The 72,089-nt window shown below is 40.2% G+C and overlaps 1 protein-coding gene across 5 annotated transcripts; it reads right to left on the reverse strand.

The window, feature by feature from the left end:
* Nucleotides 1–16,070: 16,070 nt before the first annotated feature.
* Igsf1 (immunoglobulin superfamily member 1) lies at nucleotides 16,071–28,628 on the reverse strand. 5 transcript variants are annotated; one of them, XM_059251050.1, is made up of 19 exons: nucleotides 28,571–28,628; nucleotides 28,425–28,451; nucleotides 27,776–28,057; nucleotides 27,194–27,481; nucleotides 25,065–25,349; nucleotides 24,537–24,830; nucleotides 23,797–24,078; nucleotides 23,360–23,480; nucleotides 21,382–21,452; nucleotides 21,255–21,287; nucleotides 20,565–20,855; nucleotides 20,058–20,336; nucleotides 19,188–19,475; nucleotides 18,150–18,437; nucleotides 17,683–17,970; nucleotides 17,258–17,545; nucleotides 16,850–17,128; nucleotides 16,354–16,477; nucleotides 16,071–16,206 (listed from the first exon to the last, which is right to left on the reverse strand). In XM_059251050.1, the coding sequence occupies exons 1-19, from the start codon at nucleotides 28,608–28,610 to the stop codon at nucleotides 16,071–16,073; spliced, it is 3,984 nt and encodes a 1,327-aa protein (XP_059107033.1). In that variant the 5' UTR covers nucleotides 28,611–28,628. The 5 variants fall into 5 exon arrangements, with proteins under 5 accessions (XP_059107033.1, XP_059107032.1, XP_059107031.1 ...); XM_059251049.1 differs by having other exon boundaries at nucleotides 21,255–21,310; nucleotides 21,378–21,452; XM_059251048.1 differs by having other exon boundaries at nucleotides 23,797–24,051; nucleotides 28,571–28,610.
* Nucleotides 28,629–72,089: the final 43,461 nt, after the last annotated feature.

The following is a 72,089-nucleotide window of genomic DNA, read 5'->3' on the forward strand; positions in this document are numbered from 1 at the left end:
ACAGCAAGCCCCAAGGTGTTTCTGCCTAGGAGCTGAGCAGGCTCTCAAGTTTACCTATTTAAGATTTTTACAATTTGTGGGTTAGTTTTCCAGCTTGGCAAAATTGGGGACACAGAGTTTACAGTATATGTCTTGTATCCCCAAATCAAAAGCATGCTGAAGTTCATATTGACATTTTTCTTTTACCTCTTTCTTTCTCAAAGTACTTGTACCCTGGCAGATGTCAAATTTGAAGTCAATAGGGGATGAGAAGGCATGTTGGACACTAGAATAAGCTATTATGCTCCTCAAAGTAAAATCATAATACCAAAATACTCTTTTAAGCTAAAATTCTCAGAAACACAAGAAATTAGCCCTTAATGACTCATGTGAACTTATCTAATTGAAATAGTCCCTTACAAATATGTCCAATAAGCCTAGAGAGTTTAGATTGCTGAGGTTCAGAGAGAGGTGAACAGGATGATGTATTTTGTGATTAAGTGTCTTGGTACATTAAAGTGCCATTGTTCTAACATGAGTTGGAACTGACCTTCTCCATGCCCCTCTCCTGTTGCCCTGCCCCTCGGTGTTCCTTGATAATGACTCCTCCTTGTTTCTATCCTCCTCTCAAAACTTGCTTCTACAGACTTGTTTGTGTGTGCTGTGCTGTTGCTGGTGTGTGTGTGTGTGTGTGTGTGTGTGTGTGTGTGTGTGTGTGTATACATGGTATGTATTGCTTTGAATCAGACAGCAAAAATCTGCACTGTGATGTGAGCGAACAAAAAATGTAGCTCAAGAGAATATTTGCATTTTAATAAAGGACATAAAGTCCTAAAGATAGAATTTCAGGCCCTAGTAATTATGGAGTAGGGGGCTTCTTGGCCAGATGGAGATTCATTCTGTTTCGTTTTACTGTGCAGGATAATACTTAATTAGACACTCATCACATCTACACATCTACCTGGTCTTTTTAATCATGTAGCTTGGATAAGAGGTTATAGGTACCAGGCAGTAGCTGATGAGAACGGCTCCCACTGGGTCAGCTGTAGACTTAGCAAAATATGACACATATAGGCTATTAACTACATTTAAGCAGGTTTTATTCACAGAGGAAGTTAAAACAGTCTCTGCCTAGCATTGATTCTACATGTCTTCAGTAAGCACTGTGATGTGCCAGGCACAGTTCTAGATATCAAGTTGCAATAATTCATAAGGTATGGTTCTTTTCTTGATGAAACTCAGAATCTGGTAGGAAAGAAAAGAGAATGTTAAAAACCTTAAAGTGGTTAGACAACTGTATAGATATGCAGATGAAATATCAAGACCCCTTCCTAACCCCTTGCACCCAATTATAATTTACATATTCTAAAAGAAAAAAACATGGTGATTATTCACATAATATGAAGGCAAGTCTTCAAACCAAGGATGCCACAAACCCCCTGTAGGACACAGGGAAAGACTGACACGTTTAACTGCATCTATTCATTTCTCTGTGGTGATAGTACATGTGCACATCTAAAGGTAAGTGACAAAGAAAGAGACATGTGATGCTTCCATGATGGCAGGATACTTTAAATAAATATATATAAAACATTCACAAGTCACTAAGGGGAGAAAAACTACTGAAAATTGGGTAAAGAATTTCAACATGAAATATTAATGTCCAGTAAACATAAAAATCCTACTCAGACTTGTGCATAATTGTTTAAGAAAAATCAGAGTAGTGACAAAATTTTTCCTTCTCAAATTTAACATGTGAAAAAGTTGTTTTTTTTAAGTAAGCTGTTCTTGGGTGCATAGCAACTGAGTAACTCTCGGGTGCAGGTGATTGGAACACAAATTGAAGCTACACTATTTGGAGGACAATTTGCCATATTTATCAATTGTAAGTATCCATATCCTTCAATCCAGCTGTCTTAGCTTGAAGATTTGATCTTAGAGTCATATTTATGTAAACAAGTAAATATGAAGATATAACACAGATGTTTCTAATAGCAGAAAAAAAAACAAGAACAACAGGGAACCTAAACAGCAGAAATGGACAAAAAAGACAGTGAGCTAGAAAGATAAAGAAGTCAGGATGCACCTACCCTAGGTATGTTACATAACAAATTTGAGATATATCTTGATATATTGATATACAGATATAGGAAGACCTTCAAGATACATGGAAACATAAAACAAGATCCAAAACAGCACTGTCTTATCTATGCAAAGAAAAACATAGACAGATATTTTTAAATATGTACAAAACAACTCTTGAAAAATAAACTGTTCACAGTCCCTTTGATGCTTCTTAATCTTGTGCAGTCTGCATATTTTAATCATGTGCCTTTATTATTACTGATCCCATGCAAGTGAAATAGAATACATGGTACCTGTATTACACAGAATGGGTATGGTATATGCATCATTACACAAATACAAAACCAACAGAACAAAGGATAGTCACCTAAGCCAACTATAAAGCTGTCATGATTAAGGACATGGAATTTGGACTGATAGCTAAGAATTAATTGAAAAGGATTGTTGCAAGTACAGTGCAATACATATAGAACTGCTCTGACTATTGGAGAAAGGCTCAGTGGTTAGCGTGTGTGCTGCTTCTAACACTCACATCAGATGGCTCAGAACTGCCTGTAACTCCTGTTCCAGGGGATCTCATGCCATCTTCTAACCTCCATGGGCTCCTATACACACATGGTACACACAAATTCACACAGGCTTACATTAATAAAGAGAAATAAATTCTTTTTAAAAGAACTGCTCTAAGACCGATGCATGCAAGTGTTAGGTGGCTGAGGCAGAATAATTTCTGTGATTTCAAGACCAACCTGAGCTACATAGTGCATTCCAGATAAACCTGAGCAACAGAAAGAGACCTTGCCACAAAACAAAAACAAAAAGAACTTCTTTGAGCTGGGACGTGGTGGGGATGTTCCGATGGGCAGTGGAAATAACAAACTAAAGATGGAAATCAGAATTGCAGAGTATGAAGTGCTTTGCTTGCGATACTAACTACATTAGACTAAAATCTCAGAGAATAGTTTTCTTGAAAATGATGAACTAAAAGATTCACACTGTGGTGTAAATGAATCAAAACAGGTATTTGCATTTTAATAAAAGACAGAATGTTCCAAAGGTCCAATTTCAAGCATTAGTAATTAGGGAGTAGGAATTTCCCTCATGTCTTTCAATTCACACATTTATGAGAAGATGACACACCTGGTTGTCTGGGTACCAGACTGTTCTACTCAGTAGGGAACCTGCCACCCTACTGGAGATGACGGAGGATTCTATTTTCCAGAAGACCCCTGGTCCAAAACTGGTAATAAAAGGCTGTAGAGAGCAGGTGGCTCCCATGGTAACCAATCTGTTGTGTGCAGAATCCTGCAGGTATTTGTTGCTGAGGGACTGGGAGGCAAACAGGTGTCCCATCCAGCTAGGTCTGCTCCTATTCCTCCATTGTCACCACACAGTGCAGGGGGAAAGTGCGTAGATGTTGGAATCAGATCAACTGTGTGTTCATACTGGCTTTCTACTTGCTAGCTCTGTGCCCGGGGGCAAGTTACTTAATCTTCCTAAGCTGCATGGCCCTTATAGGGTTCTGAGAAAAATGCATATTAAGTGCTTAGCACAGAGCACAATGCATAGAGAGCCATTAATAAATATAAGTTTTTATAATCATGATTATCCCCTGTTCTAATAAACCAGCTAATGTTTGTAAGCCTTAGGTATATTAATGGAATTTTCCTTACCCATTCTTATCCATGAGTCCTCTGATAAATTTGGGCCTCTTCTTAGGAGAGCCCATCAATTATTCCTATTATTATTGTTGCTGTATATCATTATTACTATTTTTATTTCTTCCTTGACAGACATTTGTGGAAGATTGTTCTCATTGTCATTAATTATTATGGTGGTTGGAAGCCATGCATGTTATCCCCACTACCACCACTACCACCACGCCTCATCTTGTCTCTACCACTAGGGGGAGGAACAGAGTTGACACACCTTTTCTCATGGCAGGAACTACCCTGCTTACAGCATGTTCAAGTTTGTGGCCAAGAAAACCTAAGTGCAAGGATTTCCAATGTGTCCTCCCATCCTGCACTTCCTTTTATGCTCAGCAAATCCCAAGGGTCTTCTACAGATTCGGAGCTCTGCTTCTTCTGCCCCTTTCTTCTTTGGTGGTGTGACTGAAGTAAATTAAACTGCTGGTGGCAAATAAGTCAGTTCAAATTTCCCCAGAATGCATAGTAGTACCCAGGTGTGAGAGAGGGTGAAAGGCCTCCATAAATGTGTGTGGACACAACAAACTACAGACTCAGCAGTCCTAAGACAGTATGAACATGAGAAAGCCAAACATTCCTGCTTTCCCCTCACACCGTGTTAAGCCCACTGCATTTTTACTGCCCCATGAACCAGGTACTCCTATTGTCTTCTTCCTGTAGATGCCGATACTAAGCTGAGAAAAATGGAGGGATTTGTGCAAGGTCACAGGCTTATGTGACTTTTGGCCAGGGACTTTAATCTCTACCCCAGGCTATAGTCTAATAATAAATTAAAGGCAAACCCTTGAAGTTGAGCAAGCCCGGGGGGGAGAGACAGCTCAAGGTTACTTCTATTCATGCTTCAGTGATTATCTCAGGTTGAGATATTTATAATTTTTTCCTTACATTTCCGTTTTAAATCTGTCGTAACTCTGTAGCATCCAACTTCATCTGTTGTTTTCTCTGTGGTCTTTAGTAAAAAAGTCTGTAGAAAAGATAATTAATACTACCATTTATTGATTACATACTGTGTGCTAGGCACTGGATGTCCATAGATGTTTATCCTAAAAACAAGAGGCGGGATCTGAAATGGGTGCTATTCACTCTAATTTTACATAAAGAAAAGATTTCCTTTGGGAGAATTTTAACAAGATGAAAAGTGGCAAAGTGAATGATTCATACCTGGAGCTCCTCCCCACACCCCAAAACTGACTTTTTCCATACCTGGCTTCTCAAAAGGGTCTGTTGTTTGATTTTCATCATACATTGGAGAAAGGAAAGTATCGTTCATGTGGATCTATGCCTTTGCGGGAGGGTGAGTGGACAGCTTCACAGGGAACTTCGGGAATCCAAGGGCCCATAGAAGAAAGGAGGGAGCCAAGCAGCTGATAGACTAAGAACTATTTTTAGTCCTGTAGCAGAGATACTAAGTGATTCAAGAAGTTTGGAAGTTTTGTGCTGTTTATTTTTGAGAGTTTTATATTTCATGGACATGTGAAACAAGGAAATTATACATACGGACATTGAGTGATGATACATGTATATGTAATGTTAACTACATCTATCTCCTCAAATAATTTGTCCTTTCTTTATGGTGAAAAAAACCTTCTCCTGTCTCCTCGTCTTTTGTTTGTTTTGGTTTTTAGCTCTACTATACTTAACTGATAACTGGCTCCTGTAGTCACCCTTGTGTGCAAGGTATTTTCCCTTTTCTGCACAAAGGGCTGTTTGAGGTCTGAAGCGGGTGAAGAGTGGAGCATACGCTGAGTTGGGTGAAGAGTAAGGGGCCAAGGTGGGTTTTGAAGGAGTGGGAAGGTAAAAATTGTCTCATTTTGCTTCTGTCTTCAGAAATTCTCCAGAAGGGGGTGAATGACTGACAAATCTTCTGACGGTGCCTTCACTGAAAAGTATGGAGGAACCACTAATTCTCCCTTCTAGGGCTTTCATTTTTAAATCCTTTTATGTGTGACCAGTGTGGAAAGTTAACTCTCTCCTGTGGTAGCTTAGTTGGTAATATAATAATGATGACCCTACCAGAAGACTTCAATGTGGCCCTTTTCCATGGTGTCCCAAAGGACTGTCAGGTCTGGCGCCAGCAAGAATTGCTGCCCAGAAAGGAATCTTGCCTAGAACTTTTTTGAGACCTGCCACCATCCAGTCTGCTCTTTGTTCCTCTTTGAGCTTCGCCTTCCTTGGCTGCTCTCCCTCTGGTATGCCCCTGACTGGGGTGCCAGCCAAACTGTTGCCCTTCACACACTCCGCCTGCACACCGATATGCTTCATCCCTTTGCTTGGCTACCAGGCAGAAGGTTTCTGTCAGGATTGCTCAACTGAGAAATTTTGAGTTCCATACAATCCAGTGCTTGCTCTCTGTGACAAGGCTCTTCTCTCCTCTTGCAGATCTTCAAGCTTTGTGACAGGGGACCTTCATGGGCAAATCTACTTTTGAATGATTTGCTTGGGGTCTTAGATTTTATGTTCTGCACCTCACATTTTTTCACTTGCTGTGACTAGCCCAGCCCCTGTCCTTGTCCTACTACCAAGAAATGAAATGTATTTTATTCCATGTTTATGTTTATAGTGATAAAAAAAGACAAATATGATACTGAGGTCTGTGTACGTCTGAACCAAACTAAAATCTGGTCATTTCTACAGAATTTTCTAACTTGTTCTATAAAAGACTGTGTTGTATAAAATGACCCACAAAGAAAATATTAGTTGATTTCTTCCCTGTCCTTCCTCCCACACATGCTACTCTTCCAGCCTTTCAATCATTGCAGCTCACAGAACTAGGAAAGCCATTAACCCTAAAAATCATCAACATTGAAATGGAATATCTTAAAGCACGTCCAATTTGTTTGGTTAACAACAGTTTGCCTGAAAGCATGGCCACACATGGTCTGCCACATGCAAGGACATGCACCTCAGCAGTTGAAAGAACAAGGGATTTTGTTCTGTTTTGGTTTTTGTTTAATTTATTGTTTGACAATTTCACACATTTATATAATGAACTTTAGTTCTCGACAAGTCACTTTCCTATTTTCATGTCTTCTTTTTGTGTGGCCCACTGAGTCTAATTAGAGTTTCTTGCCCAAGCTCGTTTTTGTTTATTTATTTTTGTTTTTGAGACAGGGTCTCATGTATCCTAAACTGGACTCAAACACACTATGTAGGGAAGGATAACTTTGAACTTCTGATCCTTCTGCCTCCCCATCCTGAGTGCTGGGAATACAAGTGTGTACCACTGTAGCATGAATTGTTAGGAAGTCTTATCAATAAAAACAAACCTGGAGCCAGGTATTGGGGTGAATGCTGGAAGATCAGAGAAACAGAACAAGCCACAGCTTCCTCACCTCACCAGTTCCTCAGCTGACCCTGTTTCCTCAGACTGGAAGCTTCTGTGTCCTCATTCAAATGGATCTCAGCTGAACTATTGCTCAAAAGCCTAAAAGCTTAACCACCTAGTTCCTGGTTTTTACATCTTATATACCTTTCTGTTTTCTGCCATCACTTCCTGGGATTAAAGGTGTGAGTCGCCATGCCTGGTTGTTTCCAGTGTGGCTTTCAACTCACAGAGATCTGGATGGATCTCTGCCTCCAGAAAGCTAGGATTAAAGGTGTGAGTGCCACCATTTTCTGGCCTCTATGTCTGTCTAGTGGCTGCTCTGTTCTCTGACCCCAGATAAATTTATTAGAGTGCACGATATATTGGGGAACACAATATCACTACATACCACCATGCCCAACACATAAGAAATGTTCCCCACACCTTGTCTGAAGAGAAATCAAAGACAAAACTCGGACTAGTTTTACATGAGTGTTCTCAAACTTAGCTGTGTACGGAAATAAAGGGAGGAACTGCAAGATGACAAGACCTGACATTCTGATATAGTTCATCTCAGGGTAGTCTTTCATGGGAAGTTTATAAAGCTCTTGAAAGGAATCATGTGTGTAAGCCAGCTTCTCTAATAGATAATCTAGAATGTTGTTCCACAAATCATGGTCTGTGCAGCAACAGCGTAGACATCACCTGTGAGAAATGTCAAGGTTCAGGTCCAGCCTCAGATCCATTGAACCAGAGCCCTACCCACATACACACAGTAAAGATCAAAAGGCTCTGTTCTAGAGGATGTCTGAGCTCTGGAAAGTAAACATCAGAAGCAACACTTTGGCATTGTCAACCATCCTGCCCAATTGACCTTCTAGAATTTGTTTTTTCAAAAATGTCACATAAACTCTATGACCGTAGTTGTAGGGTTTTTACATGGGTCTAACAAATGTGAATCCTCCCACTTCAGAAAAAAAATGATGAAGAGCTATAGTGTCTAGCATACCATCTAGTACTGTTGGGTTTTTTGTTTTGTTTTGTTGTTTTTTGTCTATCTGGTAAGCTCTTTGAGGACTTGGCAGTTAGGAGAAAGACACCATCAACCCAAATAAAGCTATGCTTTTCTCCGCAAAGGAAGAAAAATCTTCAAATGCTCACCTGGTCAGTTTGACATAGATCTCCAGCAAACTTCTAGACTGAATGATTAAGAAGATGATTTCTAAGCCCTTGGAAGGACATTCACTCATTGCCAGGGAGCAGCATGGGTCCATTAAGAATGAGTTGTACCAGACTGGACTCGTTTCCTGTTGGATGGGCTTCCAAGAGAAAACTACAAAAACATTTACCTGTACTTCCAAGGTCTCTGCAAACACTTCTACAATGCCTTTTCAGACATGTTGGAAAAATCAGATGTAGTTGATCATATTGATAGTTGAGTGGTTAACTTGTTGAATGGTCATGTGTAGAATGGGTGGAATTAGTGAACCATAGTAAACCAGGAAGACACATGGCTAAAGGTTCAGTGTTGATCAAGGTTAGGTGTAAGTATAGGCACAAAGCTATAGGAACAGATATTAACAGAGGCACTATTCTTATTTTAATGTGGTTGGAGAAAACATGAAGTTGTGTACTTCAGCCTTGAAATTAACTGTACAATCTCAGAGTGAATGGAAGACTCCTACAAAAGGCCTAGTGTTTCCAGCTAACTTGAAATTTTATTTAATCCCACTTTGTATGAGTATAGTATGATCACTAAACATGTGGTTGAAATCATAGGGCTACATTAGTAGAATGATAAAGTGCATTGTATCAGAGTTGAAAATTTAATTTAAAAAGCTAATAAAAATAAAAATACATTCTAAAATTGATGAAAGCATATCAAAGTATTTTTCTTCCCTTATTACTGTATTTGAGGAAAATTGGCTTAGAAAATCAATGACTGAAGAAAGAATTTCATGTTCCACGCGTTCTATGAGCCAATGAGTATGGAATCTGGAGCTGTTATAAGAATTTCCTCACCTTTATAGATGCTTGATAACTCAAGGGGCAACCATACCTATAGGTAATAAGCCCACTCCTGCTGCAGAAGGATTCAAGCAGAGTTGTCTCAAATGCTCTTTAGATATTCTGTAGGCTATCTGTGTGCCCTCTTGAGTCTCCCAAGTCTAAGACTCCTTCTCTGTTTGTGGCAGTTTGAACCGGAAATGCCCCACTCTGGCTCCTGTGTTACTTCCTAGCTTTGTGGTGATGGATCCCCTTAGAGATGGGACCTGGCTGGTGGAATATAGGGCATAAGATGCTGGCTTTTGAAAGTCATAGTTGTTTTGACTCTAGCCTGTGTTTTCTACATCCTGATTTGCCCACTATGTGAGGATCAGCCCTTCATAGTATTGATTAAACGTAATTTAATACCTATAGGTATTAGTATTAAATGTAATTTCTTTTTCTTTGTGTTGATTCTCCTTCTTCTATCTTTTCTTCCATTCCCCTGTCCATAGTAAGGATGGGGCCACTATTAATACCATTTAGCTAGTTATGACAAGTTTCCTAATAGCTGACAGCCTTTACAGGACTTATCTCAAGTTCAAAATGACTTGACTTATCTCAAGTTCAAAATTCTGACTCCTATTGAACATTCGGTTAAATCAGCAGTTCTCAATCCCTCTGGGGTGGAAGGACCCTTTCACAGGGGCCACATATTAGATATCCTGCATATCAGATATTTACATTACAATTCCTAGCAGGAGTAAAATTAGAGTTATAAAGTAGCAATAAAAATAATTTGTGGTTGGAGAGGGGTCACCACAACATGAGGAACTGTATTAAAGGGTTTGCAGCATTAGGAAGGTTGGGAACCACTGTACTAGATGATTATTTCACATAGATTCTTCTTCGACTTTTTCTTAGGATACAAAGATGGCCTTCTGAAGAAGTAAGAGGTATTTTCCCCCTACAGGCATAAAATAAGTGTATAGATGACTTAACTCTACATGAGACACATGCAGTGTCTCAGTCACCCACAACAACACCTGGAGCCAGGCTGGCACACCCTGGAGGCTAAGGAGAAGGATTCTGAGTCCAGAGCCAGCATAAACTAAGGTCATGAAACTGGAAAGGGGACCATGGGTGAGAGAATAGAGGTGTTGAGGGTGGGAGGAGGGCCACAGAACACATTGACATGAAAATGGAAGAAGGCTATTGGGGGTTGAAAGGAACAATGTGGGAGGGAGGGAGGGAAGAGAAGCAGGAGAAAGAGATCAAAAAGAAACTCCATTTGAAAACATCGTGCTAAAGTCCTCAGACTTTGTATGGCAATTTAAATTGTTATAATTTTAGAAAGGCCAGATGAACTTTACAACGAAAGTAACCTGTGATAGACCAATAAACCAGCTGAGTAGCTTCCGTTTCCCACAAATCCTGACCACAATCAGTTGAAAACACAACTTGAGCTAGAATTCCAGAGAGTTAATTCTGCCACAGGATATGATAGCTCCAGCTAAAGGCCCACTGCTGAGGGCAGGGAGGGCCATCAGGGAACATGTTTCTTCCCCAGCCCTACTGCCACCAATCACGGCTTTGCCTTCTCTGGGCTTTTCAGAAAATGGGTTTCATCACACCATGTTGGCTCTCCATAGTTGCAGCAGCGTTTTATTCCCCCAGAAAGGAGAATTCGAAGAATTTCGTTTGCAGCAAAGCAGAGAGGCATGGAGTCCTGGGAGGGAAGTATAAAGATCAAGAGTGCATTTGGGAACCTTTGGAAGGATTCCTTTATAAAGCTTAGAAGCCAGCCTCTGTGAAGAAGAAGGGAAAGGAGACGAAGGGAGTGTGCATTCTCATAGCAGGGCTGCAGGTTTTGCATTGGCAGTGGACTGTGAATTGGGCTGAGGCCCTTCCTTCCCTTGAGAGTGCAAGGTCAGGATCTCACAGAAACCTGAGACAGCATAGCTCAATGATTACAAGCATGAAGTGTGGAGCCAGACTGCATGGGTCCAAATTCTGTCCCTAATACTTGCTAGCTGAGTGGCCTACTAGCTTGCCTAACTCCAGTGTGTGTGTTTCCTTTTTGGTCAGAAATGTGAATAGTGATAGGACCTACTGCTAACATTTGTGGTAGGGGTCAAAATGCTCAATAAATGTAAAGCACTAACGGAGAGCCTTTCATGCTAAGTGAATGTGAGTGCTGTTTAAAAAATTGAATAACACAATGGGAAGGGGGTCAAACTAGTAAATCCTGGACCTTCATTCTGTTCTGGGTACCATGCTATCTGAAGTTTAGTATGAGGGAATTTGCTTTGGGAAGCAGCTTGTATTACTTTGCCTTTCTTATGACTGTAACAAAATACCTGACAAGAGGCCACTTAAGGAAGGATTGGTTTCCATTGGCTCCCGGTTTGAGGCTACAGTCCAACATGGTAGGGAAGACATGGTGATACTCATGGCAGTGGTAACATTTGTCCGAGATTCTAAAAGCCCCAGTAAACCAAGAGACGGAGAAAGAGGAATGTTGTTGCATGGCCGTCTTTCTCCTTTTATTCTTTTTATTTGGTCTGGGACTCACAGATCATGAGATGGTATCACCCACACTAAGGGTGAGTTTTTCCTCTTCCGTTAAAGCTCAATGGGAACACCTTCCCAGACCCAGAGGTCTTCTTCCTAGGTAATTCCAAGTCCAGTCAAAGATAAAATGCAATTCCATTTCCAGCTCCATCTTTGGTTATGAGCTGATTGGCTGAAATACTTAACTTAGTGGCTCTGCTTCCTGGTTACATGTGACCAGGGATAGTAACAAGGAGCTTCATGCTAGGTAGCTGCTAGGGGTAGATGAGTTCGAGTCTAAAGATATCTAGAAAGGATTCACTAAATGATAATATATGATTTTTATAAGCTAGGGCTCACAAATCAAGATATAACCGGAGTAAATATCAGCTCTTAAGATTTTAGATAAAAACTCAATTGCCAACCATGTCATGTGCATAAGTAAGGGACAAGAAATAATTGAGCTGTCAAAAGCTTGTGTGGAAAAAGAAAACCCGTGAGGATTGTTGACCACGTAATTTGTATGAGGCAACAGTGTAAACTGCCTATCTGAAATTAATGCAATTTTAGGCGGTGGTAATGGTGAGCAGAGATCTGAGAAAGTAATCATTTCAGCATTTGTTCCCCAGCCCTTGCACTCCTTGGGCTTCTGCAGACACAACAGACCATGTCCTGTTGACAGTGTTTCTGGATGGACCATGAAAAACCTTGACAAACTGTCCGAAAGTGTTGTCCTGGTTTGGGAGGCATTAGAAAAGTCTTTCTTGAGGACGTGATGAAAATGAACCAGGGATAGAAGCAGTGAGGCAGCATATGCAATGTTTCTCTCTTCTAATAGAAGTGTTTGCAGAACACAGCCCACACCCGATCTATCAGCAACTCCCATTGTATCTTTCCACAAAAGAAATCAATAATCTGGTTATTTCTCACTGCCCCTTCTGCTACCATCCAAGCCTAATACAGCCCCTCTTTCCTGGATCACTGCAATAGCCTCCTCTGAGATCTCTCTGTTCCCACCCTGGTGCCCTCCACAGAGAAGGCTAGATAGTCCTATTTAAATATAACTCCAGTGGCTTCCTGTTTCATTCAGAGTGGAAGTCAAAGTCCTTATAGAGACGTCCAAGGTCTTTCTTGGCTGCGTTCCCATTGCCTCTCGGTCTTGTATCTGCTTCTACACGCCTCCTTACTCTGCTCTAGCCACATGATCTCACCTACAATTAGAAAAAAACAAGGCAGTTCTCCCATTTCAGAGCTTTTACACCCATGTTTACCTCTGAGTAGAACATACTTTGCCTAGAGACTTGTACTAATTGTGCTATTGTGTCCTTTAAACCGTAACTTAAATATTACATTCTCAGATCTTCCCAGCCATCTTTTAAAAATTGCAGCGACCTTCCCACAAAATAAATCTGAGGCTTTGTTCATTGCTTGACTTTTCACTGAAGCACTTATTACCATGTAATATTCCATATAATTTATTACCAATGATACCAATGATATTTGCCTCCCACACCAGATAGGCAGGGATTATCTATTTCACTCATAACTGTATCCAGTGCCCTTGACAATGTATGACATAGAAAACAGCCAATATGCATTTGTGGAACACACAGATACTTCAAATGTTTTAAAGTGCTGCTCTGATTGAGTCTGGCAGCACTGAGGTAGACATAAACTCTGTCGTATCTGGAACCTACATAATTGAGAACTAATAGCACAAACATATTTCTAAATGGAAGTTGATTGAACTCTGATACCACTGCTGATGGAGACTGACTGGATTTGAACTCCCACTTTCTAGACTTTGGAGGACTGTTGTGGATTTAGTCTGGGTTACAACTTGAGTCAGAATTAAGACCAATAAATATGAAAGGGATACATACAGGCGATAGAGGATCTATAGACCAATTGGAAATGCTTAAGCTGTTTCATGTTTACCTGGAGGTGTGCAAGAATAGACTGTGTGTCTACACATCAGTATGGCTATAAAGGAGAGATCCTGTATTGGATCATCTTCATACCTTTGGGATGCTGGAGCCAAAGGTGTATAATCTCAGTGATCAGCAGATATTTGCATTTATTTTCTCATACTTGGGAGAGGCATTTGGATTTTCTTTTTGAAGAGACAAATTCTCCTGTAAAGGTTCGTTCCCTAATTGACATTCCACTTCCCAGAAATTACCTGATGCTGGGTGATGATTAGAGGCCAGCCAGGGGTAAAGGGACTGATTCCCATGGCAACCAGGTTGAAAAAACAGACCATGAGGAGAATTGTCAGAAACAAGCTACATTGGCATTATAAATAGATATTTAATTCATTGAGATAGTTTGTGACGACTCCTGAATTATAAATAGATATTTAATTCATTGACATAGCTTTGACAGTGAGTAACAAAGTTAAATTCCAGAGCGACTCTTTGTCTTTAAGTATTTCACAGTTAACTGACAACTATTTTCTCCCTTCTAATTCTTGCAGAACTGGGTTCTCTCAGTGAAAGAACAGTGTGTGCGAGTGTTTTAAGAAAGCCAACTAAGAGGCCAGTGTCACAATATTTCTCACGATTTGTTTCTCAGGGCAAGGTTTCTGGGGCTTTTTCCTGATTGCACATCAGTACCTCTCTTTGAACCTTGGTGACACAAGAGACCCCAGGTTCAATGTGGACATTTCACAAGAGTCTCTGGCATGTTTTTTTTTTTTTTTTTTTTGGTCCTGCATTTCTAATTTGGAGGCTTCTCTAAATTTCAGTCCGTGTCTCTCTGAGGTTTTCCTCTTTCTCTCCCCCTCCTCAACTCTACACCCCAATCTCTCCCCCTCTCTCAACAGCTAGAACAATCATTGATAGCTTGTACAGCTCTGTCACTAACCTTGACAACATACATTTTGAAACATCTAAAGATCAGAAAACAAAACCAGGCCCCATCAAAGGATTTTTTTTATCCTAAAACCAAGGACTAAGGACAGGCCTCCTTCCAGTTTCAAAAGGCACAGCTTGTGTGAGGGTTAACTATGTAGAGTTTGAGGGCAGAGAGTAATGTTCAGCACAAAGCAACAATTAGGTTTGGCTGGATTCAAATGTAAAAGCACTTTTCAAATGTAAATGCAATTTTTAGAAACACTATAAGAAATTAGTGTAAGCAACTAATAGAATCTCATCAAATGGAAATCAGAGTGGGACTGTGTACTTCTACATTCCACAGAGCTTAATACAAATTAGTATATAATACTCAGCATGTTTCATTCTTAAGGATTAAGGGGAAAGGGATGCATTCTTTTTCATTAACTTCTAGGATAAATAGCTTCCTAATGCAAGGATATAGGAGTTACTTTCTAAACTTTATTGTACCCAGGGTTAAATAACTAACTGTGTGCTCAACCCTTGTGTATTGCTCTATTGAGCAGTGTTTGCTTAGAATTGCACAGTACTGGGGGGCAAGGAATTTTAGGGTCATATGTGAAGGGGTCGTGACCTCCTCTAGGACTCACAAATCAATTCTTCTGAGGTTTTAAACGAGGTTCAAGGAATTAGGTAACTCTCCCCCCCCCAATCAAACACACTAATGTGTACTAAATTCCCATCCATAAAGCAAAGTGTGTGTTGGTGCAGGAAAAAAGATCATAGGTTAAAAGTAAGAGCCAGCTCTAATTTGAGTCCTGGGAGTAGACACTAAGAGGTCCCCTGCGTGCTAACTACCTCCTCACTTCCAGAAATCCCACCACTAGAGACCCACACCTTTGGAGAAATGAACTTTCTTTATAGGGGGTGAAATATCAGGTTTTATTAATTATTCACAATTACTGTTGAATTAGTTAATACTCCATGGTTGTTATTAAATGTCACAAGACATTCTTTGCCAGTTTCGAAGTTCTATAGAGGGCCAGACCTGCTGTTTGAAAGCCTATGAATCTAAAAACAACATAGTGGGAAAAAATTAGTGTAACTTCAGTGTTTGTTCTTCTCATGTTTGACTTGAACAGAACATTGTCATGCAGGGACAGGATGGAGGGCAGCAGAACACCGTGTTCAGCGCACACATCTAAAACTAAGTTGCAAAGCTCTATTTGGGAGCCCTCCCTCCCTCCTCCACCATCAAACCCTTGAACTCCTTTCTCATGTCCTCTTATCATTTCTGCTGAGTTGTAAGTGGGAAACCGACCAAAAGAAGACCACTACCATGTTTTTTTGCAGTTAAATAGTGAATACTCTCTTTATTCAGAAGAATACGTTTTAATAGAATTTCATGCACCAGTAAATCAGTACGGTGAGGAGTTATAGGGGTAAGGGAAACAGTTTGACCTAGTAGAGCTTGCCACTCCAAGAATCCTCTTGACCCAACTCAGGTGGCTAGACTCAAAAAGCAGTAAATGCTGCTGAATTCTAGGGTAAGCAAGTTGGTTTTTCAGGTCTCTGCAGGTAAAAGATAGGAGAGAAAATCTCTTCTAAAGGAGGAGATAACTATATTGGGACTGTCAGTTCCGCTGAGATTCTCTGAGAGGCAGATGAAGGAGAATTGGTGGTGGTTTCTGGTTCTCCTTCTTGGTTACACTCTTCAAGGACTATGGTCTGGTCTCTTCCATCTGTCTCAGAGCCCCTGTATAATGAAAAAAGATAGAAAACTAATGGGGGGCTGGTCCTGAAAACATATTGTAGGGTGGAGCTCAGATGCCAGAAAAGTAATGGGATCATGGACTTTCCAGCAGCACTCCATTTCTGGAATTGAGCTGAGCTGAGTATTTACCTAGTCCGAAGGCGAGGCCACTTCTTCCACTCTACGGCTAGCACTATCCCCAAGGCTACCACAACCACCACAATCAGGGTACTTCGGACAATGTTACCTACAGTGCACTCTTGAGCAACAGGCCCTGTGGTATATAAATAAATGGAATCAGAACTTAGCATAGCAATGTTTCTTTTAATATTATGTTGTCCTCTCTTACCTCCTCAGAGTCACTATGCAAGCCATCTACTGAGCTGTCGAAGAAATTCAGTCGAGGTGCATATGCTGAGACACTCAGACCTCCTTTCTGACGGGCAGGCAGGAAGGCCTTAGATGAATCTATTTCGTATCTCTGAGTGCACCTGAAGTCCTACCTTCGCATTATCTTTACAAACGGTATGATATACTTGAGGGTTCCAACTTCCTGTCTCCTAACTTGACCTATCTTTGTGTGGGTTGTCCTGGAAATCTCAGGAACATCATGACAGGAACTTTCATGGAGGGATTATCCACTCACCTGCTGCTCCAACTAGCTCCAGGGCATCACTGGACTCTGACCAGATGTCAGGGTAGGCCTGCAGACGGTAGCTGCAGCTGTAGTTTCCAATGCCTTTCCCTTCCACATTGTTGATGACAAAGTCTCCATCCTCTGAGAACTGTTGGGGTGCTTCTTCTCCATCATGTTCCAGCACAAATTCAACTCCTGGTAGGGGTCCTCGGCACTGAAGGGTGATGTCCTTCCCTAGTTTGAAGACAGTGCTGGGCCAGGCTGACAGAGAAGGTTTAGGGGGCTTGTCTGCAACCAAAACAAGAGCACAGAGTTAAACAAAGTGGCCCTGAACCCAGCCATCTCTTGTGTTATTCTTTGCCATTAGAAGGCCTAAAACTACAAAATCTAAATGTTTCCTGGGTTTCAGAACCTTACCGGTCACCCAGATCTCTAGAGGGTTGCTGTGATTTGAAGCCGCAAGGGGAGCAGAATCCAGATAATAAACACAGCTGTAGACACCGGAATCCTGATCCCTCACCACTGGCATCCAGAAGTCAGCTCTGTACCCACTTGGCTTCTGTTGCTCTAAAGGCTCTTGAGTCCCCTCCTTCAAAAGGACAAATGTTGAATCTGGCAGTTCCCCTTGACATTGAAGAGTCATGTTTTCTCCAGGGGCTACCATGGGACCAGGTTGAACTAGCAGGCTGGGCTTAGGAAGTAAACCTGCAAGAAATGAACTGCTCATCAGAGAGAAGCCATTTTAGAGTCTATTCCTCCCTGACCTCCCCTAGTCTCTCATGAGCCAGTCAATCTGATCCTTTCTACACTACAATGCCCACTTCACAGTCTCATCCCCTTACCCGTGACTATGAGTTCCAGAGTGTTGCTAGGCTGTATCTTGATAGGGCTGATCCAGTCAGGGTGGTAACAGCAGCTATAACGACCTATGCTAGCACCAGATATATTGGTAATAGGGAATGCTCCTTCGTTGCTGGTAGACCCCCAAAGCTGCATTGAAGTGGCTTCTCCTTCTTTGTGCAAAATGTACCCAACTCCATGAACTGGTCCTTGGCACCAGAGAGTAACATTCTGTCCCATAGTGACCACAGAACTAGGCTCAGCAGACAACCATGGTCTGGGGAATGTGTCTAGAAAGAGAATAATGATGAATAAGGTGTAAGTATGCAACCTTGTTACTCCCACACTACGATAATTGATTTTCCTTGAATCCCCTCCATAGTTTGGCCTGCCCTCCTAGAAGAGATCAACCCCCTTAGTCCATACTCCAACTGATCCTATCCCAAGCCCTTTTTTTGTCTGTCCTTACCAGTCACCCAGATCATAAGGGGCACACTACGGTATGAGCCTCTGTTCGACATGGTTGTCTCATAGTAGATACAGCTGTAGTTTCCAGAGTCCTCTGCTCCAACAGTGTGAAGGAGGAAGTCAACTGAGGTCCCCGAAGCGCTCTGGAACTGTAAGGGAGCATGAGTACCCTCCTGTAAGAGGGCAAACCTCATGCCCTGAAAAGTTCCTTGGCAGCGTAGTGTCACATTCTTCCCAGGAAGCACCACTGGGCCTGGCTGTGCCAGGAGAGTGGGTTTCGGGTAGTATTCTAAAAGGAAAAAGATTATAATATAAGAAAAGACTGCTCCCCACATTTTGCAAGTAGCCTTTATAATGTTGTTATGGGAGATGATATATGTTTATTGTAGAAAATTAGAAAATGTAATAAAAAACTAATGAAGAAAACATAATTTTACCAGCTCAAATATAACTATTTTCCCACTTGTGTTTTAATACATGACTATGTCCTTGGAGCTGAGACTATTTATGTAATTGAGACCCACTGTACTCAGAGTTGGAGAATCTGATATGTTTATATTATAAACACTTTCCTATGACGTTAAACACCCTTTGAAACGATCATTTGTAATGGCTGTCTAACATGCACCTGACGTTTCAAGGTTTTCTCCGATTCTCTGAGGGCCATCCAGCCCACCAATCCCTGACAGCTCAGTTCAGGCAAAAGCAGACCTTGAACTCAAAGCTCAAGGCCAAGCTTCAAAGGACTATTTTAGAAAGCAGGCAACTTGAGCTTGGTTCTTGAATTGGCCACCCCTATCTACCTCACTATTTTTTTTTTCAGAGGTGAATTTCTGCCCCCCCCCACTTCTTTGTCTTCTCTTCTTGTGATGATAACATGAACAGCTGTCCTCCTTGGACAGTTCATCATGTGCTGAGCACTACCCCAAGAATGTTCCTGTCCTTTACAGAACACATTTTCCCCCGCCCCACTGGCAGCCCCTCCAATCACTCTCCTAGGGTCAATACTATCTCCACCAAGACTTCCCCTCTCCCTAACCTGTCACAATGAGCTCCACAGGGTCGCTGGGCTCAGACCAGATGGAAAAGTCATAATAACGACAACTATAGTTTCCCCCATCACCAACGGCCACTGAAATGACCATAAAGTGAGCTGCACTAGACCCTGGAGTTCCCCAGGCTGGGTCACTCGATGCAATTTCATTGTCATCCTTGTAAAGAATGAAGCTCATGTGCTCATGGGAAGTGGAGCAAGTGAAAGTCACTCGGGCACCAGGAGTGACCACAGGACTGGCCCACGTCTTGAAGAAAGGCTTCGGGTACACTTCTAGAAGAGAAAAACAAAACATTACAAAACCAAATCAAGAAAACAGGAAACAAATACAGGAAATGTTGGTTTGGGGAAGCTGTTCTCTATATGCATTTTCATAAATAGTTGTATTAATGTTTTTGTTTGGTTTTACAGGTATCCCTCATCCAGTCTCTCCTTGCTTCTAGACGAATCCAAATCCTCGCTGTCACTAGAACAGGCAAGGGAGGCTGTTGAAGGGGTAAACTTGCCTGGAACTCTATTAGTTAGTTCTCTGAGCCTGAGTTTGCCCATGTGGATAAGAGAAGGAAATAGTACCCACTTCACCTCTCTTCAGGATTTCCTCTATAGTTAAATGAGGCAATCAATGGGAAAATAATCAGAAAAATTAAATCACCCTCCACAAACCCAAGCTATTAATAACAATTATGTCTATTAATATCGTGCAGCCAGAGGCCCTGGCACTCCCAGCGCCACGCCTGCCTGGCTCTAAGATTGGACACAGGCTCCTAGTACCAGCAGCAAAATTTGTGGGGGTGATAGGAGTGTCCAACGGGCACTTTCTGCCGCTCCTCCCTCACATACTCTCTTCAGCTCTACCTTTTATGACCAGCTCCAGGGGCTCACTGGGTTCAGACCACTTGAAGGGCTGCATTTCGGTGTGTGTACGGCAGCTGTAATTGCCCTCCTCTTTATCTCCCATTCTTTGAATTGTAAAGAAGGCTTCTCTACCAACGGCACCAAGTTGCTGGACAGGTTCCTGCTCTCCCTTCTTATACAGAGCAAAGCCCAAACCCTCCAGCCATCCTTTGCATCGGATCTGCAGTTCCTGGCCCCGGATTGGGAGGGAAGCCGAAATGACAGGTTTGGGAAGGATGTCTAGAAAACCAAAATGGAATGACAAGGGAGTCAAAAGTTTGCAAGTGCCCAAGATGGGACGCTCAGAGTTACTTTACAAACAAACGAAATGCATTCTGAGGAGCCCTGAGTTTCCAAATCGGTCCCTTTCACACTTTTCCTCACCCCTCCCCCATCCTCTCCTCCTAGCCGCACAGAGGTCCCAGGAGCACTGGGGATCACTCCGGAGGATCCTCTGTCTTCGCTTACCTGTTCCTACTAGTTCAAGTGCTTCACTAGGCTCCGACACAGCCATCTCCTCCCATGAATGGCAATGGTAACTCCCGGTGTGGCTGTGGGTCAGGGCGCCAAGGGGGAAGGCAGCCCGGACCTGCTCCGAGGCCGGGCGAGTTGCAATCCACCCGGTCCCGTCCTTCAGTAACACAAACTCCTTAGTTGAGCTAGAAGGGCTTCTGCACCAGAGGGTTAAGTTCTTCCACGGGGCCAGAGGGAAGTTCGTCTCTGCCCACAGTTCAGGCTTAGGAGTTGGCATGATTATTTCTAGAAACAGCAGAGTTAATGAAGCCTTCCTCCTGGCATTCTCCTTCCCCCTTTTCCTTTCTGTTGAAGCCCCTACCCAGCTCCTCACCCCACCCCCCTATGCCCCTTTCAGTCAAAATCTTTTCTTTGCTATCTTGCGTCTTTCTTCAGGTGCTGGCTGGGGAAAGGGGAAGCTGATGTCTCAGCTGAGCCTCACAAACATACAGGAGCCTGAGGGAATTTTTTACAGGCAGAAGGATAGATTTGGAGGCTTAATTTTGCCAGTAGCTTTAACAAGTGCCCCTTCCTGGCTGTCCTTCCCTCCCAACCAGTCACTCCCTGGGCACTGACACTGACACTCTGTAGTTATTTCGGATCTCCAGAGAGGAATGTCCCAGTCTGGAGCAGGAAAAAACTCACCAATCTCTTCTGCCAGTGCCCCACTGCACAGTCCTGCAAAAGAAACCATTGTCAGCCTCTGCCCCCTCCTCACCAAGACCACCCTCAAGCCTGCTGCCAGGCTCCTGGCCCAACGCTTTGTACTCACCACAGCAAAGAACGGCCATGAGTATGAAGAGCATGGCGACCCCTTGAGCTGTTCCCAACAACCAGGCTTCTCTAGCGAGACCAGAAAAGAGATGAGAGGAGTTGCTGGGATTAAGGGGAGGGCGGAGAGAAGGGGGCGGCAATTTATGTCATTGGCTTACTCACTACCCAATAGGGACTGGGTATGGCCAGGATAATGGGATCTGATCTTTTCTGACACCGATGACTTTTGTTTTTGAGGCCCTAACCACCTACAAACCCCTTGCACTTTCAGGACCTGCATGCTCCTCATCCCTGCCCCTCCCACAGTATATATATTTTTTTATCTGTTTCCCATGGCCCCTGATTAGGTTGCAAATGAGATGTCGGATGGGGAAATGCTTTTGTATCTCCAGTTCTCAGAACCCCTGGAGCTCAACAGCTCTGGGTGGTTGGGTGTGGGGGGTGGAAAGAGCAACCTTGAGTGTTTCTCAGTCATCAAGTTTAAGTTTGGAAGCAGTTGTTCCTATGGCAGGACTGGTCTTCAGACTGACCTGCCTCACCTGCCTTTGTTATGGAAGGGTTGCCTAGGCAGCCTTGATGAATTACCAGAAGACTGCCTGTCAGTGCCGAGCTAAGCCTGTCAGAGAGTGGTATCTCTCTCCCCCTCCCTAGATTGTGACCACAAATGTGGAGCACTGTTGTTGGGCTCTGCTTGCTGTACAATTAGGAGGTATAAAGCCAAAGTTCAACTGGCAGTTTTTTCTTAGGAAACAGTGGCCATTCTCAGCCTTTTCCTCGTCAGAAAAACAACTTTTCAAGCTGCTCTCTATGAAATCTGGATTCTGATATTTTTCTTTGCTGCAATGGTCTTGGAGGAGGGTGAGACACATGAAGTTATATCTTTTTTAATCCTACTAGGAGGTTAGCCTAAAGCATTTGGAATTTAGGGTAGAATCTATAGAACAGTAAAATTTGATCTCACTGAAACTGTTTGAAAACTCCAAGGGTGTTTTTTTTTATTTTATTTTTGTCTTTTTGTTGTTTTGTTTTGTTTTGTTTTCCAGAAACCATAGGTGGCTCTCAACTTGTTGCCCTGGCACTCAGCAGAAACATAGACACACATAGTCATAGTGATCATCCATTGTGTATTAAATTTCCCAGACACACAAAGGTGGCAGAAGGGGACACCCAGAAGCAGAGGGTGGAGGGAAGTAGGCACAACATTTGGGGGAAGGCCTGCCTGGTTAAGATCTGCCATTTCTCTTTACATTGTCAACTGGAATATCCTTAGAAAACCATGGGGATTAAGGAGAGAAATCAATGGTCCAAAGGACACTGGAGAATCAAATAGCAGGAGGATCTTTGGGGCAATTTTCAGGCTAGAGGAAAGAGTCAGATTCTCAGGCTCTATATCTTGTCTTATCAAATGCCTATTCATGTTAAAACTATATTCTAAGGATGATCTGCACAGATAATAGGAGTCCAGAGTACCAGAAAAACTGGTTTCTAAGGAACCTTGAATGGGCCAAAATATTTGCTGTAGCTCTTGAAAGTGTGTGTGGAAGGAGGGTAAAGTGAAAAGATGAGATGGGAATTAGATAACCTGGAAGACAGAAGAGCATAGATCCTTACAAGAGAGCATGTTCACACAATATCTATGGGGAAGACATCTATGATGTCTTGTGGACAGAGTTGTTTAAGGGGAGATTTGGGACATTGTAGGAGGTATAGAGGTCAGGGAACATGGTTCTGATTATTTCTGTAGCCTCTGAAAACTACACTTGACTCCACTTTCCAGCTTGGGAAATGACCCCTCTGCGAGGTGAAAGAGAAACAAATGGAATGAGAATGCCTTGACCTGTAAAGCCTTGAGGCTGGAGAGAAATCTAAGAGTGCATCCCTGTGGCTTACTGCCTCTGTGGAGTAGCCCATTCTGGAGACTAGGCGAGCACACAATCAGCTCCTTGGGAAACAACAGGCAGAGAGAAAACAGTTACCTGAATCTCAGTCTCCGACATTTCCACCGTATCCACAGCACTAGCAGCAGCAAGGAAACAATCTGGACAGATAAGGACATCCTGAAAGCTTCATTCGGAATGGAATTCCAGGTGAGGAAGCCTGTGACCAGAGAAGACCAGAAGCGAAAGTCTTGCTGGGGATAAGGTCAGACAGATAAATTCATGGTGGGGGAGAGGAGCTGGTTACTTGGAAAGCTCCTCTTTAAAAGCTTGGGATAGATGTGCTCTTTCTTTTCATGGAGTCTTCAGAATATCTTGCTCACTGCTTTGAATTATTGTAGAACACCAAGGGAAGTATGGCCTAGACACATGGGTCCTGACTTCCAAGCCCACCCTCCCCGTCCTGTATATTTCTGGGCACTACTTTAGGATCCCAGGATATGGAAGGATATTCCTATGAGAAGTTATCCTCTCACCTTCTGGCCCCACCAACTTCAGAGGCTCACTGCGATGTGACCAGATGTTAGTGTGTGCCTCAATATAATAGCTGCAACTGTAGGTCCCTGTGCCTTGTCCTTCAATGTCAGTGATGATGAAGTCTCCTCCATCTACTGAGAATTTTTGGAATGTTGTTCTTTCTTCCCATTCCAAAGAAAATTCAAGTACTGGATGAGATACTCGGCACTGAAAGGTGATGGTCTTTCCTACTTTGAACACGGAACTGGGCCAAGCTGAAAGGGAGGGTTTGGGGGGCTTATCTGAAACCAATCCAGAGACCACAGTTAGAGTGACATTGAGCTAAGCACCCTCTCCCCTGCCAAATGTTTTTGAGCTCCCCATTTGGGCTTCTCTTTCTTTTCACTTACATTTGATAATTGACTTCAAGCCTGTGTGTTTAGAGTTCTTCCCCCCTCTCCTTGGTTCTCTAAACAATACTGGTTCCTACTTTCAATCAGGAAGACCTCATACCTGTAAGATCTCGCTGGCTTGAAGGAAAATAATTTTTTTCATGAGTCACAGTGGGTCTGGGCTTAAGGTGAATCCTGAGAGAAGGTCCCTGAAGGATGTAGAAAGTCCTACACCACCCTCCTAATGTTTTCTTTTTAGCTTGTAGCTTTAAGAAAGCGCAAGAGCCACTAGGACCCCCTTAGAGCACAGCAACAATGATAAAAGCAAACAGGTGACAATAACATTAAAGCCAGTTGGGATCACTTGCCTACAACCATCAGCTCCACAGTGTTGTATGTTTCCATCTTAATGGACGTCTTCCAGGTAAGAAAATACTGACAGCTATAAATGCCAGCATCCTTGTAGGTCACATTCTTGAGGAAGAATGATTTGTTGCCAGTGTTGCTGGTGGCATCCAGAAACTGAAGGGGTCTCTCTTCTCCCTTCTTATAGAGTGCAAGCCCCACTCCATCCATCAGTCCTTGACATCTCAGGCTTACGTTTTGACCCATTTGAACCACAGGACTGGGCTGAACAAGTAGCCAGGTCTTGGGGAAAGTGTCTAGGACGAGACCCAAAACACAAATAGCCAATGGTAGAACTTTCCCCTCCTTCCAATACTTAGGGCTATTTTCCTTCTCTGTCTTCCCATTTGCACTTTGCAAATCCCCCACTAAGCTGAACAAAGTCTGCTCCTTCCACCCACTGTTAACCATGGCCAAGTGACTAGGTGCAAGGAGGGAGAGGGAATCAGATGAGGATTTATGACCTGTTCCATAGCACACCCCTGTCTTACCAGTCACCCAGACTTTCAGGATATCACTAAACAGTGAGCCTCTGTATGACCCATCATAGTAAAAACAGAGATAGTGCCCTGTATCCTGGATCTTCAGAGCCCGGAAGTAGAAATATGCCTCATTTTTTATTGGCTTCTTGTGGTAAAAAGATTTCTTCAAGTCTTCCAACCTCATTAAAGCAAACGTCATTCCATATATTGGCCCTTGGCACCTGAGACTCAGGCTTTCTCCAGGTGCCAGGATGGGCCCAGGATGGGCTGTCAGAGTTGGTTTGGGGTAGAGACCTAGAAGGGAAGAGACCCTTAAGTTACAGTTTGGCCAATTCTTCCCTAGTCTACTTTTAGTCTCCTAGTTTCTTCAGACAAAAGTGGTAAGTGGAATGTAGCCTTCCCTCCTATTTCCTTTGATTTATGCCTCCTTGCGTATGTAGTCAAGGGTAAGTTCACTTATAGTCTTTCCCTCTCATCTGACTTTATTAGCTCTACTGTGAGCTCAACCAGGTATAGGTGCTTGCCTCAGGGGACTGTCTACACTCATAATGCCCTGTATCTTTGGGTCTCTGAAATGACAAGTATAGTTCTTCCCACAGCTAGAAAATCCACACCTATAAAAATGACTTTGATTTCATCTTGTTGAGCAAAACTTTCGCTGAAATATTGATGAGAACATCTGAACACATTAATCTTACCTTAAACTCTACTTCCAACCTCAAAACATAAGGCTGGAGGAGGCCAATAGGGAGGGAGATTTGGGGCAATAACACAGTAAGCCAATGAGATCTGGTAATAGGGCCCACCCTCATTTCCATGGGTTGTTTTACTAAGGTGGTTGTACTAATAAACTTCAGCTCTACACAACTCCATCTTATCCCCCACTCAAATCCCAGGCACACCAATTCATCCACTATGATAAGATCAGCCCCATCACATACTCATGGAAGCTTTTTGGATGTGTCGTGAATCATGCCAGTCTAAGGGTACTGAGTGTAAAGAATATTAAATCCCTGCCAGCATAACACTAACAGACAAGTGGGAAATACTGGTGAACACTAATTACAGAAATACGTGTTAGTGGGATCTACGTTGGAAGGGTATGTGTACAACAAGTATCCATATACACCGGTTAAACAGTCTTTTGTACTTTGATCCTCAAGAAAAAGCTATATTAATAAAATTATTATCTACCATTTATTGAGAACTTATATGCCAGGCACTGTACATGTTATGTAGGTAAATCCTCACAACAACCCTGTGAGGTAGGCATTACTCTTATACCGATTTTGCAGATCATGAAACTGAAGCAGAGAGTGGCATTATACAATAGATAGATACTGTTATCCTGGGTTAGAATGGAGAAAACAGAAGCACAGAGAAGTGACATGACGTGCTCAACATCACACAGGGAAGCAGTGTCAGAGGTGGAACTAGGAATCCGGGTACTTTCTGTAGCATCACAATTTCCCTGGATCTAGGTTGTTTGCTGTGGAAATTACATAAATGTAGACAATTCCATCTGGAATCATCCAGGGCATGGGATAGAGGAGTTGAAGCTGGAGTGTGTGACTAGTATTTGGACCTTCGGAGGAGTTTCCTTCTGTGTTTGGAGCTTGGTGCTGCCTTTACTGGCTCTATTGATATGGGACAAAGTAATCTTTCAAGCCATTTCTAAAATATAAACTATTACTTTCTTTGTCATTTGTTTATTTTTCATCAGTGAGAATAATGATTCATTCTACTTCACACCCTTAAATATAATCATCACAAATACACTTCAACTTCTAAGGAATCAATTTTAAGACTGCACTGGCAATGCCTGGCACATATTAGGTGCTCAATAAATATTGGATGAATGAGTGAATGAACAATAATCTACAAGTAAAGAACAATAAACCTGTGATAAGATGAAGCTACTGAATAGATGGCTAGGCTCACAAACAGACCAAAGGGTTATCTGCTTTAAAGCATGTGTGATTCTAATTTGGAGCTCAGGAACATGTCAAATGACTGCCTCACCAATCTTGTAGGGCCTAGAAACTGGCTGAGGCAAGTAATATCAAAAATTTTTGCTCAACCAGCCATGATCCCTGGGATAACAATTGTCAGATGCCAGCAACCATAGCCACACCCACCTGCCACCACCAGCTTCAGGGGATTGCTGGGCTCTGACCACAGAGTGGGGAGCATCTGGATATGAGTGCGGCAGATGTAAACCCCTTCATTCTCAGGTGCCAAGTTGTCAATGGAGAATATGGCCATTGTCCCAGTTGGGACTTGGTAATCTACGGGCTCTGTGTATCCCTCTTTAAACAGCATAAATACCAAATCCTGAAGCCATCCATGGCAGAGGATGTTAACATTGCATCCAGGAAGAGGGGGGGTCTCTGCCTGGATCCAGAAGATGGGCTTAGGAAGTTGGCCTGTAAAGAAAGAATGAACTGATTTGAGTTAGAACAAGGAGAGTGCTGCTTTGACTTGAGGACAGGAGCCTTTGGCTTTAGATGAGCCTTCCCAGAACCACTCTTCTTTGCCCCAGCCTTCCACAGCTGCATCCTCTACATGCATTGTCTGATACAAAGCAGGCACTCAGATGCCACGTGTGGAGCACATACATGCATGCATTAGAAGTAATTCAACAAACTCTTCTCTGCAGTGGTGATTTTGAGTCCCAAGAGTGGGAAAGGATTCTTAAGTATCTAGCTTTGTCATCTCACCTGGTGCTTCTAACTCTAGAATTCTACTGGGTTTCGACCAGCCTTTCTCCTTCCAGTAGCAGCACCGATAAAGACCTGCATTGGACTCAGTAAGGGCACCTATAAAGAATGAAACTTGGAAGGTCTTGTAAGGAGGACGGATCCAGGTCATCTGTGTGTTATCCTTCAGCAGCAGGAACTTGCTGGATACCCGAGAGGGGCTTCTGCACCAAAGTGTGATGTTCTCCCAAGGGGCCTGGGGGTAGTTGGATTCTATCCAAAGCTCTGGTTGAGACTCCACTGCTGTTATTCCCCAAAATCACAAAGATACCAGCAGTCAGTCCTCTCCCTCCCGCAAAGTGCCTCACAGAATGCCTGAAAATTGTCTCTAACCCGCCCAAATGCTGACTTTTGCCTTGCTGTGGGGGGTGGGAGTGTCTGCTCATATAAGGGTTTGGGACAGAGATGCTAGGGCATTTGTTCAAGGAACCCAAATGAACAGGGGAATGAGCTGCCTTCTAATGAGAGAAAAAGCAATGCTTCACAGTTCTTGGGAAAGGAAGTCATGATGGAAGGAGCTCTGATTTCCAAGCAGACCAATCTTGCTTGGGTATCTCAAGGCCATGCAGACAGGCTAGTTCCTTATAATCTCAGGCAGGAAGGCACTTACCCATTGAGGTCATACCCAGACTGAGCCCTGGAAAGAGAAAATGGTAAAGGAGAGACTCAGCAATCTCTTCCACCTCCCCCAGGAGCCTGCTCACAAGAACTTCTCTTAATAGGATCACTTGCTTCTCACTCCTTCCTTGTACTTACAAATGCAACCAAGCAAGAGAGTGAAGGTCCGAAGCATCATGGCCCCCTGCTCTGGCCTGTCCAGGGCTGTGGGGCCTCTGGTGCAGGATGTGTACTCCGAGTCTTGAAGGCTTGCTTCTTAAAAGATAGTAAAATCTAAAAGAAGAAATTTTCTTGCTCAAGGACTAGTTCTGCTCTTTCAAGTTGAGGTGAGATCACTGCATTACTCTCGACAACCTTGCATTCCACTGGTTCACAGGAACCTAGCTTGTTAATAAGGCCACTTGTTGCTTTCCTTGCCTTGACCCTTTTCTGCACTTGCCCATCTCTCCTCTCAAGATCTTTTCCTGGGATCCAAGACATTATTTTAGTTGAAATGTTTATTTGTCCCTGAGATTCCAAAGGCACAGAAAATTACCTTAATCAAGCCAGAAGAACCCCTACTGAGTGGGGAAAACGGAACATGCTAAGACTCACCTTTTAAGATCCTTTATTCAGATATCTGCACACAAGCAAGCACACACACACACACACACACACACACACACACACACACACACACACACACACCTGAGTCATCCAAAGACTTAGTAAAGAAGGAATTACTGCTGCCCCCATTTTGTTGCTGAGGCAAATGGAGTTTAGGAAGGATACATAATTTGCTGAAAGTCAACATATTAAATAAAAATTACAGTTCATGTTTAACTCCAAGGCTGGCACTCAAATATCCAGAGGCAGCACCTTCTCTCACCCCATCTTCATCTTCCATCATCCTCCCATTTCCTTAGAAGGACTGGTCCTTCTAAGGAGTGCTTCTGATGCACTCTTGTAGCTTAACCCCAACACTTAATACCCTATTTTGAGCAGGTGTTGGTTAATCCAGCTGCCCAGATAGTAAATAAAAGTGTAAACTATCCCTCTTTAGAACTTGTCCTTAGTATCTAAGCAGCTTTTTCACTACCTCTGAAGAAAATGGGATTGTTTGAATTTTAAGGAACGTAACAAAGATACTTGAGTTCCGAGAGGTCTTCTCATTTCCCAGAAGTCATTACCAACCAAATATATTCCATATACATGAAGTGGATCTTCTCCCCTCTCGCTGCAAAGTAACCTTTTGCTAAGGGAAGGTGTATCCTCACAGCACAGACTCTGGCGAATTCTCCTTCTTGAAATCTCTACTCATAGTACGAAACCTTGCCTGATCTGAGCTGTTTGACCTTAGCTCAGTTGGAGTGAGGGATAGGTAGCTTCCACAAGGGAGAAAGAGAATGACTTAATTTCTCTAAACTTACCGTAGACTGACAGCCTCTAATATGGTCTAGCCGTAAGAGAGAACAAAATGGAGGAGCAGAAAGATACATTTTCAAAACACCTTGGCGGTAGACAACAAGTTGACACGGAGAGATTCAAGAAGAGCTGGGCCCTGTTTTTTATTTATTTGTATTGAAGGATGCTTAATTTAATTTCTGAACTTTTCTTATGTTAGTGGGGAAATAATATGTGCTAGCCTTCTTGTTTGGGTTACAGAAAACTTGTGTACAGTGCCAGGCATGCTGTGTATATTTCATGTAAACAGGTGTATTTTGTCCCGTTTTTCAAAGAGGGGTATACGTTTGGCATAGCACCCTAATGTGACTCTTCCCATCTCAATTTCTAGAACCCCTTGTCACCAATTTTCTCAGCGCCAGGCCAAAGTTTGGACACCACCCTGTTGCACTGTTTTCCCTTGGCGCACTGGGCCAGGATCTAGTAGGGGAAGCTAGGTTCTTTGTGCTAGAAGAGTTCAACCTGGGATTGCACCCAGGAAATGCCATCTGAGGATTCAGCCTTACCACATAGACATCAGGGTCTTGCCTATTGGCAACTGGAGTGAATCAGAAAAGCTGAATTTCTCAGCATGGCTGACCACTCCTCAATCATTTGGGGATTTTTTTTTTTTTAAGGTACCTTATCACTTCATCCAAGATGATGAATCTTTATGCCCAGGGAACTTGGGAACAACCCTGAGGTTCAAAATTGACCACGCCCATTTTGCCCTTTCACCTCACCCCCAACTTATGCAGTTGAGGCCGTTTTTTTTTTTTTTTTTTTTTTTTTTTTTTTTTTTTAAGGGTCCTCTTGTACTCTACCCCTGGCACTTTCCCCACCATTAGGCAGCGTCGCAGTGTTTTCGAGGGTGATATATCCGAAATATCTAATGGCTAGCCCCCTTCATAGCTTTAAGGGCTCCAGAAATCAAAGGGGTTGGGCTCCGCAGGGTGCCGGGTACAAACAAGCTTTGCTTAGGGTTTGGAGGGAAGACTGAGAAAGGAAAGAAGAGATATCTACATTTCCCAGAGATTCTCATCGAGGCGGGGCTGCGATCGGGGGAGAGAAGGAGAAAGGCAGAGAGAAAGGGGGTGGGGGGAAAGACTGGGGAGCAGTTTGATTTACGGCAATTAATCACAGCAGGGGGACTCTTTCGGGGTTTTGTTTAGGATTTTGTGGCCAGTAATTAATCTTCAGCCTCTGGACTATGCGCTCATTTGCAGGTACTTACGGTAGTTGAAGGCCCGCTCCGAGGTTGGAGATTCTCCAGAGAGCTCCTCCAGATGCAGCGAACTGCCGGGCATGGGAAGAGCTGTCTAAGGACTGCCTCTCCGGCCCTGAGCCCCGCCTCCCTCTCTCCCCCACCCGCCTGCCATCCCGCCCTAGCCACCTCCCCGTCCCTCGCTTGGCTCCCAAACCCACCTACACCAACTCTGCCTAGCACCTGCAGTCCTCTGACGACCAGGATTGGAACGCCCCTCCCAGCTCCCCGCCTCTCTCCCTACTCCCTGCAGAGGTTGCCTGTGCCAGAGTCAGGCCCCTGCCCCCCGCCTGTCGCTCAGAGCTTCATTTGGTCACTGTATCCTGGAGGGGAGATGGCCAGCTCCCAAGACAGCTGAAGCTGTAGATCCACCTCACCAGCTCTCCTGTGCTTTTAAAGTGATCTCGGGTCTTCATCTGCTCCTTAACTGCCCCTGCATTCATAAATGTCTACACAATAGTTGAAACGCCTATTGTGTGCACTTTTGACCCAGGCCCTGGGCATTTCTAACCTTCACAGCAATCAGTAATATCTTCTGATGAGGAAACAGGCGCTTTCAGAGGGTTAGTAACTTGGACAGTCTTCAAAGTCCAGTTCGGGATAAAAGCCCAGGCTTTAAAGACATGTCACTTCAGATTTCAGTTCAGGGTCTACATTTACTAGCTGTGTGAGTGACCCCAAGCAAGTGAGTTAAATTCTCCGAGGCCCACTTCCCCTGTATTTTAAATAAAATAGAAGAGCCTGCTTTACAGGGCTTTAATGGGTAACTTAAGTAAATCTCTAAGTACCCACAGGCCTGGCACACAATAGGTTCTCAACATGTACTATCCGTGGCCATTGCCACTTCTACCTACCATTGTTAATCTGTAAATTCCTCCTTAACTGCCTTAGAGTAGTATGGTTTTGAGGATATAGAGCAGTGTTTTGAAAAATTTGTTGATTATAAAATATTTTTCAAATTTTACTTTGTGTGTGAATGTGTGAGGGGAAGAGATGGAGAGCTACCAGGCCATGACACTTATCACAGAACATGTGTAGAGGGTGGAGGACTTCAGGGCTCTGTTCATAACTTGTGAATTGTTGAATCAGGGTCTCTCTTACTGTGTCCATCATTGCACAGCTTATTCCAGACCAGCTGGTGTTCAAGCTTCTCGATAATTCTCCTATCTCCACCTCCCATCTCACTGTGGGAACACTGGGATTACAAACTTCCGCCATCCATATAGTTTTTAACGTGGATTCTGAGGACTGAAGTCAAGTCATTAGATTCAAGCAGAAAGAACTTTTACCCACTGAGCCATCCATGTGGCTTCATGAAGGCATTTAAAAAATGAAAATGTATGGGTGAGACACTAACGCTGGCTGTTGACATATAATTGTAATGAGATTAAAGTATGGCAACTAATGAGCTCAGTGAACAATTGATAAGAAATAGCCAAAGTTTCCTTCACGTGCATTTTACCTTCATAAGATATCTCGAGTAATCTAATGGAAATCGGTTCATTTCAAAAAGAAACTATGGGAAAACCAGACACTGCTTTTAATGAAACCATTTGAATGGCATCGCTTCATGAAACAGGAGATGGTAGTTGCAGGTTCCTGGCATTCTTAGATCCTACGTGGCATTTCAAATTGCAGATTGTTGTGGAAATGTTTAGCCATACAAATATAAATACGGATTTCTAGAACAATCATTTAACTTCTCTGAACATCATTTTTCTTACTTGAAAAGTGGAGATAATAATTGAACCCACTACCATACAAATTTTTGTGGAGGATTGAATAAGATCATTACCTAGGTACAGGGATATAGCAAGCAGCCTTTAATTGAGCATGTGCTTGTTAAGTAGCTCTTTGTGGCAGGCATTGTTCTGGGCTCTGAAGATCCAGAGAGACGTTCCTCTTACAGAGCCTGTAATGGAACCATACGTAACTCACGGTAGAGAATGAGTACTAAGTGGCAGAGGAGTGTTGAGAATCTGAGTGCGTCGTAACTGAGAAGAGCAGCAAGTTGTGCATGCTAGCCATGCTCTGAGAATTGCAAGCAGGTTGCTGGTACTTTGTGCCTCAACTAGGGCACTTGTTTCAGGGAAGACAAAGAGCAAGGGTTTTGAACACTTGAAGAGACAAACCTGGACAAATATGGTGTTGTTTGGAGCATGATAATAACCATTACTATCTGTGAGACCGGAAACACCATATCAATAGTTTTTGGAGACAATTATCCTTGGCTGGTTTGGAACCCACTGTGTAGACTATTTTGGCTTGGAATTCTCAGTGATCTGAGCCCTTCTGTCTCCCAAGTGCTGAAATTAAAAGCCTGGGCCAACCACATCCAGTCCTACCATATAAAATTTTCAAATACCATGATAGTACCAGGCACTGAGTGTATCAGTTTCACCTCATTTAATTCCCACAGCTACCCAAGGAAATAACTATCATTAAGAAGCCCATTTTACAGACTAAGAAACTGAAAACAGATATTAAGCAAACTGTCTAAAGCTCAGTAACAGAGCTAGAATTCAAATCAAGGCAAACTGTACACAGAGTTCCGTATTCTCAACCATTACCTTATGTCACTTCCGCATCAAACAACTAGAATGACAAAAACACACAGGTGGGAAAGTGCAGTGTGTCTTATAAAATCACCAGTCAAATGCACTGTTAATAATGTGAGAAGAAGGTAATGTGCTGTTCCCCAGTTCTATGCAAGTCCCTGGGCAGAAGCTTCTACTCTTGGACCAGCATCCTGAATCTAGAGCCCAGAATCAACCTATCTGGCTGTGGAATCCTGAGAAGGTCCTGGAGCTGCATGCATGCAAATAGCACTCACTCTAGCCTTTTGCTCCAGGACACTATGGAGTCTTGAAAATGTTTATTATTCAGGCTTCATAGAAGCCCCTCATTCAGACCATGGCTGGCAATTGAGATGCCAGAAACTCCGTCTCTAGGCTACATCATAGGTTTTGAACCCTGCAGCCGGCAGAAAGAGAAGCATTCTCTGGCCAACCTCCCTGAAGAAACCTCAAGTGGCCCAGCATTATAAAGCTAGCAGGAGAAGCCAACAGGGTCTGAGGGGTGGGAGGGTAGGGCACCATCGAGAGAGATGAAGTTATCTTAACATTGACTCTGCTGGGGCCTTTTCTATCAGGAATCTAATCTATGGCTTTGTGGTGGTGAATCTCCTCTCTCTCTCTCTCTCTCTCTCTCTCTCTCTCTCTCTCTCTCTCTCTCTCTCTCTCTCTCTCCTCCTTCTCCTCTCCCTCCTCCTCCCCCTTCTCCTCCTCTTTTCCTCTCTCTCTCCTTCTGTTTCCCTTTCCCTAAGAAGCTCAGAACTTTTTTCTCCTGGTTTATTACTCTGGAATTAGCAGGGTTTATTTTGTGAATGACTAACCTGGTGGCTAATGTCTAGGCACCATCTTGTTCTCTGCACTACTTAGATCTGGTAGTCTGGATGGGAGCTCCCACCCAGGTTTTCTTCTCAGAAGTGGTGAAACTAGAAAGTATTTTTGACCCTTACTCCTTCTCATTTCCAGACCTTAGGCAATAGCACTAGAAGAGAGATCTGTCTACAAAAACTTCAGAGTCCTTTCTTAGGAGTTCCTAGGGATTCCAAGGTACCTGGGAAACACCAGACTGTATTGAGCTCTTCTTAAGTATGTTAAAGTAGGGAGTATAATGTGCAGAGGCAGATTTGAGAGACACTGTTTCTGAGCTACAGAGGCTGAGGGGCTAGAACAAAGAAAACAGACTATTTCGCACAGTGGTGCTGAGGGGTGGACAAGAAGCTCCAGATGAGCTTTAAGGAGCAAAAAAATAATAATAAAGGGTCATAGGATGGCTTTGCAGGGATTCTGCATAATCAAGTTTTGGATAAAGTGATGATGTCTTTTTCTTGCTGTTTCTTCTTGAACAAATTGCTCTTTTATTTACTGTCCCAAATAGGAGAGAATCATAGGGCAAAATACCTCTTCACAGGGATACACTTAAGCTTGCCAACACACAAACAACAAATGTACCCACTTCATCTCAACCCCTCACTCAGTGGCCTGATATGATAGCTTTAAATGTGTCACAGTCAGAGGATTTTAAACATGGAAGATGGAAGTGCTGCATACCAGAGGAGAGACCCCATCTTATCCCACCCCACCCCACCCCACTCTACCCCATCCCACCCCACCACATCCCACCCCACCCCACCACACTCTACCCCACCCCACCCCACCCCACCCCACTCCACCCCATCCCACCCCACTGCACCCCACCCCACTCCATCCCACCCTACCCCACTCCACCCCACCCCATCTCACCCTGAGAACTCTTCTTAAATATTTACAAAAAAAATCAGCTTCTTCCAGGTTTATGGTTTAGGACAGTGAATTCCACTTTCAAACAAGAACTTTTCCATCACCCTCCCCCCCACACACACTGATAGTTTTTACATATTTCCAGGAGCCTTAAAAGCATTGTGCTTCCCTTTCCCTGTTCCACTTCATTGTGGTGGTAAGCCACCTGAAGAATGTATAAGATCAGTGGGATTTCCCTCATATTCAAAGGTTGAAAATACATTTTAGCCACCACCCTCCTGACTCCTCAGACAATCAGAGCTGCCATCATTTTCTGCAGTGGAGAGGAAGTGCAATGTAGATGAGGCCATCAGGGGGGAATTTCAGAACAGCAAGGGCACCTAATCAGAAAGGGTAGTCTCCAGCAGTAAGGCCAGATGAGGGGCTAGGCTTTGCAGTTGAGGAGAGTGAGTTGCAGAGGGGTGTTGGGGTGAACTAACAAAGCTCAGGTTTCAACATATCCTTTGTCAAATATTTTCATTATTAAGGGTAAAGTTTAGGGCACAGAGTCAACAGAGGAAGCTGTAACTAAGGGTGTTTCCAGGACTGTGCAAGAAACCTTAAAGAATAAATAAAATGCAAGCAATGATCCCAAACAGAAACTTGTCTAATCCAAGATCTCATTGCAAGCCATGTGGCATTAGAAAGAAGCTTGCATGATCAAACTACTGGGTAGTGCATACCAGGCACCAAGTAAGTATGATTGTCTGGGTGAAGTTAGCTGAAGGTTTAATAGTAAAAAAAGGACAATAAATAAAAGAGCAATTTGTTCAAAGGTTGCACAGAACAAATGACATTTGGTTGTGCTCCAATATCACTGGCCACAAGGCTCTGCTTGATCCACTTACCATTCCCCACAACGTAACCTCCTGGCATCATCCAATGCCTTTTTGTATATTTGAGGAACAGTATGCATCTGCATCTGAGTACATCAGGGTTGGGAAAGCATTGATGCAAAGACAGACATAAAATACAGGAGTGCTTTAAGGCTGGGCTAGAAGTGTTTTCATAGCTGCCTTTTTCTGGATTAAATGAAGTTAATGGTCCAGAAGACAAAGAGCCCCCCACCCCTCTGTGGGCAGACAGACAGAAAGGGTTCTAGAAGATGTTTATGTCTGACCCAGGCAGGATTCTTGGTAATGCTGTTGCCAGGGAAGCAGTTTTTTTCTCCAGAGTCAGCCTTGCCTTCAGTGTGTCAAAATGATTGGTATTTTCATGAGGGTGGCTAGGGAATGAGAAGGGGATGCCACTTAGGGATGCGCGACTGGGCTTTTCTATTTCCTTCTAATCACTTGTCCAGAGGAAAGTGTAGAAGCCAATAATTAGGTTCTTTTATCCCATTTATTGTATGATTAACCAATTACATAATTGAAGCCAAATAGAGATGTCTAAATTGCAAGAGCAACGCAAATGAACAGTTTAAAAACGTCACCGTAACATAACCCACTGTTTATATTTTGTTTCCAAAAATGTCATTTTATAGGCAATACTTCAATGTCCAGTTTTTTCCCCCAGAAAATGATCAATTTTCCTCTTTCTTCCTCGTATTCTTCCTCCTTCCCTCTCTCCCTCTTCTTCCCTCTGAGGTCTTACTATATTGTCCAGCCTGATCTTGAACTCAAGATCTTCCACATTGGTATCCCAAGTGCTACTATTATATATATCTGTCATTGTTCCAGGCTCAAATGTGAGGAAATTTTCTAAAATATTCATGTTACCTTGACAGAACATAAGAAAAGGCTTTCTGCAAAATAAAGCTGTGAATTTTATATAGTAGATGGCATTTAAATTGAAAATAAAATTATTCATTTTTTTTATCTAATCCTTAACATTTTACTGTCTCATGTCGCCCACTCTGAATTATCTTACTATATCTTTCTATATTCACTCGTCCATCCTTTTCTATCCCTTCATATGTTCTTTTCATTTGTTCTGTTCCTATGCAGTATATTACATATACATGTATACACACCTATGCACACGTGTGTACATTGATATAGGTACATACACAAAACAATAACCACTCACTGTAATTGAATGAAATGTAAAATTTGTAAATGTAAATATTGTATATATTTACATTATTTCTCCCAATCACCATAAGTAAAATGTTATTAATCATAATAACAATATCTAAAATTCTATTAAAACATGTGCTTTTATAGGCAAATTTAGTCACTTAGCTCCTGGTGCATCTTCTCCTTAGGCATGAACTACTTTCAGAAAAGCCAGTGGTTTGAGAATTTTTACTGAAAAAAAAATGCCTTCAAGTAACCTTGACTGTCTCAGACATTTCTTGCATCTTCAAACTGGACAGTTGGCTGAGTTGGATGGCTCACTTGGGGTTTCATACCTAAAAAGTTCAGCTGGAGAATTTTCTCCAACTCAGTATCTCTCCCACCATTCCTCCAGTACAGTCAGCTGTGGATCCTACTGTTTTCTTGTTGAAAATCTTTTCTTTGTTTCTGAACAAGCTGCTGAGGATCTCCTTTCCTTTTAAGTTTAAGATTTGGACAGTTATGTGCCTTAGACTTGGTTTGAGATGTTTAAGTTAAGATTGTGTTTAATTTGGGAAAGTTTTAAGAATAATTCTTTTAGCATTCTCTTTTTAAACTGATCTTCAATTTTGTCCTCATCTGTAAAATTTGTCTCTTTTGTGCTATTTTGGGGCATTTTTCCTCATTCAGAATAACTCATCCATTCATCAGAGTCTTGTGGTACTCTTTAATGGGCTTTCCTGTTTGCTTTTGAAAATGCCCATTGGCATTTCATCCTGTTAGGGTGATGTGTAAGTTCCTAAATGCTGAATGTTCATCTGAATTCTGTTTGTTGCTTCTCTAGGGAAGCCATGGTTCTTGGACCCTCTGAGGTCTAGTATTCCTTATTGGGATCACAATGCTCACTCCTATACTTGTTTACAACATCCCCTTTTGAACTTAGATCATTTGCATTTTCTTTTTTTCCTATTGTAGCTTAGGCTTCTATGGCTTGGAGTTTAGCAACTTGCTTCTGCACATATCTGTGCCTTTGATCTTCACACTAGAAGCTCAAGAGCTCAGGGCATTCAATAGAAATTCAAGACCCATTTTAACCTGCAACCCTAGGGTAGCTTGTAGAAAATCAAGATTTAATCAACTTCTATGTTCCTTCAAATAGCATCAGGGTCAGTCAGAACTCCCCAACCGTATATGGAAGATTAAAAAAAATAGGTACAAAAGTAAAATAATTACTACACACACAAAAAAATATATGTACACTAAATAGCCGAATAAACAAATACAGTAAGAAAAATATTATGGTCATGGAATAATAAATAAAATAATAATAAATAGACATGGAAACAAATATGTACATAAACTCAGCTTTATATATTCATAATACTCAGCTTTTGCCTGATCAAAATACACAGAATAATTCAGTGAAGCAACTAGGAGCATTGGAATTATAGAGAGTGAGCAGAGCTCACCCAAATGTCCCAGCATTTGTTGAAAGGGATTTTGACTTTGTGTCAGAGGGTTTGAATTTCAGCCCTGGCAGAACTGCTTACTAACTGTGCAATCGTGTGACATTTGGCAAGCAACAGAAAGTTATTTGAGTCTCCATCTCCTCATCAGTGAAATGAGTATTCAATAACTATGAGCTAAGTCTGAATATAGAACGCTGTTTGCTACAACTCAATCATGCTCTATCTTTCTCTTTACAGTAGTGTCTCACATTTCTTTTGGTGAAGGGTGGAGGCAGGACAATGATAGAGACAGCAGAATCTAAATGGATCTCAATGGACATCCACACAAGCACAAGTCTCACAGCATGATCTTTTTGAGAAAAAAAAAAACCTATTCAGTTTGATCATGCCCATGTATTGTAGAAAGATAGGGAAATAAAGGCAGTGTTCAAAATTATGAATCAGGACTGGGAATGTGGCTCAGTGGAACAATCGCAGTCAGCACGTATGAGGCCCTGATGCAATTATCCAGGACAACAGAAGAAAAGTCACAAAGCTTATGCTCCAGTGAGAGATTTGTCCATATTCACTCCTAAGGATAATAGAATACAAAGCATGGGAAGCTTTGACAGAGTTTCAGACAGGACACAATGGAAGCATAAAGGAGAAAGCATTTATTTCTGATCGACAGCACTGAAGACAAGATTTCATTCAAATCCCCCAGACTCAAGTATCCCTAACACTGGGCATGAGGAAAGCATCTACAAGTTCCCTGCTCCAAAACATCTTCCTTACCCACTTGATGTCTCCTGGACATTCTACCATATAATTTACATCTTTAGAAAGTATGGTGGCATGTGGTATATGAAGAGAGTGCCTGGAAATCAGACTGAGGATATGGGATAAAGCCAGGATATTAAGGAATATGTGTACCATATAGCTTTTTTTTTTAAGTAAAATTTTATACTTCTGCCAAATTGAACAGCCAGATCATAATCTAGATCCATGAACAGGGTTTCTAACCAAGCAGAAAATGTCCTTCTCCAGCTTCTAATACTGGTCCTGACGTTAGTTATGCTATCCTGGTCACAGATCCTTAGGGACAGGGCTTAGAGGCCACTTTCTAAGCTGACAGTCCACCTGTCCCTCTAATTCAAGCTTCTCATAGTTCAGGTTTCTGTTTCAAAGGAAAACAAAAACTGGAGATGTAGCAGTTTACACTTTGGCTTTCACATAATTAAACACTCATGTATGAAAATTTTGGTCCTTTGCAGAGCTCTGGTAATTCGAAAGTCAGGGTCTTATATTCCAATGTATCTAAGCAGATAACTTTTAATGGGGTTTGCAGGAGTATATTTTAGAGGGGAAACATAGTGTGTAGGGAGAGGAAAAACAAAATCAGTTCTTGTAAATGCAAATGCAAAAGGTGATTTCATCAGATTCTCATATGAATTTTCAGAAATACTCAGAATTGTTATGGAAAATTGGTCTAAACACCTGATGGGATTTGCCTAATAAAATTAGAACAGGTGCTGGGTACCTCTACATTCAAAACAATTAAAAATAGTCCTCAGTGCTTACAGTATTTTGGTGCTTGGAGATCTTAAATAAACAGAACTTATTCTCCTGTGCATTTATAAAATAATATTTATCGTACAGATACTTTGCTTTCTTGTTTTGGGGATACATCAGTAAAAAAATGGAAAACTCTCACTTATTAGTCAATGCATATTTTTCATATCAGTATAGATATATCATCTAATGTCTTAATATAAGAAGGTACTCAGTTACATTACTAAAAAATAGAACTAACTTTTGCTGCAAACCATGGCAATTTGATGTGTTTATATGATTTAATAATGAACAAGATTGGTTTGGGTATGCATGACTCTGAATAGACTTTTGGGTGGCTCTATCATCATTCCTTTCCTTGAATCCCTTTATTACAAGTCCAGTAGACAAGACAAAGAAATGTGTAAGGGGGAAATACATGGAATTCCAACTACATACTTTAAAAGTAGTAGAAGAAAAGTTTTACTCAAGGCATTAAACTGTCTTTTGATTAGCTATGTGACCTTTATGTACAGAAATTTTTCTTGTAATTTTAAGATAAGATCCCACAAAATTCATGGCTATGCAATCAAGTGGGGAAATTGTAGTGCCAAGGAAATCTACAATGTGCTTTTCATTAGGCACTATGATGTTAAAAATACATATTAACTAATGGAAATAGTGCTGGACACTAATTAAAGTACCTAAATGACTTGTCATTATTAATAACCCTGGATTTCAACAAGGAGCACTTGCTGTGGAAGTTCTGTAACTATCCTGGGTGCAGCATGACAGTATTTTAAAAATATGTGCACCATGAAAGTATCCCACTTGAAATAGCTGTAAGATGGCGCCAAAAAGTTACCAAGTGGAACTTAGCACAGGCTCCAAATGAAGTGGACATTTATTCTTATGACTTGTAATTAAACTAACAGAGTTTAAATTTTATTGCTTTGAAAAAACATGGCATTCTTAATAATATATGTTTTCTTGGATTTAAAATGCTTGGCTGCTTCTCTTTCATTTAATCAAACTTTATTAAACCATCACAAATAAGGAACTCTCAAATGTTTAATGGAATATAATCAAGAAAGAATATAAGGAAGGGAACACAAATAGATATAAATCCCACCCATGAACATATTGGCAAATAAAAGATTACTAAATGGCACTGCCCTTCTGGAAATGAGTAAAGGCACTTAAACACATAAAAATACAAAATATGCTGTACTAATATTTGATAAGAAAAATAAAATAAACTGGTCATGAGAATTTAGTAAAAGGCAATAAAAGTCTTTCCAGCTGAGGGGATCACTGAAAGTCTTATATTACTTATGAACTGATTTCTGAAGTATATTTAATTATTATGGCAGCTGTCAACAGTACATGCTTAGTTCTTCAAGAAAAAGAGAGGGACATCCATTTATGTATCTTCTGCTCCTAATATACAAATAGTGCTAAGATCAATTATTTACTAAACACTCACCATTTGCCAGGCCCTTAATGTTAAGCACTTTACATACATTTTCAGTTACCTTCACAGTGATTACGTGTGGTGCAACATTGCCAGGACCTGTTTGAAAACTGTAATGGGTCTCCATAAGCCCATATGTTTGAATACTTGGTCCCCAGTTGGTGGAACTGTTTGGAACTGTAGCGTTGTTGGGGGAGGTATGCCACTGGGGATGGGACTCGAGGTTTCAAAAGCCCATTCATACTTAGCTCTCTCTCTCTCTGCCTCATGATTGCACCTCAAGATGTGAGGTCTTAGCTATTGCTCTAGCCAGCATCAGGCCTGCCTGTCTGCTGCCATGCTCACTGCCATGATAATCGTGGAAGCTAATCTTATGGAACTGTAAACACCAATAAACAGTTTTCTTCTAAAAGTTACCTTGGTCATGGTGTCTCATCACAGCAGTAGAAAAGTAACTAAGCAAAAAGACTTTTTGATCACTATTAGCACCCCATTTTGTTCTTTTTTTTTCCCCTACAGAGGAGAAAAGAGTGTTTCAGTGATGTTAAGCAAATTGCCCAAGATCACACTAGGTAGCCAGAGGGCAAGCTGCAGTCTACCCTGGACCACCTGATTCCCAAACCTGTGTTGTGTTTCAATATCTATTATTTCAAGTAAGTGAATGAATGCATATGAAATGACAAAGAGATGCTAAAGCCAGATACCACTAAATCTGAAATGTTAGGGGGGAAAAAGAGCAAGATAGAGTAAGAGAGAGGAGCAAGATGGACAAAACTCACTGTATTTTAAGTGAAAGCTAAGAAATATATTTTTCTTTTGTAAAAATTCAACTATTATATGCTGAGTTTTAAGAATCATTTTATGACCCAGTTGAGAAATGTTGCAATATCTTTAAAAGATGGTATTATTCCTTAACGTTGTCCTAGAAATTAACTTCAAAGAAAAACTACAGAATGGTTATGTTGTGTAGTTTGTTTTTTATGGGATGGATAATTATTATTGATGTTCTTTTTTCCTCTCACATTCCTGTACTCTGGCAAAAAATTTCTAATTTAGTAAAGCATTGTTAAAAAGATGCGTCATATTTTAAACATATGGACATTCTCAAGAATAAAGAAAAATTATTTGAGGTAGGTCATATTTTAGGGAAGTTTTTTAAAATCAGAATTCTTTGTTGTTATGAACTACACATGATATTTTCAGTCTTTAGGGGTAACACACATATTATATTTTCAATTTAATTTTAAATGGCTCAAAAATATATTATTATAAAATGTTACTCGCTCCTATCTTTGATGTTGGCAATTGATGGCTGCTGTAGGAGAGAAAGTCAGTTTTCTTCTTCAGACATGGCCCCTGATAGGGCCCCCAACCATGTTCCTGTGGATGTTCTTACATCCATGCTCATACTGCACCACTAAGCAGATTCAGTGGACTCAAAAAGAAATACACAAAGTTTGGAGAGAAAAGTGGTGATGTGATATGGAGACAGTTGGAGGGGAGGGAGTAAGATTTGGGTTCCTCTGAGCACAATATATTCATGTATGAAACTCTCAAACTATGAAAAAGAATATATGTTATCTCTCACGTATATACACACACAGACACAGACACAGACACAGACACACACACACACACACACACAAGGGAAGAGAGACAGCATTTAAATGTTAACATAAAGCTATTTTGGATATTTTATAATAATCTTAAAACATTTTCTTTATAAATTTATTTAAAATTAAAACACTAAACTAGTAAACAAAACAAAACTAGTATCCATGTGTATGTGGATATATGTCAATATATTATAGCATGTCTCAATAGCTCAATCACTGCAGTAAAAATTTCTACTCTTCACACAAGTTTATTTCTATTGATATTTTCATCTTTCATATGGTTGCCAGTTATATCAAAAGAAATAATTTCCAGTTTGCACAAGTGACTGTATTAACCCAAAGTCATGTTAAGGGCTAGTTTCTTTCTAGGTTCATATTACCATCTTGCAATGGTCAAGTCTTAATGTAATTTGTCCATTTTTTTTTCTGAGCTAACTAGCTGGTTAGTTAAATTGACTTGGATGTTTGGGTAAACATGCCGTTGTTACAGGGATTTTGGAGAATTAGGTGGAGAGAATAGTTGGACTATTGGGGGACAATTAATTCAAATGGTGAGCCTTTTATGAAAAGAAAAATTGCTATGGGATCCAAAAGAATTGGAAGATAGTTATGAAGGTTTTCTAAAATTGCTTTTAGTTCTACTGTTCAATTTCCATTAGGTCAGATCTGATGATTGCTATTATTTTTATTATAATTCCTCATCTATGTATGCTACCATTGTTTTTTTTCTCCTTTTGTTCATTTGCCTTTCCCACAATGCTGTTAAGTAGAACCTGAGTTCATGGAGCCAATGATCTATCTATCTATCTTTCTTTTTTTTCTTATCCAGCTTATTACACAGCATTTAACTGCAGAAAAACAATCTGTTCTGAGGAAATGGTGGTTTTGGACTGGATATTCATAAGCCATATGGAATATAGCTTTGATAATGTATAATGGACTTAACAGCTTAAGATATGTCTGAAAGATGCTATTAAATAGTATTCTTAGTAGTTATAAAAGACTAGAAACAAATGAAAAGAACTAGAAATAAACTACTTATGTATCCTACCTTGGGAAAGTTTGGTGGGAATTTGTATGCACTCAGAGTTTGGGGAGAGAAACAAAAGCTAACAATATACACATTTTTTTTCTTAAAATAAGAAGAGCATTCTGTGATTTTATAAATACATCATGTTGTAACTTGATGTCATCAGTTAGCAATCATTCAAATGGGAAACAACAACAGAGATATTTTTTCAAAAACTTATATTCATCACAATGTAATAAAGTCAAATTGGGTTCATTTAATATAATTTTAATTTTGGCTCAAAATAATTTGTACCTTTTCCAAGGTTAAAATCACAGAAAGTACACATAAACACTTAAAAATGTGAAAATTGTCTAAAGTACATTAGTACATTTCATTTACATAACATATATCATGTTTTTTGGGACTGTTTAAATATTAAGCTAGATATGTAGATGTAAAATGAAAGATGTTTGGTTTGTGACGTTGTCCAATGCCCAGTATTGAGGGTTTTTTTTTTTTCAGCATTGCACCATTTAAAGAGGCTGCGGACATTTAAGCATATCCTACTGTTTTCCAATGATAAGTGAAAACAGAAAGCAAAACAAATAATTTAATTTCATAATTTGTCAACAGGTTGGGTTGGAGAACATCTACATTTTAAAGACTGGTTATGGAAATAGAAATGCCCTTGAATTCTTAATTATCTGCACCTTCATTCTAAGAAAAAATTCACATAATTTCCAGTATGAAAACAAAACAAACTGGGACATTTACTTGACAACAAAATTATGATAATTTTAATAACATCAGAAATAAGCCTAATAATGCATCAAAAATTGTTTTCAATGTTCATAAATATGGAACATGGAGGTGAAAATCCTGTATTTGGGTCAGAAACACCAGATGTCCAAGAAGAGGATGAGATGTGGCTAAGTGGCAATGTGAATAAAAAAGATTTAGTGTTTTTCGGGGACTGGAAGCACCATATTATTCAGTTGTGTGTTGTGGCTGCACAGAAAACTAAATCCATCTCCATTTGCATCAGTAAAAAAGATAGAGTCAGAAAAGGGAGTGATAGCAGAGCTCATCTCTGTGCTTGGCACACTTGTACTTGAAGCATTCCATGAAATAGCATCCTGTGATGGGGACCATCTTTGTAGCAGCCACAAGCTACCGTGCATTTAGAAGGAAAAGAGCAGGTTACTGATGCATCTGAAAACCATGCTGAGAATCCTGGGCTGGCTTAGTCTGGAAATATGAATACTCAAGGAGGAAAGGAAAACAAAAATTGTCTTTGAATTCAACTTTGCCATCATATCTGCCACCCCCCTCCTCCAACACACACACAATCTTCTCTCCCTGTTGTGACTCCTACCTCTTTGTTCTCTAAAGTAATTTACCAAAACAGTGATGTTCTAGTTGGGCTCTTTGATGCTGCCATTATTTCCTTGCATACCCTGAACGCCATGATTACCCCTCAAAACCCCTTTCATTTCACTCTTGTTCTTGCATCTCCTCCCTTGTGGCCAGCAAAACTGAACCACAGAAAGCGCCTATCCTGCGCCCCCCCTCCCTGCTGACCGCACTTTGCATTGCCTTTCAGGAACAGCTTCTTGTCCCTGGGAAAGGAAACGGAATATGAATTAAGCAACACAGACCCTTAAGCTGAAGCCTTGTGAAAAATGGAGTAGGTACAAAAGAAGCAATTCTAATAAAGCTATAAAATGAACTTCCTTCGTCCCCCTAATGCTTGCTGGCTTTAGACACAGGAATTGGCACACAGCTCCTCATGGGTGGGCTGTAACTGCACCTGTAACACTAATCTAGGATGCTTAAATATCAGGTTCCTACTTAACAAGGAAAAGAAAAGGGGAGTTTGTTAATACAAAAGTTTGAACACAGAGCACCAGCATCTGAATGATTAAACCTATTCCAGGGGGCTGAAATACTAATGACTCCAATTTGTCCAAACATAGGAGTTGTAATGGGGGCAGGAAGGATTGGCAGCGGTATGCAGCCTGGGAATCAACAACTGCGCACTTTAAAGCAAACCCTAAAAGCTCTATCCAGCTGAAATTCTCAGAATCACTATAGGAAATTAGGTGTAATTGACCGTTGTGAGCTCATGGAATAGAAAGGTAGCTGAATGCTTAGTATCCCCTCTGTTAAAACAAGCAAATCGAATACGTTGTCGGGATGTAAAAAGCTTAAGGTAACAGTTCATGCAAATTGGGCACATCTTTGATTTAAACATTTTGTAAATGTCACTTTTTGTGCTAGAACACAGCAAATGAAAGGAAAGAGGAATGTGGAGAGAAAATAGAAAGGATGAGGTGAAAGAAAAAGAAAGACAGGGAGAAGAATAAAGGAAATAAAAAACAGGAGCAAAAGGAACACAGAAATATATCAAAATAAATTTAAGCAGGAAAATAGAGAACATAGGAAGGGCAGAAAGTCGATGCTAATAACTGAATGACTACAACGAATTTGCACTTAGAAAAATCTTCAGAACAGTGAAAATTCAAATGTTTTTATTTCAACTTGTGACCACTAATAACATCAGCGGTGCTGATGAACCAGACTTTACTGAGGGGGAGGGGAGAGGGAGTCTTGATATGTTCTTAGTCCAATAGGTCCTCTCCCATGACCCATTGATCTCTTGCCAGGTACCTTTACTCTGGGTTGAGGGGCCAAGCAAGCACACACCACCACTGCTACTTAAATGTTCACAGTAACTTTATTCATAATAGATCCAAACTGGAAATAACCCAAATGCCAGTCAGTTGGTGAATGGACAACTTGTGTTGCATCCAAACTACAGAACACTTTTCAGCACAAGAAAAGTAAAAGGGAGATGGAGGTGGGAGGCGGGGGGGGGGGGGGGGGGTGGCAGGCGACTACTGACACATTTGATCCCAAAGGACATCAGAAATATTATGTGAAGTGTGACTGTAGAGGGGGAACTATTTGGAAAGGGGACAGGGACTGAAAGGAGGTGAAATAAGAGGGTTCATGTAGAGAGAAGAAAAAAAATATCACTTATTTTCATTTATATGTGTAATCTATATGCATAGATATGACATGAAAGCAGAACTGTTCTTTATGACTAGAAAAACAGAACAGTAGTGGGACATGAGAAGATAATATAGGGTGAACATGAGCAAAATACATTAATGTACATGTCTTAAAATGCTGTGGTGAAACCCATTTTTTTGAGAAATAAAAGTTAGTGTCAGTATTTTCTGTGAGGTACATAAAGCTTTCTCCAGTATTGTTAATTGTATCATCAAGCCAATTTTGTAAGGTGCATTTTGCTTACCTCTTCGTTATAAAGAAAGTGAATGTAACATAGGAAGAAAATAAACAGAATCACATCATGTTAAAAAAAAACAAATCAAAACAACAACAACAAAAAAAAAACTCATTGTGCTAGCTGAGTGAAGCTGGATACCAAGTACTATATCTTGCTCAATTTACCTATGTGATGTTCTCCTAGGTGAATTATACATGTGGAGGACAGATTGGTGAGAGCTAGGGATTGAGGTTGGGAATACAGTATATCAGCACAGGGTAATTAGGGAACTTTTGAAAGTAAGTATAATGTTCTTTATCTTCACTGTGAAGATGACTGCATGTCTCATAGATGCACACTTACAGAACTGCATGCTTACAATTGGTGAATTCTTTTTGTTGTTGTTGTTGTTTACTCTTTTGTTTGTTTTTTAAAGATAGGGTTTTCTGTGTTCCCTGGCTGTCTGGAGCTCACTCTGTAGACCAGACTGGCCTTGAACTCACAGAGATCCACCTGCCTCTGCTTCCTGAGTGCTAGGATTAAAGGTGTGTGCCACCATGCCTGGCTGGCAAATTCTAAATTATTGTGTTGACAAAAAAACAACAACCAAAAAAATTGTCCAAACTCAATCTCCTAACAGCAACACTGCCCTTGCTCCTTTCTCTTTGTACTCCGAGAGGAGCACTATGTGAAAATAAGGTGTCTGGGGTCCGAAGTACAGACTTAAAAAGGTGTGCGTGTTTGCAGAATTCCTAATTGCCTTGTTTGTCACATTAAAATTAATCACACTGGCATTCAAGAGCCTTTATACTCAGCCCAGTTCTGCATCTCCAACTTTAACTGCCAACATTCTTGGAAACACCCTGTACATTACAATCAGGCGGCTCCACTCACCTCATTCAGCATGCCCTTCTTTTCTACCCACTCCTCCAGCATGCATATAACCATTTTATTTCTATTTGCTCATGCTGACACTAATTTCCTTCCATTTTATAGCACTCCTTACCTTCAGTCATCTAACAAGTATTCATTGTATGCCTACTATGTGCCAAGTGAAGCACTGATCACTGAACACACACAAACAAGTTTGTCAAAATTTTCTGTCTTCATACATCAAACAGACAGTTAGGCAGGCAATTAATATGAGAGAAAGGGCTTCAGAAAAGGCCAAACATCGGGGGAAATTACAAGCTATTGGTGTAACATAGGAAATGAATCAGGCTTCAACTTGGAGAATGGATTGCTGGTAATAATAGCTTCTCCGAAGAAATAACATGAAGGTGGAAACTTGTAAGGTATGTTATAACTCTTCAGAAAATAATATATCTCATGCAATGAACAATGACAGAGAAGGCTCTGCAGGTGAACAAAACTATAGGAAGGAAATGCAAGATTTAAAATGATTTAAGAATGTCAGACACATAAAGCATAACGGAAGCACACCATGGATGACATGGGCTGGAAAGGCTTATGCCAGATTACCAAGTGCTTTTGGCACTACATCAAGGAACATGAAATTCATTTTAGGGCAAGAAAGCACCAATGAATAGAAGATTGGAATAGAAGAATGTCACCTCTCATTTTGAAGGAAATTCTTCCCATGGAAGGAATATGGTATTATCAAGGATGATTTCCTAGTTTCTGCTTGAGGAACCTAAGGCATAATTCATTGAAACAGAAACATAAGCGAGGGCCTTGCTGCTGCTGGGGCCATACTGATCTGGGTGGCCTGTGCTGCCACCAGGACCATGGTGAGGTCTGGAGCCAAGCTGCTGCCAAGGGCCATGTCTGGGTCCATAATCTTGCTGCAGCTGGTGTCTGTGATGATGTCCATGGCCCATGTTACTACAGGAGGCCATAGAAGCCATGCCATGCATATTGAAACCTGAGGGTCATGCTGAGCCAGCCTGCTCCTCATTGGCCCTGGGATAGCTGGCCCTTTGTTGGACACTGCAACAGGAGAGCTGGCCCTGCCCACCATGGGAGAGCTTACATGCACACACTCTGGAGAGATGACCCCACCCACACCACAGGTGTGAGAGAGCAAACCCCAGTAGCATGGGCCTAGGAGAGCTGGCTCTGCCCCTCACTAGAGGAGTGCAGTCCCAGAGACCAGGACTGACCAGCTCAGCTGCCACTTAGACCTATATCCTGGGACTTGGGTTGGCCCATCCTAACATCTACCCCATTTATGACATGTTCGAGTTCGTGAAGGAACTAGTCCTGAGGAAAGATAACGCAGGATCTCTATGACTCAGGAAAACAGCAGGATGGCCGAGAAGAGTTTCAGTGAATGTCCGTGATGATGGTGTACCAGAGGCCTTTAATCATACCAATGACTTCATTGCAATGAACATTTTTTGGGTGTGGTTGACTGGACAGAATGGTGTGCTGTGTGACACACCACAGCTTCCAATGCCACTAGGATGAATGAAGAGGTATTGGAAAGATGGAGGATCAAGGTGGGTTTTTTGTTATTGTTGTTTGTTTTGTTTTAAATTAATTTTTAGGGGGTTCTTTAGGGGGATGCTACAGGGATGAGCAATGGATATGGAGCAACTGGGAGATGAGTGGAATTGGGGTACATGATGTGAAATTCCCCCCCAACATCAATAAAGAATTTTTTTTTAAAGAAAGAAATAGAGTCACAAGAAAGAGAATTTGATGAATAAAGGTTCAGTATTAGACATAACAGCTTAGACTTTGGGCACTTGACTGCACTTGTCCAACCAACTTCCCTTATGTGAAATCCTAGATAGAGCTTCATCAAGTTCTCCAAACTTTAGTTTTCTTATTGACTCCCTAAAGGGAATGGAAATCCTTGGGGGCACGATTCTTTCTTTTTTAAGACTCCCTAAATTCACCCTCTATTCCCTCCTCAATGCCTCAAAGGATTTAACATTCAATTCTGTAGATAGCTTCTCAGCCATAGTTATTACTACTTTATTCACAATAGGTAAGAAATGGAAACAACCCAAATGTCTTTTAACTGATAAATGGATAATGAAACTGTGAAACACACACATAATGGAGTACTACTCAGCTGTAAAGAAAAATTAATTCATGAAACTTGCAAGAAAACTGATGGAACTAGAAAAATCTATTTAGTGAGGTAACTCAGACCTAGAAAGACAAACACCATATATGTGATTTTAAGAATTTCGTACATGAGTATTGTATTTACATAATTTATACCCTGTCCTCTACCCTCTCCATCTCCTCCAAGTCTTGTGCTCCCTCTCTCCCTCTTAAATTCATGACCTTTTCATCTTTGTGTGTGTGTGTGTGTGTGTGTGTGTGTGTGTGTGTGTGTACATGCACATACGTATATATAAATACAATCTGCTGAGTCCATTTACTGTTGTTTATTTGTGTGTTTAGGGATGACCACTTGGGATTGGATCACCTGTTGGGGGCTCATCCTTGTAGAACACTCATTTTCCCTCTCTCAGCATCTGTTAATTGCCTGTAGCTCTTCAACTAGGACTAGGCTTTGTGAGATTTCACCCCATCCACGTTAGAATGTCATCTTATGCCATTTTACAGATCTTATTTAGGTAATCATATTTCTAAAATTTTATTGGTGGTCAAAATGCACAGAACTGACCATGAGGTGCTCAAACACTGTTGATACATCTACAGTGCAATTCCTGTAACTCCGATATCTAAGGCTCACAGAACATTGCAGCAGAGGGGCTAGAAAGATTGGAAGAACCAGAGGACCAGGAGGTCTTCTGTGAGATAGTGTATTTTATATATGGCAGGGAAGCTGAGGGAAGGATTCCATTTTGGGAATTTTTAGCAATTTAGAGGCTTTATCTAGTGCAAAGCATAGGCTAGACTATGAATTATACTCACTTTTGAAGCTGATAAGTGATAACGAATAGTTCCAATACAAAGAACACACAAATCATAGAAGGGTTAAGTCATGCCTCATTTTACCCAATTAGAAGAAAATTTCACATGAAACTCAATAGGTACGTTTAATATCTGTGTGACAACTGTTGATACTTCACTTGTGGATGGGATAAGAATCAAACTTTTGAAAATTCTTCAAGCTGGAAGTTGCAATGTTTTCTAGTCTGGTCTCCAACCAAAACCAAAATTCTTTCTCCAATATCCCTCCAGGTTATTTAGCATATGTTCATGTGCTCTTAATGACAAGAATCTGATTACAACTTAACTCAACCAATCCTATCTTCAGACAGCTCTGACCTAAAGTTCTCCTTTATAATTAACCTGATTATACTTCCAAAAATGAAATGCTTTATTTGTGTATTCATGATTCATATCAGAGATTATAGGGCTTTTAATTTTTTTATTGTCTAGGTCAACACTCAGCAGTTTCTTCAACCGTTCAGTATTTGGCATAATTTTGCTTTTTCTACCCATTCTCTACCCATTCTGAATATTTATAAACTTCATATATTTGGTATCCACAAGTTGAGAAAAGTGTTCTAGGTATGATCTAGAAAGAACAAAAAAAAACAAGATTATCACTTCCTTCATTTTGATATTCTATTCATGTAAATACAAGTTAGTGTAAATAAATTTTTCTCAATTACTAATTTCGGATTTGTATTTAAGTGTGAATACTGACTTCAAGCTCTGTAGTGTATGTATAAACTATGACCTGTAAGAGGCAAATAAAAATTTCAAAGGCCGCTCAAGTTCTCTCTCTTTCCAATTGTGTGATAAAATTTTAAAGTAAAAATTAATACAGTGTATCACTCTCTAAGAGAGTCAACTTATGTCGGGGGATGGTGGCGCACATCTTTAATTCCAGTACTCAGGAGACAGAGCCAGGCAGATCTCTGTGAGTTTGAGGCCAGCCTGGTCTACAGAGCAAGATCTGGGACAGACACGAAAACTACACAGAGAAACCCTGTCTCGAAAAAACCAAAACCAAAACAAAAATAAAAAACAACAAAAAAAGAAAATCAACTTGTATTTTTCTGTCTGGTATATAAAATTTGAACATTTAACATTGATTCTCTTGCCATATTTACCTTGAAATTTGCTATGGACTAAAAGACTGTGTCCCTCTAAAGTTCATATGGTTGAATCTCTAACCCTCCCTGCAACTGTATTTGAAGATAGGGACTTCTTGGCAGCAATTAAGGTTGAAAGAGCTAATTTGGACAGGCCATGATCTAATAGGGTTAGTGTCTTTATAAGAAGAGATACAAGAGATCCCATTCCCTGACTACCAGGGAAGGACAGACACACAGAAGACAGCTTCTGTAAACTAGGGAAAGAGCCCCACCACATAGGCTAGCATCTTGATCTTGACATGTCCAGCCTGAGAGCTGTGTTATTGATGTTAGAGTAGCTTAAGCAAACTAATACAGAATCTCAGCTTTACAGTTCTTGACAGATTATCAGAACTTAACAGAATGATGCCCTTTTGAATAAAAATTGAACACCAGATAAAATAAGGAGAAAAAAAGGAAATGATTTTATGATGAGGAGGATCAAATTCAGGGCCTCAAACAGTGATTCAGGAAATGGAAAATTTAGGCTAGCATCTTGATCTTGACATGTCCAGCCTGAGAGCTGTGTTATTGATGTTAGAGTAGCTTAAGCAAACTAATACAGAATCTCAGCTTTACAGTTCTTGACAGATTATCAGAACTTAACAGAATGATGCCCTTTTGAATAAAAATTGAACACCAGATAAAATAAGGAGAAAAAAAGGAAATGATTTTATGATGAGGAGGATCAAATTCAGGGCCTCAAACAGTGATTCAGGAAATGGAAAATTTCCGTATTCATGGTTCACCTGGAATTTTAGCATCATCAGTAATAGACGGTTGTGTCTTTGTTTATATGGAAGCCCATCTGGAATCGAAATTCCAATTCAAGTCCTTCTTGACTACCAGCCTTTACATCTGTGGAACTGTTTTCCCTGGATGTATAATTCGATGTTGGTATAATTTCTGTGAAGGTTTAAACATTTTCACTTCACTCTCTTGTTTTCTAACAAATCCACCTTAACTCTTACCACCTTACTGCTTCTCATTCCTCCTCCATGTACTCACTCAAGATTTCCTCTTTGTGTTTCATTTTTGCAAACTAAAAATTCTTGGGGTTGTGTGGTGCTCACTTGGCATTTAACTTGCTTGCTGTTCTCTGAGTATTCTTCGATTTGTAGTTTGAGCTATATGTCACTAATTGTAAAATACTCTTGACCATTAAGACTTCAACAATATTTTCCTGTTGTTCCATTTTTTTGAAAATTCAAGTCATATGCATATTATCTTTTCTTATATTGTCCCATAAATTTGCTTATTTTTATCTTCCCCTTCAGAACCACTGAAAGATTTTTCTTGATTCTTGTTATGAGAATATGACAGTTCAGATATTCTGAATGGAATGAAAATTCCCAATCAGAGGAGAAAAGTCGTAGCAAAAGAGAAATAACAATAAAATCTGGTTTAAAAAAATGTAGAGAAAAAGCCAGGTGTGGTGATGCACACCTTTAATCCCAGCACTTGGGAGGCAGAGGCAACTGGATCTCTATGAGTTCGAGGCCAGCCTGGTTGACAGAGTGAGTTCCAGGACAGCTAGAGCTACATAGAGAAACTCTGTCTCAAAAAACCACCACCACAACAACAAAATGTAAAGAAAAGGCAACCCTTTTGCAGGTGGGGATGTAATCTGACATAGTCACTATGGAAATCAGTATATGGGTTCTTCAAAGAAAGAAAGAGAGACAGAAAGAAAAAGAGAAAGAAATGAAAGAGAGAAAGAAAAAAAGAGAGAGAAAGAGAGGAGAGAGAAAGAGAGAGAGAAAGAAAGAAAAAGAACTAAAAATAGCAGTAACATACTACTTAGCCCTACCACTCCTGTGTATTTACCACAAGACTCCAAATCAGTAGCATATCAGAGTGGCACTTGTGAATCAAGCTTTGTTGCAACACTACTCACAACTGCCAAGTTACAGAACCGGCCCATCTGCCTGTCCAACAGGAACAGATAAATAAAGTGTAGTATATAAACACAGTGAAATGTTATTCAGTCATAAAGAATTAAGTTAAATTTGATGCAACCAGGGATAACGATATTAAGCAAATTAAGATAAATACCACACAATTTCTCTCATCTGTGAATCCTAGATTTTATACAGATACATAAATCATGTGTGTATGTATGCAAAGAAAGTAAGAGGTAAAGCTTTTCAGAGAAACAAAAGTTACCAACAAGAGATGAAGGGAAGGAAAAGAGGAAGAGATGGAGGTATGGGGAAGAACACTGTCAAAACACATTATATACTTGTATGAAAATGTCCCTATAAAATCCAGTATCATGCACAATGAATACATACTATTTTTTGAGATATTAGGAATATTTATTTTAATGCAATTTTTATGAAAGACTGTTGGAGAGTCAACTAATTGTTTAACAAAGTATACTGCTCTTTCAGAGGACCCAAGTTCCATTCCTAGTACCCAATGTCAGGCAAGTCACCTTCACCTGGAACTCCATTTCCGGGGGATAGAATTTGAGAGCAAGCAAGGAAGGAGGGGCATGGGAAGAGCTGGAAGGAGGAAATGGCAAGGAGGGAATTATGTAATTATATTTTAAACAACAATAATTAAATTTTGTCTCAATGTTCTATCCTCCCTTTCTGGCCTCTTTTGGCACCTGCACTCACAAATGCACATGTCTCCCCCCACATATGCACATAGTTAAAAAATAATTTGCTTCACTTTATTTTATGTGCATGAAGGTATCGGATCCTGTGGAACTGGAGTTACAGACAGCTGTGAGCTGCCATGTGGGTGCTAGGAATTGAGCCCATGTCCTCTGGAAGAACAGCCAGTGCTCCTAACCACTAAGCCATCTCTTCAGCCCCTTCAAAATAACTTTTATCAAATTTTCAAAGGGCTTTTTGGTAGATATTGTCCAATTGATAATAAAAGTTTATAAGAAAATAAAAGATCCTAGTATATGCAATGGGATTTTGTGAAAGAACCCAGTTGGAAGAACTACATAATGTAATATCAAAATATACCATTTATTCACAGTCAGCAAATGTATGTTATTGGCATAAAGAATGGCATGCAAGTCAGTGCAATCAAGTTGAATATTCAGAAAACAATTCACGTTTGTTGTTTCAACAAAGATTCCAAGACAATTTGATGAGGAAAATGATAAACTTTTCAAAACATGAGTTTTGGGAAAATTATATACTCAAATGCAAATAAGACAAAAATCTAAAAAACATTTCTTTAAACAACCACTTCTTTACACTTACTTTATATCATACACAGTTTTGGAGACAGGGTCTTCTTCCCAAGCTAGATTGGAATTTACTATGTAGGCAACTCTGGACTTGAACTCACATTAATTCTCTTGCCTCAGCCCCTTGAGTGTTGTAATTATAGGTTTGACCCACCACACCCAGATTTATATATACATCAATATTAACTCCAAAGTGTACACTAAACCGAAATTTAAGAGGTAAAAAATCACAAAATTCTCCATGATAAAGTATAAAAGGAAATCTTTATGTTATTTGGTCCAGAAAACGATTTCTTAGGTACAACAGGAATGACATGATCCATAATTGAAAGAAATAGTAAGTTAGATTTCATCAACATGAACAACATTTGAACATCATTAATAAAATTAAAAAACAAATATGGCAGGGAGGACAGTATTTATAAATCATGTATCTACTAAAACATTTTAATCTAGACTATATGAATTATTGTAATAATATTAAGAATACAAATAATAAAAATTTGGACACAAAATTTAAACAGATTTTCACTAAAGAAAATAACTGGCTAATACACATAAAAAGATACTCAATATGGTTAATCATTATGGAAATGCAAATTAGCATCATGATACAATACCAATACATACTTTTTGAAATGTATTAAAAAGGCAGACTGTACAAATCATGCGTAAAGATGTGGAAAATTAAGTCTCTCATGCATTGCTGATGAAGACACAAAATGATGCACCTGCTTTGCAAATGGTCTTGCAGTTTCTGCTAAGTTAAGCTCATGTGACTGAACTATTTTATTAATAGGAAGATCCTGAGCAGAAATAAAAGCATATGTCTAAAGATTTATACAGCATTTATGACAATAAATATAATACCTAAATGGCAACATCCAAAGTGTCTGTCTACACATGAGTGAACTAAATGAATGTAGCTTATCTGTACATTTGAATGCTTTCTGCAGTTTAAACAGTGACCTATTGATATGTCATGCAATGTGATTATCCTTAACAACATTATATTAAAACAAGGTTCGTATGTATGACTCTATTCACATGAAATGCCTAGTCAAAAAGGAAATCTTTACAGATAGTAGCTGAGCAGTGGTTAACATAAAACCAACATAGCAAAACAGAACCCTTCCTCTAGATAAAGAGCTACAGCAAACAAAGAATGCCCAAAGTAGGAGGAATAACCAAGAAAAAGAGATTGCTGGAGAGATTGCACTGTGGTTCAGAGCACTTGTTGCTCTTGCAGAGGACCCAAGTTTGATTCCCAACACCCTGATCGTGGCTCACAACCATTCATAACTCCTGTTACAGGGGATCCAAAGCTGCCTTCTGACTTTTTCTGGTACCAGGCAAACATGTTTACCTATTGAGTCATCTCACTAGCCTCTCCTCTCATTCTTTCTATTTTTCCTTTTATTGAGAATAGCTTTTTTCTAACACAATATATCTAACCTAAGTATGGTACCCCTCCCTCTGCTCCTTCCAGTTCCTCCCCAACTCCCCTTCCATCCAGAGCCACCATTTCTATCTCTCCTTAGAAAACAAACAGGCTTCTAAGGGATAATAGTAAAAAAATACAATAAGATAAAACAGTACATTGGAATTTGACAAAACAAACAAATGGAAAAAAGACCAAGAAAATGCACAAGAAACAGATATAAATGTAAAAATAAACTTGTTCACACACTTAGGAATCCTATAAAAACAAAACACTAACCTAGAAAGACATAATATATAGACAAAAGATCTGTAGGGTTAAAGGAGTGTGTGTGTGTGTGTGTGTGTGTGTGTGTGTGTGTGTGTGTGTGTGTGTATATGTTTTAAAGAAAAATAAAAATAAAATTTAAAAAGAAGATAAAATTATATATATATATATATATATATATATATATATATATATATATATATATATATATATCCCTGACATAATATGATACAAGGAACCTTCAGTGACATCATTGAGTTTGTTTTCTGTTGACCTTATACTGTTGGGAATGTAGCCCACACTTAAGAGTAGTTGTTTTCCTAGTGAGACTCCTTTGAGGAAACTAAATTTCATTTGAAGTAGCTATCAATTGGAGCTATCCGGGTTAGGGATAGGGGCGTGTGTCCACTTCTCCTTTCAGCCCTAGGACCCCATCTGGTGAAAACTGCCTCAGTTTCTGTGAGTTCATATGACCTTTGATCACGTTGATTTAGAGAGCCTAACAAGATTTTTTTGGTGTCCTCCATCCCTTATGGCTCTTACCCTCTTTCTACCTCTTATTCCTCAGGGTTTGCTGAGCCCTGATGGGAGAGATTTGATGGAGACATCCAATTTATGGCAGAGTGTTATAAGGTCTCACTCTGCATAAGGTCTGGCTGTGGGTCTCTGTATTTGTTCCTATCTGCTGCAAGAGGAAGTGTCTCCGATGATGGCTGAAAAAAAGGTATGGATCTATGAGTAAAGAAGAATGGTATTAGGAGTCATTTTTTTGCTACTTTAAAAAAAAGTATATTTGGTTTTGGTCTCAGTCCCTAGGCTATGTAGTCTCAGGCTTTTGATCACCCAAGCAAGCTTGGGTATGGGTTCCAACATAGGGAGTGGGGCTCAAGTCAAATCATATATTCTTTGGTTATGCCTCAAAGCTTTGTGCCACCATTACACTAGAATGAATATCTTGCAATCTGGACATCAGTATAGATCAAAGGGTTGTGGCTGGGTTGGTGTTTATGTTTCTCCTTTGGTAGCTTGCAGAGTACCTTCGTGTACCAAAGACACAGCACATAGGGATGAAGGCTCTATGTAGACACCAGCTCGACGTCTCCATGTTCAATGAGTTGTGTAGGTGTTGTCTTCAGCAATGAGGCCTTGCCATCTCAGTTCATGGAGAACAACCCATAGTCTTGGCAACAGCCTGGGTTGTTTAGGGTTTTCCATGGAACCCTTTTGGCCAACAACTCAATTAGATGTAACCCAATCTCAATACTGGAAGTTACATTTGGTGACAAGAAATGTCCAGTTGGGGCTCTGTCTCCCCCATTATGTGGCAATTTCATTTAGGTTACCTTCATATATGCATACCTTTTACAAAACTTCTACTGTATTAGGTTTTCATACTTCCCTTTAAATGTCCCTTTGTTTTAGCTGTCTCTGTTGTATTCTACCCCCACATCTCCCTCCCCATTCCACTCTACCCTTGATCTTCCCATTCCAGTCCCCCCTCTTCATGAATCCAGAATTATTTATTTCCATTTCCTAGGGAGATCTACCTGCCCCCACATGGTCCCTTACTCTATGCCAAACCTCTGTGGTCCTGCCGATTGTAGTAGCTTGGTTATCATTGATTTATAACAGCTACTATCCACATATAAGTGAATACCATATTTGTCTTTCTGAATCTGGGATACCTCATACAGGATGATTTTTTATAGTTCCATCCATTTACATGCAAATTTCATGATTTCATTTTTTAAATAGCTGAGTAATATTCCATTGTATAAATGTACCACTTTTTTTTTGTCCATTCGTCTTTTAAGAGACAGGTAGGTTGTATCCAATTTCTGGCTATTACAAATACAACAACAATGAATATGGTTGAAATAGTGTTTGTGTGGTAGGATGATGCATCCTTTGGGTATACACCCAAGAGTGGTATAGTGGGGTCTTGAGGTAGATTGGTTCTCAATTATCAGAGGAACCACCATATTGGTTTCCATAATGGCTGTACAAGTTTGCACTCCTACCAGCAATGGAAGAATGTTCACCCCTTGCTCCATATCCTTGTCAGCAAGAGCTGTCACTTGTGTTATTGATCTTAGCCATTCTGACAGATGTAATATGAAATTACATAGTTTTGATTTGCATTTCCCTGATGACTAAGGATATTGAACTGTTAAGTGTTTCTCAGCCATTTGAGTTTCCTCTTTTGAAAATTCTCTGTTTAGATTGGTGCCTCATTTTTTAATTGAGTTATTTCTTTTCTTTGTATCTAGTTTTTTTTAGTTCTTTATATATTTTGGATATTAGCCCTCTATCAGATATGGAGTTTATAGAAATGTTTTCCCATTATGTATCCTTCTGCTTTTTTCTGAATGATGGTGTCCTTTGACACACAGAAACTTCTCAGTTTCATGAGGTCCTGTTTTTAATTGTCTATCTTAGTGCCTGTGGCAACAGTATTCTGTTCAGAAAGTTGTCTACTGTGCCAGTGAGTTCAAGGTTATTTCCCATTTTCACTTCTATCAGATTCAGTGTATCTGGTTTTTGTTGAGGCCTTTGATAGATTTGTAGTTGTTTTGTGCGTGGGGGGAGGTGAGAAGTATCTATTTGGATTCTTCTATAGACATCATCCACTTTGACCAGCACCATTTGTTGAAGATGCTGTCTTTTTTTCCAGAGTATATTTCTGGCTTCTTTATCAAAAATCAGGTCTCTATGTATGTGTAGATTTATGTATGGGTTTTCAGTTCAATTCCATTTATCGATGTATTTGTTTTTATGCTTAAGCCAATAACATATGGTGTTTTTATTACTGTAGCGCTGTAGTAGGACTTGAAATCAGGATTGGTGAGACCCCCAGCAGTTCTTTTATTGTTCAGGATTATTTTAGCAATTCTGGGTTCTTCTTTTTCCATATGAAGCTGTGAATTGTCCTTTCAAGATCTATGAAGAATTGTGTTGGAATTCTGATGGGATTTACATTGAAGCTGTACATTGCTTTTGGTAGTTTGGCCATACCAATCCTTGAGCATGGGAGATCTTTTTATCTTCTGATATCTTCAATTTCTTTCTTCAAAGACTTGAAATTTTTATCATAAAAGTTTTTCACTTGCTTGGTAAGAGTTACCCTGTGGTATTTTATATTATTTGAGGCTACTGTAAAAGGTGTTATTTCCCTGATTTCTTTCACTGTCCATTTGCCATTTGTATATAGGAGGGCTACCTATTTTGTGGGTTAATTTTGTATCCAGCTACTTTACTGAAAGTGTTTATCAGCTGTAGGAGTTTTCTGATTGAATTTTTAGAGTCACTTACATATACTATTATAAAATTTTAAAATTAGAATATCTTGACTTCTTCTTTTCCAATTTTTATCCCTTTGATCTCGTTTAGCTGTCTTTTTTCTCTAGATAAGACTTCAAATACTACACTGAATAGGTATGTAGAGAGTCAATATCCTTGTCTTGTTCCTGAGTTCAGTGAAGTTGCTTTGAGTTTCTCTGCATTTAAGTTGACGTTGCCTGTGAGCTTGCTGCAAACTACCTTTAGTATTAAGAGGAATGTTCCTTGTACCCATAATTTATCCAGATATTTTATCATGAAGGTATGTTGGAGTTTGTCAAAGACCTTTTCTTTATGTAATGAGATGATTATATGGTTTTTGTCTTACAGTCTGTTTGCATCGTGGATTACATTTATCAGTTTATATATGTTGACCCATCCCTGCATCTCTGGGATAAAGCCAACTTGATCATGATAGATGATCATTTTGATGTATTCTTGGATTTGGTTTGCAAATATTTTCGTGAGTATCTTTGCATCTACATTCATAAAGGAAATTGGTCTGTAATTTTCTTTCTTTGTTGGGTCCTCGTGCAGTTTGGGAATCTGGGTAACTGTGGCTTCATGCAATAAACTGGGCAGTGTTCCTTCTGCTTCTATTTGAAGAGTATTGGCATTAGCTCTTCTTTGAAAGTCTGGTAGAATTCTGCCCTAAAGCCATATGGCCCTGGGCTTGCTTTGGTTGGGAAACTTTTAATGACTGCTTCTATTTCACTAGGAGTTACAGGTCATTTTAAATTACTTCTCTGATCTCAATTTAACTTTGGTAAGTAGAACATATAGAGGAAATAATGTTTCTTTTAATATTCAAATTTGGTGGAGTACAGATTTATAAAGTATGTCCCTATGTTTCTCTGGATTTCCTCAGTATCTCTGGTTATGTACCCCCTTTATCCTCTAATTTTGTTAATTTGAATCTTCTCTCTGCCTTTTCCTTAATTTGGACACAGCTTTTCTTTTTTGATATTTCATACTATTTATTGTTTTAGGCTTATTTGTGAAAACAAAATAATACATAATAACACTAAAAAAAGACCTAATTGTACCACATTTTCTTTATCCATTCTTCTGTTGAGGGACATCTAGGTTGTTTCCATGATCTGGGTATTACGAATAAAGCTGCCATGAATATAGTTGAGCAAAAGTCCTTGTGGTATGATTGAGCATCCTTTGGGTATTTGCCCAAGAATGGTATAGCTGGGTCTTGAGGTAGATTGATTCCCAGTTTTCTGATTTCCAAACTGGCTGTACCAGTTTACACTCCCATCAGCAACAGAGGAGTGTTTCCCTAGCTCCACATCCTCTCTAGCCTCAGCTGTCACTTGTGTTTTTGATCTTTGCCATTCTGACAGGTGTAAGATGGAATCTTAGAGTTGTTTTGATTTGCATTTTCCTGATGGCTAAGGATGTTGAACATTTCTTTAAGTGTTTCTTGGCCATTTGAGATTCCTCTGCTGAGGATTCATTGTTTAGATCTGTACTCAATTTTCTAATTTGATTATTTGCTGTGTTGATGTCTAGTTTCTTGAGTTCTCTATATATTTTGGAAATTAGCCTTCTGTCAGATGTGAGGATGCTGAAGATCTTTTCCCATTCTGTAGGCTGCTGGATACAGGTTTTTCAAGCTTATTGATTTTCTTGAAGAACCAACTCTTTGTTACGTTGAGTATTTGCATGTTTTGTTGATAGTTTATTGATTTCAGCCCTGAGTTTGGTTATTTCTTGCCATCTGTTCCTTTTGTACATGATGTCTTCTTCTTTGCTAGAGCTTTCAGCTGTGCTGTCAAGTTACTAGTATGGAATCTCTCCATGGTTTTTTATGTAGGCACTTAATGCTGTGAACTTGCCTCTTAGAACTGCCTTCATTGTGTACCATAAGCCTGAGTATGTTGTATATTCATTTTCATTCAATTCTAGGACATCTTAAATTTCTTTATTTTTTTCTATCTTGACCTAGTGGTAATTCAGTAAAGAGCTGTTCAGTTTCCATGATTTCTTCCAGGCTTTCTGCTCTTTCTGTTGTTGTTGATACCCAGCTTTAATCCATGGTGGTCTGATAGGATGCAGGGGGTTATTTCAGTTTTCTTATATCTGTTGAGACTTGCTTTGTGATAGAGTATGTGGTCAGTTTTGGGGAAAGTTCCATGACGTGCTGAGAAGAAGGTATATTTTTTTGTGTTTGGGCGAAATGTTCTGTAATATGTTAGGTCCATTAGGTTTACAACATTATGAGGTCCAGGATTTCTCTCTTTAGTTTTTGTCTAGATAATCTGTCTACTGGTGAGAGTGGGGTATTGAAGTCTCCCACTATCCGTGTGTGAGGTCAATATATGATTTAAGCTGTAGTAGTGTTTGTTTTATGAGCATCGGTGCCTTTGTGTTTTGATTATTATGTGCCAAGGGGAATTTGTTTTCTTATCCAATGTATTTGGTTCTCTGTATACTTCTTGTACCTTCTTGTACTTTATAGGCATCTCCTTCAGGTTAGGAAAGTTTTCTTCTATAATTTTCTTGAAAATGTTGTCTGGGCTTTTGAGCTAGAATTCTTCTTCCTCTGTACCTATTAACCTTTTAAAAATTATTCTCTCATACATTTTAATCCACCCACAGTTTCCCTTCCATCCTATATATACTTATTATTCTTAAGTTTGGAATTTTCATGGTGTCCCAGATTTTCTGGATGTTTTGTGTCAGGACATTTTTAGATTTAACATTTTCTTCTACCAAGGTATCCATTTCTTTTAGTGGGTCTTTGATGCCTAAGATTCTCTCTCCCATCTTTTGTATTCCATTTGTAAAGCTTATCTCTGAGTTTCCTGTTTGAGTTCCTAAATTTCTCATTTCAACCGTTTGGGGTTTTCCTTGATTCTGTTTCTACTTTTGGGCCTTGAACTGTTTTATTCATTTCCTTCCACTGGGTGTGTTTTCAGATTCATGTCCTCTTTAAGGACCTCGAGCATATTTATAAAGGCTATTTTAATATCTTTGTCTTGTGCTTCAGTTATGTTACAATATTCAAGACCTACTGGGCAATACTGGAGACATATTGTCCTGACTGTTATTGAGTATATTTTTATGCAAGCATCTATTAATCTAGGTTTGTGAAGATTGTAATTCTAGGTGATGATATCTGTTTTTGTCTATGTTGGGTCAGTGCTTTGTTCCTTAGTTCTGTTGCCCTTTCTGGTTCATCAGAGTGTGTGATAGCTCTGTTTTACCTGGTGGAGAGTTCTTCTAGAATCCTGCTAGGTGTGGCCACTGGGGGTTCCAGGTAAAATGTCTAGATATTGGTGTCTGTAACTTAGGAGTGGGGATGGCTGGGAAGGGGGTGCTGAGGAATTCACAAGAGGTAGGAAAGCAGGATATGCAACCAGAATCTGCTTAATCCCCTGACAATGGGGCAGAGACTAAGGAAAGGCCACAATAGATGATCTGCTACAGAGCTGGGTATGATACTGGGGCACTGGATATGGAGGAGAGGAGGGAGAGTGAGGATCTGAAGCTCACCTACCAGATTTGCTGTCCCACTTGGTTCTATGGCAGGCTTGGCTGTTGTGTTCCCATGGAATGCAGCTGGAGTTGGTGGCTGGAATTACAGGATGAGTTGGGAGGAAGTTTGGAGCAGAAGATCTGCATCCGCTGGAGGAGGGGTCAGAGAGTAAGGGAAGCACAGCAGGTGATCTGCTATAGAGCTGGGTAGGAGATGGGGGGTTGAATTTGGAGGAAGGAAGGGAGAGATGAAAATCTGTAGTTAGGCTAATTGTTTCTCTGGCTAGAGTGGCCTGAAGGTGCCCAGGGACGCTTCTCTTGTTCTTTTTTTTTATTTTTTTTATTTTTATTTTGCAATACAATTCAGTTCTACATATCAGCCACAGATTCCCTTGTTCTCCCCCCTCCCGCCCCCCTCACCTTCCCCCCCTCCCGCCCCCCCTCACCTTCCCCCCAACCCGCCCCCCATTCCAATCTCCTCCAGGGCAAAGCCTTCCCCACAGACTGAGATCAACCTGGTGGACTCAGTCCAGGTAGGTCCAGTCCCCTCCTCCCAGGCTGAGCCAAGGGACCCTGCATAGGCCCCAGGTTTCAAACAGCCAACTCATGCAATGAGCACAGGACCTGGTGCCACTGCCTGGATGCCTCCCAAACAGATCAGGGCAATCAACTGTCTCACCCACTCAGAGGGCCTGATCCAGTTGGTGACCCCTCAGCCATTGGTTCATATTTCATGTGTTTCCGTTCGTTTGGCTATTTGTCTCTGTGCTTTATCCAACCTTGGTCTCAACAATTCTCGCTTATATAAACCCTCCTCATTCTCGCTAATTGGACTCCCAGAGACCCACCCGGGGCCTAGTCATGAATCTCTGCATCCAGATCCCTCAGTAGTTGGATGAGGTTTCTAGCACAACAATTAGGGTGTTTGGCCATCCCATCACCAGAGTAGGTCAGTTCGGACTGCCTCTCGACCATTGCCAGCAGTCTGTTGTGGGGGTATCTTTGTGGATTTCTGTGGGCCTCTCTAGCACTTTGTTTCTTCCTATTCTCATGTGGTCTTCATTTACCATGGTCTCCTATTCCTTGTTCTCCCTCTCTGTTGTTGATCCAGCTAGGATCTCCCGCTCACCCAAGCTCTCTTTCCCTCGACCCTCGCCCTTCACTACCCCCACTCATGTCCAGGCTGTTCATGTAGATCTCATTCCATTTCTCTGTCATTGGGTGATCCCTGTGTCTTTCTTGGGGTCCTGTTTTCCAGGTAGCCTCCCTGGTGATGTGAGTAGCAGTCCAGTCATCCTTGTTCCACATCTAGTATCCTGCTATGAGTGAGTACATACCATGTTTGTCTTTCTGAGTCTGGGATACCTCACTCAGAATGATTTTTTCTAGATCCATCCATTTGTCTGCAAACCTCATGATGTCATTGTTTTTCTCTGCTGAGTAGTATTCCATTGTGTATATGTACCACATTTTGTTTATCCATTCTTCAGTTGAAGGGCATCTAGGTTGTTCAACATAAATCCAGCTACTCTGAACCTGCTAGAAGAGAAAGTAGGAAGTAGTCTTGAACGCATTGGCATAGGAGACCACTTCCTAAATAGAACACCAGTAGCACAGACACTGAGAGAAACAATCAATCAATGGGACCTCTTGAAACTGAGAAGCTTTTGTAGGGCAAAGGATACGGTCAACAAAGCAAAGCGATAGCCTACAGAATGGGAAAAGATCTTCACCAACCCCACATCTGACAGAGGACTGATATCCAGAATATATAAGGAACTCAAGAAATTAGACATCAAAATACCCAACAGTCCAATTAAGAAATGGGCTATAGAACTAAACAGAGAATTCTCAACAGAGGAAACTCAAATGGCTGAAAGACATTTAAGGAATTGCTCAACATCCCTAATCATCAGGGAAATGCAAATCAAAACAACTCTGAGATACCACCTTACGCCTGTCAGAATGGCTAAGATCAAAAACACTGAAGACACCTTATGCTGGAGAGGATGTGGAGCTAGGGGAACTCTCCTCCACTGCTGGTGGGAATGCAAGCTTGTACAACCACTTTGGAAATCAATATGGCGCTTTCTTAGAAAATTGGGAATCCATCTCCCCCAAGATCCAGCTATACCACTCTTGGGCATATACCCAAGGAATGCTCAACCACACCACAAGAGCACTTGTTCAGCTATGTTCTCTTGTTCTTAACACCTGCCAAACACAGACTATTCTTTATTATTATAATTTTGTCACTTCTATTTTTTTTAAATATTTTTATTTTATAATTAATTTAATTCTACATATCAGCCACAGATTCCCCTGTCCTCCCTCCTCCCGTCCCCCAGCCTTCCCCCCCAATCCACCCCCCATTGCCACCTCCTCCAGGGCAAGGTCTCCCCTGGGGAGTCAGCCCAGCCTGGTAGATTCAGTTGAGGTAGGTCCAGTCCCCTCCTCCCTATACCAAGGCTGAGCAAAGTGTCTCAGCATAGGCCCTAGGTTCCAAAAAGCCAGCTCATGCACCAAGGACAGGTCCAGATTCCACTGTCTGGGGGCCTCCCAAACAGCTCAAGCTAATCAACTGTCTCACTTATCCAGAGGGCCTGGTCCAGTTCCATGGGGGCTCCTCAGCTCCTCACAGTTCATGTGTTTCCACTAGTTTGGCTATTTGTCCCTGTGCTTTTTCCAATCATGGTCTCAATATCGCTTGCTCATATAATCCCTTGTCTTTTGGACTCCTGGAGCTCAACCTGGGGCTTGGCTGTGGATCTCTGCATCTGCTTCCATCAGTCACTGGATGAAAGTTCTATCATGACAGTTAGGGTGTTCGGCCATCTGATCACCAGAGTAGGTCAGCTCAGGCACTCTCTCGACCATTGCCAGTAGTCTATAGTGGAGGTATGTTTGTGGATTTCTGGATCAGGAACAGAGTGGGAGAACAAGGAAAGAGATACCATGATAAATGATGACCCCATGGGAATAGGAATTCTGTCACTTTTAATAGTATTATATAGATGGAAGCAAAAGACATACTACTTTCATGACTGACTTATTTCACTATGGTTAAACTTCTGGATATTTATCCAAGTCATTATATACATCTAGAATTTCTTTGTCTTTTTATCGTTGGGTAGTTTTCCATGTGGTACCTATTAAAGAACATCTGGGCTGCTTCTATTCTTTGCTTTGTTATAAATAGAGCTGTTATATTGATGTTTAGCTTTTTGCATGAGCATAACTTCTTTCTCTGAGATAAATGCCCCCGAATACTGTGGCTAGTTATACGGTAGTTGCACGTTTAGTTCTGTAAGAAACTGCTTGTTTGACAGAGTTGTTAAGCCCATTTGAATTCTCTTTTCCATTTTATGAGGGTCCAGATTTTTTTTTTTTTGCATTCTCAAAAGCAGCTGGTGTTATCACTACTTTCTATTCCAACTATTCTGGTAGATGTGTATCTCCAGTGGTTTTAATTTATATCTCCACTGGCTAATGACATTTAAAACACTCTCAAGTATTTATTTGTGATTTATCTTCTTTGATGAAATATCAGTCCATGGCCTTTGCCCATTTTTGAATATGGATTCATTTTACTATTTGAAAATATTGTAGATACCAAAACTTCCTTGAAATGATATGTAATTTGAAAATGGCTTTTCTTTATCTTTAGCTTGTTTTCCTTCCCTTTAACAATGAGGTTTAGAGATAAATTTCTTAAAATTTGGTGATAGGTAGTTTATCAGTATGTATCTTATGTATATTGTTTTGCTGTCAACTCTTAGAGCAATTTGCTTAGCTCTTTATTCTGAATATTTTTCTTATTTCATAATTATGTCCATGATCTGCTCTTAGTTAATTTCAGAACAATGTGTAATATTTTGGTTAAGGTTCATTTTCATGGATACAGATGCCTACTTGCATCAACATAATTTGCTTTAATATCTGTCTTTCATCCATTGATGTACCTTTGGCGAGGGGAAAAGGGTATATTTTGGCTTACACTTCTAGAAGGATATAGTGTATCATATTAAGAATGATATGGTAACCATTGAGGATGGCTTAGTGGTAAGAGTAAGTGCCTGGATGTTTACATTGTATCCATACCAAGAAAGCACACAATGATGAATGCTTGTGCTCAGATTACTTTGTCCTTTTTACATAGTTCAATATCTTAGCCCAGGGAATCTTGCTACCCACAGTAGATGGGATTTCTTACTACATAAAGACATGCCCAGAGGAGATATTTGTCTAGTCAACATTGTTGAATCTATTATCTCACCATTTAGTTAAAAACACTTTCTCAAATACGGTACTCATGTATAAAATGTTCAAATTAATTGAAAACCTAAATTTAAAAGTAAATACAATAAAATAAACTCTAAGACAGGTATTCTAAAAATATAAGGTAGATAATGAAGAAGACATCCAAGGTTGATTTCTAGTCTCCATATGCACACATATACACTCAAAAAATAAATTATAAATAAAAACAAGAAATGAAAGTAGAAGTGAGACTATTTGGGAAGAGAAAAGGGACCAAAGGATGGGGAGTGGGTACAAAACAGGGAGATAAGTTAATATAACTGAAGTACAGTATATCCATATGCAAAACTGTCACAGTAACACCCATTATTTTTATTAATATATGCAAATTAAAAGGAAAAATGGTTCACCTATGTGCATGTGACTGATGCTGCATTCTCTATTTTGTTTTATCAATGCTGTAGAACAATAAGATTATTCTATCACAATAGGCCACATTTGAATCTATCATATACATACTTTGGAAAGTGAGTTTCAAAAGTAATGCTATTTATAACAACCTGAAATAGTTAAACAGGAATAAATTTAACAAAAATAGGTAAGGCCAATACATATATTTTTGTGAAAAATATCTAAGAAAAATGAGAAATAAATGAGATGAATGCACTATATTTGTAGTTTAGAAGGGAGAAGAAGAAATTATTTTTCCAACTTTACCTATGGTTCCAAATTTATTTTGCAACCACAGTCAAATATCAGCAGACATTTTAATAAAAATTCACAAACTAATTCTAAAATATATATATAACATTCAAAAAACCAGGAGAAATCAAAACAATATTTAAAAAGAACATCACTGAAGGAAGTACTTCAGTTTATATAAAAAATTAATATTAAGGTCAAGACTGTGATAGTCCCCAAGTAATGACAGATATATTATTGGAAATAGAAATTCGGAAATAAACCTGCATTTAAACAGTTATTCAATTTTTGACAAGGTACTAAAGCAATTCTACAAGGAAAGGAAAATATTTTGATTTTGTTTTGCTTGCTTTTTGATCTCCTTTTACAGACAGTTCTAGAATAATTGCATATCCACAAAGATAAATAAGAATCTTAACCTTTTTTTGACAGTAAATATGAAAAGTCCACGTATAAAAAATAATTCTCAAACCTTTTATCATAAAGTATACAAACTTAATTCATGATGGGTCATAGACATAAGCATAAAGGTTAAACCATGCAGTTTAAAGAAAAACATGGGTGAATAGCTTTTGTAAACCTGTAGGTGAGGGGTTTGTGTGCAAGGCACTGAAAACAGTAGCAATATAAAACTGATAAGATAAATTCCATCAAATGTTAAATCTCTTGCTCACTTCAGACATCACTCAAAAAGTCTTACAGTAAGAGAAAATATTTGTAAAATTAATATCTGACAAGATTACTACTCAGAATATCAAAGAAACTCATACAACTGTAATAATAAAACGCTAAAACAGTTTAAATGCATGGAAGTCGCACAGCCAGATCAGAAAGCAGTTTTCTTGCTTCCTATAAAATTGAACATAGAATTGCCATATGACTAAACTTTCTCACTCTTATGTACATACTTAAGTGAGTCAAAAACTTATATGAACAGAAAAACTCTACATTAAAGGTTAAAGTAGTCTTATTATTTCTCCAAATTGGAAGCAACCTAGAGATTGTCCAATAGGTAAACTGATGCAGAGACTATGTGGAGTATTATTTGGTTATCAAAAGGGGCAGATGGCTGCTTTTGGAATAATGGATATAAGTCTTAAATAAATTTTGCCCAAGTGAAAGCAGGAAAATCACAAGGCAATGTATTGTATCAATTTCTGTATCTGATATTCTGGGAAAGCCAAGCCAACATATAAAAGACAGATCTGGGGTTTCTAGGAGTTTGAGGAGGGAAAGGAGATGATCACAAAGGAACGGTATATGGAAATGTGTGTGGCACTATGATAGGAACACATGAATAGGCATTTGTCAAAACCCATAGTATCATATATCATAGACAGTGTCTCACTGAATAAACATAAAAAACTAGGCTATCTACAGAACCTGGAATGGAATAAAGAGTAAGGAAATTATATCTAACTTTTATAAATATGATATTGCTTTATTTCATGAAGTGAAAAGGGTAGCAGCTGGCTTGATAATTGTGGTTATTTGATATGAAAACCAAAATTGCACACACGCACTGTAGTATAGATAAATCTCTTTCTTACAAGGGTACAGTTTAACAATTCAGAAACTTCATTACATATTTGCTGGGGTTGAAAAATAGGAGTGGATTAAAAGTAGTAAGAGCAAGCATTCTCTACCAGAGAAATAATTAACACATAAGACAGGAGAATGTATTAGTTTTCTATTGCTGCCATAATAAATTGCCACAAATGAAATGCCTTAAAAATAACACAAATTTATTTTCATATAGCCCTGTAGATAAAATTTCAGTATAATCTTAAGGGGGGATAAAAGTGGAGGTGCCAGCATGCTGCTTCCTTTCTGCCTGCTTCCTTGCTTCTAGAAGCCACTTGTGTTCTTTGACTTATGATGTCCTGTCTCCAGGAGAGCCAGTAATCTTTTACCTCTCTATGACTTCCTTGAAGAGTCATGTCTCGCTTCTACTCAGTGTGCCCTAGATCTTTATGGATATTGTGAAACGATGAGCCCACTCAGATAACCCAGAATAACCTCTGTGCCTTACAACTGTTATACTAAAAAATTGATTTCTCTTTTGCAATGTAATGGGACATCATTGCCTTCTGGGACAAGGATGTGAGTATCTTTTGGAGGCTTTTTTTTTTTTTTTTTTTTTTTTTTTTTTTTTTGCCTACTACAAGAAGAACGACAAAGCCGGGCGGTGGTGGCGCACGCCTTTAATCCCAGCACTCGGGAGGCAGAGCCAGGCGGATCTCTGTGAGTTCGAGGCCAGCCTGGGCTACCAAGTGAGTCCCAGGAAAGGCGCAAAGCTACACAGAGAAACCCTGTCTCGAAAAACCAAAAAAAAAAAAAAAAAAAAAAAAAAAAAAAAAAAAAGAAGAACGACAAAAATAAACCTTTTTGTTCTGGATTTGCATTAGAGGTATCAATGTAAATCCATTTGTTTGAATACATATACAGATCAATTCAACATAAAATATGCTTTTTTATATATTACTTTCC

The sequence above is a fragment of the Peromyscus eremicus genome, chromosome X (assembly GCF_949786415.1).
Source record: "Peromyscus eremicus chromosome X, PerEre_H2_v1, whole genome shotgun sequence".
NCBI lineage: Eukaryota > Metazoa > Chordata > Mammalia > Rodentia > Cricetidae > Peromyscus > Peromyscus eremicus.

Bases quoted from the DNA above. Each gene is read 5' to 3' on its own strand.
- Igsf1 (XM_059251049.1), bottom strand. From the start codon at position 28,610: ATGATGCTTCGGACCTTCACTCTCTTGCTTGGTTGCATTT. The intron at 21,311-21,377 runs GTACAAAGCGTT...GAGGGGGCAGAG, and splicing joins GCCGTTCTTTGCTGTGGTGA to GCTGACAATGGTTTCTTTTG. The intron at 20,337-20,564 runs GTAAGCGAAGAC...TTGGTTTTCTAG, and splicing joins ACTTGAACTAGTAGGAACAG to ACATCCTTCCCAAACCTGTC.